Source organism: Scylla paramamosain, chromosome 14 (assembly GCF_035594125.1).
Source record: "Scylla paramamosain isolate STU-SP2022 chromosome 14, ASM3559412v1, whole genome shotgun sequence".
Lineage (NCBI taxonomy): Eukaryota > Metazoa > Arthropoda > Malacostraca > Decapoda > Portunidae > Scylla > Scylla paramamosain.
In genome coordinates, this window is record NC_087164.1 from 3,184,817 (window position 1) to 3,256,905 (window position 72,089).

The 72,089-nt window shown below is 39.6% G+C and overlaps 1 protein-coding gene and 2 pseudogenes across 3 annotated transcripts; all 3 read right to left on the minus strand.

Moving 5' to 3' along the window:
- Positions 1-16,748: 16,748 nt before the first annotated feature.
- LOC135106743 (cytochrome c oxidase subunit 3-like) lies at positions 16,749-19,992 on the minus strand (annotated as a pseudogene).
- Positions 19,993-20,426: 434 nt separating this feature from the next.
- Positions 20,427-22,273, minus strand: LOC135106744 (cytochrome c oxidase subunit 1-like; annotated as a pseudogene).
- A 3,493-nt stretch (positions 22,274-25,766) lies between these two features.
- Positions 25,767-36,699, minus strand: LOC135106747 (uncharacterized). 3 transcript variants are annotated; one of them, XM_064016012.1, is made up of 6 exons: positions 36,678-36,699; positions 36,388-36,494; positions 36,175-36,297; positions 27,695-27,835; positions 27,432-27,541; positions 25,767-26,771 (listed from the first exon to the last, which is right to left on the minus strand). In XM_064016012.1, the coding sequence occupies exons 1-6, from the start codon at positions 36,682-36,684 to the stop codon at positions 26,336-26,338; spliced, it is 924 nt and encodes a 307-aa protein (XP_063872082.1). In that variant the 5' UTR covers positions 36,685-36,699; the 3' UTR covers positions 25,767-26,335. The 3 variants fall into 3 exon arrangements, with proteins under 3 accessions (XP_063872082.1, XP_063872081.1, XP_063872083.1); XM_064016011.1 differs by having other exon boundaries at positions 36,175-36,312; XM_064016013.1 differs by lacking the exons at positions 36,175-36,297; positions 36,388-36,494; positions 36,678-36,699 and adding an exon at positions 30,764-31,432.
- Between the last annotated feature and the right edge of the window lie 35,390 nt (positions 36,700-72,089).

Consider the following 72,089-nt stretch of genomic DNA (forward strand, 5'->3'; position numbering starts at 1 on the left):
TGAAAAATTCAAAATTATCATGACGACTCTTACACCAGCCTCAGAGTCCCCATCTGGGGAAGGGACCACAAATGTCCCCAGGTCGAACTGCTTTTCTGATAACGACCCTAAGTGTCTTGACACCCCCATCAGCTTTTTATTCATTAACTTTTGCAGCATTCGCGGTCTAAGACCTAAATTTCAATCTGTAGAACACCACCTCTCCTCTTCTAAACCTCATCTTCTTTTCCTCACTGAAACTCAAATGTCTGAGGCAACTGACAGTAGCCCCTTTTCTGTTCCCTCCTACTTTCTCTATCCTTATTTTCGATCCAAAACTGGATTTTGTGTTTATGTGCGCAACGACTTAACCTCTTCTCGTGCTCACGTTCTTGAATCTTCCCAGTTTTCCACCATCTGGCTACGACTACAGAGTCATTCTCAAACTAAATTTATCTGTGTTGTATACCTATCACCTAACTCCTCTGACTATAAGAAATTCTTTGACTACTTAACTTTCAAAGTGGAGCACATTCTGACTCTCTTCCCTTTTGCAGAGATCTCCATTCTCAGAGACTTTAATGTTCACCACCAGCTTTGGCTTTCCTCTCCCTTCACTGACCATCCTGGTAGCCTTCAACTTTGCTATCCTCCACGACTTAGAGCAATTGGTGTAACATACTGTTACGAAAGCACAAACCTCAGCACTCCCGTAGACGCCCACAATTCCCCGACAGTCAGGACAGCACTCGGGAACACCAGCAGGCTAGACAAGAGATGCTAAGGGTACCACGTCCCACGTGATTCACGCACAGCCAGACAGAGCGGGTAGACAAACAGTGGGCAACACTTTCTTCCTTTACTAGTTCCGTTAGTTACAGGCAGTTACAGACACAGGCAGGGACAGTCAAACTCTTCAGGCTCACGCAACAGGCACTCGGCACGGAGGACACGCAAAGACAAGTTATCCAGAGCGGGGCCAACAACACACTGCCCAGTCACTGCAGTCACGCGACTTCTCTCCCGCCATCCATGCACCACTGCCAGACACCAGGCACAGCTGACACACACACACGCACGTCACACACTCAATCCCACAGAAAGAAATAAAGGCAACTTAGACTAAACAACAATAATACCCGGGCGTTACATCACCCCCTCCTTTACAAAAAGGTCGACCCGACCTTGCCTCTCCTTATATCTCTCCCTCAGAGTCAATCAACACAAAATCATCATAACGCCGTGGGCGGCGTCTGTCCCTGCGCGGCCGAGTGGGCTGAGGTTCCTCTGCTGGCTCTGAGTCGCGGCCGTCGCCCACCCCTGACTCCTCAGCCTCGGCCTCCTCTGGCTCGCTGGGGGTGGTGACAGCTGTCTCCGGGGACTCGTCGATTTCCTCGGCAGCAGAATCGGCATCATCGCCGCCACCTCCCCCGAAGCCCCAAGTGTAGTGCCCAGGACCGTGATTGCGCCACAGACGGTCCACATGCACAATGGAAGGGCGACGGCGTCCACGCTGGATTTTGTACGTCACCCCCGAGATCACGGCGATGACAGTGTAAGGCCCCTCCCAGGGGCTCTGGAGTTTCGGAGAGAGGCCACGCCGGCGGCGAGGATTATGCAGCCACACTTTCTCGCCTACCGCGTAACTCGCCTCCCTCACTCGCCGGTCGTAAAGACCTTTCATGGCCTGACTCGCTGCCCTCAACTTGCCTCTCACCCGGTGGTGTACCTCCGCGAACCGCTCCTGCAGGGCGGCTGCGAACCCAGAGGTGACTGTGGGGAGGTCAACATCAGGAGGGCGCCCCGTGGCCAGGTCAATAGGAAGGCGGAGCTCCCGGCCAAACATCAGCTGGGAGGGCGAGTGATCGGTGGCTTCATGGACGGCGGAACGGTATGCCATCAGCATCGCCGGCAGCTTGACGTCCCAGTCCTCCTGCCCCGCCCCACAATACTTGGCCAACTGTTGAACTAGCGTCCTATTGAAACGTTCAACCATGCCGTCAGACTGTGGGTGGAGCGGGGTGGTACGCGTCTTATAAATCCCCATCAAGTCACAGCACTCGCTGAATACACGAGACTCAAATTCACGGCCCTGATCGGAGTGCAGCTCGACGGGCACGCCAAACCTAGAGAAGAACTGGTCGACTAGTACACTCGCCACAGTCTCTGCCTCATGATTGGGGATAGCATACGCCTCTGGCCACTTAGTGAAATAATCCATGGCTACACAAATGTACCGGTTCCCGCGGGGAGTGAGGGGAAACGGGCCGGCAATGTCCACTGCCACCCGCTCCATCGGTGCCCCTACATTGTACAACTGCAGTGGGGCCCGGTTACGGTGCGCTGGGCCCTTTTTAGCGCTGCACACGTCACAGGCCCGGCACCATTCCATCACGTCACTGCGCATTCCTCCCCAATAGAACCGCTGGCGGAGGCGTTGAAGGGTACGCTTTTCGCCTACGTGGCCACTCGTCACACCCGCGTGCACTTCCTTCAATAGTTCCGGCCGCATAGTACGAGGCACTACCACAAGCCAGGCGTCTCTGCCCATCCCGCCTACCGCCTCCCACCTTTTCACTAACACCCCGCTCTCGTCAATTGATAGCGTCTCCCACTGGCTTACCAAACACTTAGCGGCGGGGCTTTCAGCCGCCACTACCTGCCAGCTGGGGCGCTCGTCGCTGGCTTCTAGCCAACGCACGACGGGGGCTAGATCGGGGTCACTGCGCTGCGCCACACGCCACCGCTCATTGCACTCGGCGGTGTTTGCAGGCACACGTAAACGGCGGCACACTGTGTCCAACACCCCAGGAGCGCCAGGTGAGGAGGCCTCACACGGGCTGGGCTCCCTGGCGGTGCAGTGTGAGCAACTAGCCTCACACGGGCGTCGGCTCAGGGCGTCAGCATTGTTGTGCACGCGTCCTGGGCGGTGAACGATCCGGTAGTTATACTGCTCCATGCGCCCCAACCACCTCGCCAACTGTCCCTCCGGCCCCTTAAGCGTCTTTAACCACTTCAGGGCGGCATGGTCAGTACGGACGGTAAACTCGGCGCCGTACAGGTAGGGGTGGAAGTGTTCGAACGCTTTCACTACGGCCAACAACTCTTTCCTGGTTACACAGTAGTTGCGCTCTGGTTTACTAAACTTGCAGCTGTAGTAAGCCACTACGTGTTCCTTGCCGTCCTTTACCTGCGACAGCACAGCCCCGACGCCCTCGGCACTGGCGTCGGTGTCAAGCAGGTAGGGCAGCTTCGGGTCAGGGTAAGGCAAGACGGGCGCCTCCACAAGCGCCGCCTTCAAGCTGTCAAAGGCCGCCTGACATGCCTCATCCCAGCGGAAGCTCGCCCCCTTCTTGGTGAGACGGTTAAGAGGAGCAGCTAAGGTGGCAAAGTTGGGCACGAAACGGCGGTAATACGTGCAGAGGCCCAAGTAGCTCCTCACTTCAGCTACGTTGGAGGGAGTGGGCCAGTCAGCCACCGCTGCCACCTTGCCAGGGTCGGTGCGCACGCCACCACTGCTGACGACATGTCCCAGGAACGGCACCTCATGCTGGAAGAGGAGGCACTTCTTGGGGCTAAGCTTGAGATTGGCCTTCCTCAGGCGCTGCAGAACCTCCTCCAGCCTCCCCAGCTCCTGCTCGAAGGTGCTCCCGAAGACTATCACGTCGTCCAGATATACGAGTGCCGTTTTCCACTGCAGGCCGTCTAGCACTCGCTCCATCAGCCGCTCAAAACAGCCCGGGGCGTTGCAGAGGCCAAATGGCATGACGTTAAACTGCCACAGGCCCTGCCCGAAAGAGAAGGCCGTCTTAGGCTTGTCCTCCTCCGCCATCTCCACCTGGTGGTACCCTGACTTCAGGTCAAGTGTACTGAACCAGCAGGCCCCGACCAGAGCGTCCAGCGTGTCGTCTATCCTCGGCAGGGGGTAAGAGTCCTTCACCGTCACGTCGTTCAGGGCCCGGTAGTCCACACAGAAGCGCTGCGTTCCATCTTTCTTCTTTACCAGGACTACCGCCGACGACCAAGGACTGTCTGATCGCTCGATTACCCCTTGCGTGGCCAGGTCGTTCACTGCACGCTGCATTTCTTCGCGCCTTGCTGGTGCGATGCGTCGGGGTGGGCTCTTGACCGGTGCGTGGGTGCCAGTGTTGATCGTGTGTTTCACCAGTGACGTGCGACCCAAGTCCGAGGCGCTCTGGCTGAACACATCGGCGTACCGGCCCAGGGTGTCACACACGAGCTCCGTCTGCGCCTCCGTCAGATTGACAGCGCTCCGGGTCGCTAGATCCTCCAGGAAGCTCGGCAGCGGGGCTCCCTCGGCCGCCCGCTCACCCTGCGGCGGTGCCTCGGCACGCTGCACCTCCACGCACTCGCCCACCGCTGTTCCGGCGGGTATGTTGCGAGCCTCGTCGGAGAAGTTAGCCAGTAAGACAGTGACTACCTTCTCCCCCGCTTGCACGAGGCTCCTTCCGACTGCCACTCCGTCAGCCAGTCGACAGTCGCTGGCTGGTTCCACTAGGCCCTCCGTGCTCAGCATCGGCCGTGCGAGTCGACACTGTACTCGACACTCAGAGCGCGGGGCCAACTGCATCCGCCGTGTCGTCACTACCTCCGACCGGCCGACCTCCGGAAGGAAAGGCACATCGTATCCACATACCTTTATCACCTTCCGTCCAAAGTCTACGCAGGCCCTGGTCTTCTTCAGGTAGTCGTAACCCAGCAGACACTCTTCCTCCAGCTCAGCAACATACACGGGCAGGTTCACCTCCGCGCTGCCGACACTTATTCGAACGTCTACTGGGCCTTGCAACGGCATGCAGTCCCCCGTTACTCCACACAGCCTGTCCACGGTGCACGGGAGCCACTCAGCACTTACCAGCCTCCGCTGCACGATGGTGCGCTCAGCCCCGCTGTCAATGGTCATGCAGCAAGGCCTTCCATCAACCGCACCTCGTACCTGCACTGCGCTGACGGTGAGGTGGCACTTTACACAGCACGGGGCATTGGCACCTTGGCAGGCTGTGAGGTCGCCCCCTCCTCCAGCCCGCTGCTGTTTTCCGCCTCAGCAACCTCCTTGGGCTTGGGGGAGGCGCTGGAGCGGTGGCCCGATTTGCCGCATGCGGCGCAGCACGTCTGGAAGGCTTTGGAGTTAGGCCGATCGAGGGAGCGCGTCCTTCGTCCCCTCGGACATTGGCTGCGTCTATGGCCTCTCTCACTGCAGCCCCAACAGCGGCCGGCGAACTCGGACGGGTTCGCCTCCCGTGACGCCGCCTTGTGCTCCACCTTCGCCTTCCGGCCCCGTACCTCACCGCGAGGCTGGGCAAGAGAAGAGAGGCTGGTCGTCGTCTGTAGGAAGGCCTCAAACTCCATAGCCCGTGCCAACGCCACCTGCACGTCAGCTGGGTGTGCCTGCTTCACATAGATTTGGAGCTGGTGGTCCTGGAGGGCGTCTACGAACGCGTCGCGCGCCAGAACAACGACCATGTCCTCGGCCGCGCTTGGATACGCCCTCCTCACCAGCCCTTCTACGTCCTGCGCCAGCTGGGAAAGGGTTTCGTCCTTCTCTCGCGTCCTCTTCTTAAGCTGGGCGCGGTATACCTCCGCCTGATGACGGTGTCCGAAACGTCGCCGCAAAGTTTCGGACACTGCTGCGTATGAGGTGCGCTGGCTGGCAGGGAGATGACCCAGCACTTCCAACGCCGGGCCTCGCAGCGCTGTCGCTAGTTGCAGGGCCTTCTCTGCCTCCCCCCAGCCCTGGGCCAAGGCCAGCATATCGAACTGGGCGACGTAAGACTCCCAGCTGACCTTACCATCGTACTCCGCTGGCTTGCGTCTCACGTGACGAGGTGACGAGCGGGCTGCCTTAGGGCTCGGGGGCGGGGAGGCGGCACGGGGAGGTGAGCCCGGCGGTGTAGTGGGCAGGCTAAGCCCTCCCCTCCTGTCCCGGGTGGGCGGCCAGCCCCCAACGGCCATCTCGGGTGCTTCCCAAGGACCTGCTTCCCCCACAGGGCCCCATCCAAGGCCCCCAACAGCAGGTGGGGCTGAGGCCACACTCCCTTCAGGTCCTGGGCTAGTCACGGGAGGCCAGGCGGGGGTTGCGGGCAGCTGTACACCTCCCGCCAAGACGCCACGTGGCGGCCACGCGCCCTGCCGCCAAACACTCGCGCCCTCACGCAGGTCTGCCACCTCTTCCCGCAAGGCTTGGAGTTCACTTTTTACCTCCTGTTTCACTGCCTCACACGAGCGATCAGTATACGCCTGCGTTTCAGCCCTCAGAGAACCTAGGCTGCTTTGCAGGGCTTCCATCAGTCGTTCAGTTTGGGCAGCTTGTGTTGCCACGGTTTGCTCGTGCCTTTCCTCCTGCTTCTGAGCCATACTCGCCAGTTGGGACATGAGGAGGTCCATCTGGGTGGGCTTCTCGTCACCAGCATCACTAGAGTCGTGGCTAGACCCACTCAGTCCCTCACACTGGTCAGCAGCACCACTCTCGCCCGCCATTTTGTCTACCACCTTGTCTGCCATGGTTTCTCCACTCGAGTCACGTAGGTCTGTACGAGCACACACTTAGCATCCCACTCCTGACGCCATTGTTACGAAAGCACAAACCTCAGCACTCCCGTAGACGCCCACAATTCCCCGACAGTCAGGACAGCACTCGGGAACACCAGCAGGCTAGACAAGAGATGCTAAGGGTACCACGTCCCACGTGATTCACGCACAGCCAGACAGAGCGGGTAGACAAACAGTGGGCAACACTTTCTTCCTTTACTAGTTCCGTTAGTTACAGGCAGTTACAGACACAGGCAGGGACAGTCAAACTCTTCAGGCTCACGCAACAGGCACTCGGCACGGAGGACACGCAAAGACAAGTTATCCAGAGCGGGGCCAACAACACACTGCCCAGTCACTGCAGTCACGCGACTTCTCTCCCGCCATCCATGCACCACTGCCAGACACCAGGCACAGCTGACACACACACACGCACGTCACACACTCAATCCCACAGAAAGAAATAAAGGCAACTTAGACTAAACAACAATAATACCCGGGCGTTACAATACTACTCGTATTCCTGACCGTCTTGGAGATACACCCAACATTCTTGGCCTTTTCCTGATCTCTAATCCTTCTGCTTAAGCTATCACCATCTCTTCTCTGCTGGGTTCCTCCGATCACAATCTCATATCTGTATCTTGTCCTGTCGCTCCAATCCCTCCTCAGGATCCCCCTAAGCGAAGGTGCTTCTGGCGTTTTCCCTCTGCTAGTTGGGGGGGGCCCTAAGAGGTATTTTACTGATTTTCCTTGGAATGACTACTGCTTCCGTGTCAGAGACCTGTCTTTATGGCAGAGGTGACAGTGTCTGGCATGGAGGCGTACATTCTTCGCAATGATGTTTTCCATGCCCTTGCTGGCCTAAACCCTCGGAAGACTTATGGACTTGATGGGGTTCCTACTATTGTTCTCCGAAATTGTGCCTCCGTGCTTGCACATTTCCTAGTCAAACTCTTTCAACTCTGTCTGTCAACATCTACCTTTCCTTCTTGCTGGATGTTTGCCTACATTCAGCCTATCACTGAAAAGGGTGACCGTTCTAATCCCTCAAACTACGGTCTTATTGCTTTAATTTCCTGCCTATCTAAAGTTTTTGAATCTATCTTTAACAGGAAGATTCTTAAACATCTATCACTTCACAACCTTCTATCTGATCGTCAATCTGGATTCTGTCAAGGCCGCTTTACTGGTGATCTTCTGGCTTTCCTTACTGAGTCTTGGTTATCCTCTTTTAGAGATTTTGGTGAAACTATAGTTGTTGCCTTGGATATATCAAAAGCTTTTGATAGAGTCTGGCACAAAGCTTTGATTTCCAAAATTTCAATAACTTTTTTTATATAAACTGTGTGCTTTATAAAATTTTAAAATTTATAATAACTTAGTTGAAAAATATACTCATTTATTTTTTATTCTTTTTCTATATTTATACTTAAATTTATGTATATTTGAAATTTATATACTCATTTTATTTTTATGTTTTATTTTTTTATAATTAATATTTATGTAATATATCTTATTATATACTCATATCATTTATATAATTATGCTAATTTTATATAAATAATCTCTTATAATATTTAATGTTATATACTATGGAAGATAATAAGCGAAAGGAGAAAATAATATATAATTAGTGGTTAAAGCAAATTAGCAATAATTTATTAAAAATATTCTTAAATAATAACATGTAAATTATTTTTTTTTTATATAATTTTAAAATTTAAAGTTTTACTCTTAAAGTTTGATTATTTCTTTTAGTTCTTATAATAATTACTGATTTTGTATGAGGGTTTTTGCATGTAATGTATGGGAGTTTAAAATTTGCATACAAAAATTTAATTGATAACAAGAGATTTTCTTATCAGCTCTTAATTCTCAGCATGTAATATTAAATAATTTAAAAAAATAAGATTTAGCAGTCAGTTAAAGCCTAATTAATATTGTGCCAGCAGTTGCGGTTATACTCTAAGGTTAAATAAGAATTTATTGGGTTATTGTTAAGCGAAGCGGATTATAAAGAATGCCTGGAAGATAAAAAGGTAAAATTAAATTATTTTTTACAGGAAAATTAACAAAAAGTTAAAAAATTAGAGCTGAAGCAATAAAAAATTTGATTTAAACTAGGATTAGATACCCTATTATACCAAAAAGTAATTTTATAAACCTAAGTATTTAAAGTTATGTACTTGAAATTTGAAGAATTTGGCGGTGATTTAGTCTTGTCAGAGGAACCTGTTTTTAAAATCAATACACCACGAAGAATCTTACTTAAGCTTGTAGAATAGTATGTATACCATCATTATTAGGTAATTTTTATAGAACAAATTACTGAAGATTTGTTAATAATGTTAAATATATTAGATCAAGGTGCAGCTAATGCTTAAGTTAAAATGGGTTACAATAAAATTTATTTAATACGGAATATTAATTTAAATAGTTAATTAGAAGGAGGATTTGATTGTAAAATAAGTTTAATATGCTCTAAAAATAAATAAATAAGTTTAATATGCTCTAAATCATGTACATATCGCCCGTCGCTTTCATTACTAAAATGAGATAAGTCGTAACATAGTATGCTTACTGGAAAGTGAGCCTGGATAGGGAAAAATCAAAGTAGAGCTAAAGTTAGTATAGCGTTTCAGTTAACGTTGAAAAGGTTTATTGTGCAAGTCAATATACTTTGAGGAATTTTAAATTATTGCTTTAATGAAAATTAATTTAAGAATATAAAAATTAATATAAAAATGAATTAGTAATTAATAATGAAATTTATTTGGCGGCAATAGAATATAAGTATTGAATAGGAAATAAAAATTAAATGATTTTTAAAATATAAAAGTAGATTTAAATTTTTGTACCTTGTGTATCAGGGATAATTAAAATTATACATGAAAAATGTTGATCCCGAAATAAAGATAGCTAATATTATAATTATTTTTTTTTGTAACATAAAAATTTATTATGTAATATTAAAGATGAAATGTCAATCGAGCTTTATAATATCTGGTTTTTTTTTTTTTTTTTTAGGAATAAAATATAATTTAATTATTGAAATAAAATGGATTCAATATTTAAGGATAGGAGGGATAAGCTTCCCATTACTAGTAAAATCAAACAATAGGATTAAGAATTAAATATAAATGTTTTCTAAGCTTAAAAGTAGTTATGAAATTAAAGTGTTCTGATTTAGATTTAATAAAATAATAATTTATTATACCTTTGGTGAAGTACTGAAATATCAAATTTAATATTAAATTTTAAGAAAAAATTATTATATAAGTAAGATTTAAATTTGTAGAATAATTTTCTAAAACAAAATAAGAGATTAAATTATAAACAGATTGTGAAATAAAAAAGGAACTCGGCAAATAAATTTCTTGCCTGTTTATCAAAAACATGTTTATTTGAGGTTATACATAGTCTAACCTGCTCACTGACAAAAATATTAAATAGCCGCGGTATTTTGACCGTGCAAAGGTAGCATAATCATTATTTTTTTAAATTGAAAACTTGTATGAATGGTTGGACAAAGAAAAAGTTGTCTCTTTTATTAGGATTGAAATTAACTTCTAAGTGAAAAGGCTTAGATTTTCTAGAGGGACGATAAGACCCTATAAAGCTTTATAAGTTGAATAAGTTAAATGAATTTTTTAGAATAAAAGTAAACTTAGAAGATTTATTTGGTTGGGGCGACAAAGGTATAATATTGAATAACTGCTATCAGAGTTAAACAGTTATATTTAATTAGAGTTATAATTGATCCTTATTATGGATTAAAAGATCAAGTTACATTAGGGATAACAGCGTAATTTCTTTTGAGAGTTCTTATCAAAGAAGTCTGCGACCTCGATGTTGAATTAAAATGTCTTTATAGTGCAGAAGCTACAGAAGAAGGTCTGTTCGACCTTTAATTTTTTACATGATTTGAGTTCAGACCGGCGTAAGCCAGGTCGGTTTCTATCTTCTAGAGAAAAATGGATTACTTTAGTACGAAAGGATTGAGTAATTGAATTTTTTTTTAGTAATTGAAATACTATTTTGTCAGATAATATGTGCTAGATTTAGGATCTAGTTAAATAGAATAAGTTCTATAAATAGTAAAGTAATTGAGTTTAATTGTTTTGTGTTATTAGTGGAAATTGTAAATTATTTAGTTTTAATTATTTGTGTTTTAGTTGGGGTAGCTTTTGTAACTTTATTGGAACGAAAAATTTTAGGATACATTCAAATTCGTAAAGGCCTAAATAAAGTAGGCTATATGGGATTACTTCAACCATTTTCTGATGCTGTAAAACTTTTTAGTAAAGAGCAAACTATGCCAATTATATATATCAAATTTTATTATCTATTATTTATGTCCTGTTTTTAGGTTATTTTTGTCGTTATTAGTTTGGAGGGTCATGCCTTATGATGTGGGATTAGTAAGATTTAATATAAGAATTTTATTTTATTTCATTTTATTTATTTTTTTTATTTATTTATTTATTTTATTTTTTTTTTTGTTTAGGGATAGGAGTTTACAGAGTTATAGTAGCAGGTTGAGCGTCAAATTGTAAATACTCTTTATTAGGTAGATTACGAAGAGTGGCTCAAACTATTTCTTATGAAGTTAGATTGGCTTTAATTTTATTATCATTTATTGTATTATTAGGAGGATTTAGTTTAGAGTTATTTAGTAAATACCAAAATTATATTTGATTTATATTTTTGTCTTTACCTTTAAGATTAATTTGATTTGCTTCTTGTTTAGCGGAAACTAATCGAACACCTTTTGATTTTGCGGAAGGTGAGTCAGAGTTAGTTTCAGGATTTGATACAGAATATAGAAGAGGTGGATTTGCTTGAATTTTTATGGCAGAATATTCTAAAATTCTTTTTATGAGAGTTCTTTTCGTTGTTATATTTTTAGGAAGAAGCCCTTGTAGTTTAATATTTTATTTAAAGTCAATATTTTTGGCATTTATTTTTGTATGAGTTCGGGGAACATTACCGCGGTTGCGATACGATAAGTTAATATATTTAGCTTGGAAAAGATTTTTACCAGTTTCTATTAATTATCTATTCTTTTTTATTGGGGTAAAGTCTTTATGTTTTGTTATAAATTTATAAATATAATTAAAATTATATATTGGCTCAATCATTAAGTGAAATCTCTTTTCTGATACTTTCAAAATATCTATTTTTTATAAACTAAATGATCATTTTAGTATTTTATCTTATCTTATAAACAATAGAGGGTTAATAATAAAGAGAGAGAAATAAGTAACAGTTAAAATTTGACCTGTAAGAACATAAGGTTCTTCGACAGGTCGAGCTCCAATTCAAGTGAGAAGAATTAAAACTGAAACTAAAACTCAAAATATAATTTGATTGAGAGGATAAAATGTTAGACTTCGAAAATTTGAAGTGTGAGTAAAAGGTAAAATTATAATAATTGCTACTGAGGCAACCAGAGCAATTACCCCTCCAAGTTTATTTGGAATTGATCGAAGAATGGCGTAAGCAAATAAAAAAATATCATTCTGGTTGGATATGGGCGGGGGTAACTAATGGATTAGCTCTAATAAAATTATCAGGATCACCTAATAAATATGGATTAAGGAGAGATAAGATTAATAAAAGTGTGAATCCTACAATATCTTTAAATGTAAAGTAAGGATGAAAAGGAACCTTATCTAATTGTCTTGAGACACCCAAGGGATTATTAGCGCCTGATTGATGTAAGAAAAAAATATGGATAATAGTTATTGCTGCAATAATAAAAGGAAGAACAAAATGAAAAGTAAAAAATCGAGTTAGTGTAGTGTTATAAACTGAAAATCCCCCTCAAATTCATTGAACAAGGTCTGTTCCAATATAAGGAATGGCTGAAAAGAGATTAGTAATAACAATAGCTCCTCAAAATGATATTTGTCCCCATGGAAGAACGTAACCTAAAAAAGCTGTTGTTATGACTATAAATAGGATTACTACTCCTACTATTCAAGCATGAAAAGTTATATAAGATCCATAATAAATACCTCGGCCAATATGGATGTAAAGACAAATAAAGAAAAAAGATGCCCCATTAGCATGTATAGTTCGAAGAAGCCACCCGTAGTTTACATCTCGACAAATATGGGCAACTCTAGAAAATGCTAAATCAATATGGGCGGTGTAATGCATTGCTAAGAATAAGCCAGTAGCAATTTGGATAACCAAACATAAACCTAATAAAGATCCAAAATTTCAGAAAGTAGAAATATTTGAAGGAAGGGGTATATCAATTAAAGAATTATTAACAATTTTGAATAAAGGATGGAGTTTTCGAGGGGGTATTGTCATTAAGGAGATAAACGTAAAGGACCTTTAAATAGGTTAGAGATCTTTACTACAACAATTAAAGTTAAGAGTAAATAAAGAATAATAAATAAAGTAAAATTTATTAAGTTAGTACTATAAATTCATCTAATAATAAAAACATTTGATGAGTTAAATGTTAATGATGAAAGAGGTAAGTTAGTTAAAGTTTCGTTTAGTAGGGGGTCTCAAAGAATAGCAAGTGGAATAAAAAAAAAAAAAAAAATTGAAAAGAAAAGAGAAGAATATGAAAATGAAAAAGATTCATCTGAGGCTAAAGAGGTAACATAAATAAATAGAACTAATATACCCCCTAAAAAAATTATGAATAGGATATAGGAAAATCAGTAAGTATATGTTATTAATCCGGCTGAGAGAGAAATAAGGATAGTTTGGATTAATAGGGTTAATCCTATTGAAAGAGGGTGATTTAATAGTGTGAATAGTAATGATAAAATTAAAATTAACGGGATAAAAAGTAAGTTCATATCAGAGAATAGTTTAGATAAAATATTAGTTTTGGGAATTAAAGATAAAGAGGTATTTTCTTTTTCTCTGAAGTTTTAAGAAAGCTAGTTTCATTATTGGTTTACAAGACCAAAGTTTTAAGTTAAACTATTAAAACTGATGGTTTTAGAAGTATAATGATTTTTATTCCTATAGTAATAGTTTTTTGTGGGATATGAGGGTTTATTACATATAATAAACATATATTTAATTCTTTGCTGATATTGGAATTTATAATGTTTGGGGTATTTTGGTTAATGAGAAGTCAATTAACTTTAGTAGGTAGGGAAATTTATTTTTCTTTATTTTTTTTTTACATTAGCTGAATGTGAGGGGTCTTTAGGGTTAACTATATTGATTTTAGTAGTACGAAGACACGGAAATTATGTATTTAAGAAATTTAATTTATTAGAATGTTAAAGTTTATATTACCTTTAATTTTGTTGATAAAATTTAATAAAGAATGAAAAATAATTCAAATAGGTTTTTTTTTTTTTTTAGATTTTTAGTTAGAGTAATGTTTAATAGGGGATTTAGGTTAGGAATAGATTATATGAGGTATATTATAATTTTGCTAAGGATCTGAATTGTTTCATTAATTTTAATTTCTAGACAAAAAATTAAAAATTTAAATAATTTTAGGAGAAGCTTTATCATTACGAATATTTTATTACTACTATTTTTAATATTAACTTTTTCTAGTATAGATTATTTAATGTTTTATATTAGATTTGAGGCTTCCTTAATTCCTACTTTAATTTTTAGTTTTAGGATGAGGATATCAACCTGAACGTGTGCAAGCAGGAATCTATATACTTTTTTATACTTTAGCTTTTTCTTTACCATTGCTAGTTTCTTTATTTATTTACTATTTTTCAACTGGGAGTTTAGTAATTAGTTTAAGAGTTTCTGTAGAAGGAGACACTTATCTATACAAATTTTGGTATGTGAGAACTGTGTTAGCATTTTTGGTCAAATTACCTGTTTATATTTAATTTATGGTTACCAAAAGCTCACGTAGAAGCACCTATTGCTGGTTCAATAATTTTAGCTGGAGTTTTATTAAAATTAGGAGGATACGGTTTAATTCGAGTACTTATTATATTTCAAGAAGTAAATAAAAGATTTTGTTGACTTTGGGTAAGTTTAGGTATCGTAGGTGGAGTTTATATTAGCTTAATATGTATACGTCAGGTAGATATAAAATCTCTAATTGCTTATTCTTCTGTTGTTCATATAAGATTAGTTTTATGTGGTATTATAATTTTTAGTTGATGGGGATTAGCAGGGAGTGTAATTCTAATAGTTGGTCATGGTTTATGTTCTTCTGGTTTATTTTGTCTAGTTAATATGGTTTATGAGCGGACAGGAAGACGAAGATTAATAGTAAATAATGGGTTATTAGCATTTATACCGAGAATAGGTTTAATGATGGTTCTTATTAAGAGTAAGAAATATAGCAAGGCCTCCCTCTTTAAATTTAGCAGGGGAAATCATACTGATTTTAACGGTTTTAAGGTGAAGAAAAGTTTCTATTTTGGGTATCAGATTATTATTTTTTTTAGTGCAAGCTATACTTTATATATATATATATATATATATATATATATATATATATATATATATATATATATATATATATATATATATATATATATATATATATATATATATATATATATATATATATATATATATATATATATATATATATATATATAGGTTAAGACAACATGGAGTTTTTTATAATTCTTTATATTCATGTTGTTCAAGAAAAGTTAATGAATATTTAAGATTGTTTTTACACTGATTTCCTTTAAATGCAATAATTATTAATAGAACTTTATTAATGATTTAATAATCTTTTAAATTTATAAAAGAATGATTTGGAAAATTTCTATACATGAAATTAGAATATTGAGTTTGTTTTCAGGTTCAGTAGTTACTGGGATTTTAGCATTAATAAAAATTAAGAGAGGAGTAATAGATGTAACTGAATGAGAACTTTTTAGATTAATAAGAAGAAGAATTGTATTTACTTTAGTATTATAAGATTGAATTTCTTTATTGTTTATAAGATTTGTTTTTGTTATTTCTGGAAGAGTCCTTTATTATAGGGGAAGGTATATAGTTGAAGATAAAACTTTTAATCGATTTATATATCTTGTTTTAGCTTTTGTTTTGTCTATAAGATTTATAGTTTTAAGGCCTAATTTAATTAGAATTCTTTTAGGTTGGGATGGGTTAGGATTAGTATCCTACGCTTTAGTTATTTATTACCAAAATGAAAAATCTGCAAATGCAGGTATATTAACTATTCTCTCAAATCGAGTAGGGGATGTAGCAATCTTACTAAGAATTGGGTTAATAAGTAGATTAGGAGGATGAAATTTTTTATTCTATAGATATTATATAGATGAAAGGTGAATATTATTGAAGTTTCTTTTAATAATTTCAGCTATAACTAAAAGGGCTCAAATTCCTTTTTCTGCATGATTGCCGGCTGCTATAGCAGCACCAACCCCAGTGTCAGCTTTAGTCCATTCTTCAACTTTAGTTACTGCAGGAGTTTACTTAATAATTCGATTTAGAGCAGCTTTAGAAGGATCAATGATTCAAAGAAGTTTATTAATTATTTCATGCTTAACAATATTTATAGCGAGACTAGGAGCAAATTTTGAGTACGATCTAAAAAAAAATCATTGCCTTATCAACTTTAAGTCAACTAGGCGTAATATTAAGAATTTTGTCTTTAGGTTTTAGTGATTTAGCTTTTTTCCATTTATTAAGGCATGCACTATTTAAAGCTTTGCTTTTTATGTGTTTTATGATAACACCTTTTTTTAGGTGTTATCATCCATAGAGTTGGGGGTTACCAAGATATCCGATTTATAGGAAATTTAGTGAAATTTATACCATTAACGGTATCATACATAACTATTGCCAATTTAGCTCTATGCGGATTTCCTTTTATAGCGGGATTTTATTCAAAGGATATAATCTTAGAGATTGCTTTTATAAGGTGAATTAATTTTATTGCACTGTTGCTTTATGTAATAGCAACAGGATTAACAGTGATATATACCCTTCGTTTAATTTTTTTTTTTCTCTCTCTTTCGGGAGAATATAATTTAAGGAGTATTAGGAATCTCTCAGATGAAGATTTTTTAATAACTAATTCAATAAGAATTTTAGGTTTAGGGGCTATTTTAGGCGGATCAGCATTGAGATGAAGATTACTCGTATTTCCAGAATGTTATATAATTTGTTTAAGAAGAGTAATGAAGATAATAGTATTAGTAGTAAGAATTCTTGGGGGGTTAGTAGGTTATATTTAATAATTTAATAAGAGTAAATTATTAATTAAAAAGAATAAATAATCATAGGTTAGTTGTAATAATAGGTTCAATATGATTTATACCTTTATTAAGAACTTTAAAATTGAGTGAGAAAAGTTTAAGAATAGGATTTCGGATAGAAAGAGTAGCAGATAAAGGTTGATTTGAATTTTACGGGGGCCAAGGCTTATATTATTTATTTTCCCAGATATTTTTTATTTTAAATTCTTTACAACTAAATAGAATTAAAGTTTTTATAAAAATATCTGTAGTTGTAATTATTATTTTTATGGTTTTAATTATTTAAATTTATATAATTCAAAAAGAATATTGCATTGAAGCTGCAAAAGTAGATGAAAGTCTTGTAAGTAATTCAAATAGTTTAAAAAAAAATATTAGCTTGTGGCGCTTAAGATGTAATATTTACTTTGAATTCAAGATATAAAAAAGAGAATAATGGTATTTTTAGAAAAAAAATTTCAGTTTTACAATGAAAATGTAACGTGTTAATTACACTATAAAAATAAGAACATAAACGGAATTTAACCACTTAAAAAAAAAAAGTTAGAAGCTTCTTTTTTTTTTTTTTTGTCATAAAGTTCCTTCTTGATTGGAAGAGTTAAACTTCAATTTTATCATTAACAGTGATACACCTCAATTTTGGTTTCAATCAAAATTATTAGAGGCTTAGAGGCCAAAGTTTAGGTCGAAACTAAATGCGATAATTTCGCTTTCTAATAGAGATTTAATAAAACCAGTTTATTTAAAACATTTTATGAATGCAACTCATATGTCATAAGATTAGACCATGGTCTTAAACATATTATTTAGATCATTCTAAAGCTCCTTGAGGAGCCGCCGTGGTACAGTGGCACCGAGCGCGCTTTGGGGGCCAAGTGGTCATCAGGCGCACGGGTTCGAATCCTGGCTACTGTCCGAGGGTAGGAAGGGCATCCACTCGGGGTAACGGTTCCCAAATGCCAAATCCAAAAGTCCTTCATCAGGAGGCACCGTCTCAGCCCTAACAGACTAGGGAAAACTAGACGTAAAAAAAAAAAAAAAAAAAAAAAAAAAAATTCTAAAGCTCCTTGAAATCATTCATAATATAGACCCAAAAGAATAATAATTAAGAATAGAGTTCTAGTGAATAATCAAGAGAAGACTTTAGTAATATTAAAAATTGAAGCTAAGGGGAGAAGAAGTGTGATTTCTACATCAAAAATAAGAAAGATAACAGCAATAAGAAAAAAAATCGAAGAGAAAATGGAAATCGAGCTGAATCTTTGGGATCAAACCCACATTCATAAGGAGTTTTTTTTTTCTCGATCAAAAACTTTTTTTTTTTTAATTAATGATGCTAAGGTTATAATAATATAACAAATGAATACAGTTAGGAGAGAAATAAAAAATATTGTAAGAATGATTTTTTTCCAGAAATTCTAGACTTTCTGATTGGAAGTCAGATATACTTTATATATTAAAAAAAAATATCCTCCTCGTCAGTAGATAAAGACATAAAGGAATAATCAAACTACATCTACAAAATGCCAATATCATGCGGCTGCTTCAAATCCAACGTGATGATTAGATGAAAAGTGACAAAAATAGAGACGAAAAAAGCAGATAAGTAAAAATGATGTACCAATAATAACATGAAGTCCATGAAAACCTGTAGCTACAAAAAAAGTAGAACCAAATACCGAGTCGGCAATAATAAAAGGAGCTTCAAAATATTCAAAAGCTTGAAGAAGCGAAAAATAGATCCCTAAGATAATCGTTAAATCTAAACTTTGAATAGCTTGACTATGGTTAGATTCTATAATAGCATGGTGAGCTCAGGTTACAGTTGCTCCGGACGATAAGAGAATAGTTGTATTAAGGAGAGGAATCTGGAATGGGTTGAACGGTTGGATACCAAAAGGAGGTCAATCTATTCCGATTTCAACAGTAGGGGCTAGGCTTCTATGGAAGAAAGCTCAAAAAAAAAAAAAAATGAAAAGAAAAAAAGAACTTCAGAGGCAATAAAAAGAATTATACCTCATCGTAATCCTTTAACTACTACAGAAGTATGAAGGCCTTGGAAGGTCCCTTCCCGAGTTACATCCCGTCATCATTGATATATTGTCAGAAGAATGGCAACGAATCTTAATAATAAAAGATTCATATTATATTGGTGGAATCATTTAATTAAACCTGTAGTTAATATTATAGCTCTAACTGAGCCGGTTAAAGGCCAAGGCCTTATGTCTACTAAGTGATAGGGGTGAAAACCATGAGATGATGTCATTAGTTAATTTCTCCAGTATAAAGAGTTCTTAAAACAGCAAAGACATAAGATTGAATAATTGCAACGGCAGATTCTAAAGTTAGTAGCAAAATTTGAGAAAAAATTAAGATTGAAAGAAGAATTGAGGATCTTATAGAAGGACCAGTATTTCCTAAAGTTAGAAGATGACCTGCAATTATATTAGCTGCTAACCGGACAGCTAAAGTCCCAGGTCGAATAATGTTTCTAATAGTCTCACTTAAAACTATAAATGGTATAAGGACAGAGGGTGTACCTTGAGGAACCAAATGGGCAAATATATGTTGAGTATGATTAATTCAACCTCTAAATATTAAAGTTATTCAAAGAGGTAATGAAAGAGCTAAAGTTATTGCTATATGTCTTGATCTAGTAAAAACATAAGGTAGTAATCCTAAAAAATTATTATAAAGATTTATAGAAAATAAACCAACAAAAAATATAGTTGAACCTAGAGAGTAAGGAGTCAAAAGAGCTTTAAATTCTTTATGTAAAGTAAAAATAATTTCTCTTCAGCATAAAGATCATCGTGATGGGGAAGCCCAATATAAATAAGGGATAAATATAAGGCCTAAGAGGGTTGAAACTCAATTTAAAGAAAAATTAAAAATTCTTGAAGATGGTTCAAAAATTGAGAATAAATTAGCTATAATTTTCAAATAGATTAAGGAGTAGTATGGAAATAAGAAATTTTAAAATCAATTTTTTTGAAGGGTTTAAAAAAATAATTTAAAGAAATAAAAATGATTAATGTTAACAAAAAGAAAAACTAGAGACAAAGTCAAAGTAATGGGGCTATCTGAGGCATTAAGAAATATCTTGAAAAAGATAACTTTAACATGACAAATTAATATTATAAATTTAACTAATTTCTTGTCACCAGAAGTAGGCGCTATACTATGATGGGTTTAAAAGACCTACACTTACTTTCAGTCATCGGGTGAATCTGAGTATGAAGAAATTCAATTTAAGAAGAGTTTGTATTAACACTTTCAGTTACAATAGGTATAAATCTATGGTTAGCTCCACAGATCTCTGAACATTGGCCGTAGAATAATCCTGGACGAGATATTAGGAATCTTGTTTGGTTAAGTCGGGCGTCTGCTTTAACTCCTAAAGCCGGGACTGTCCAAGAGTGAATTACATCTGCTGCTGTAATTACAATACGAATTTGTGTATTTATTGGAAGAACGGTTCGATTGTCTACATCTAATAGACGGAAGCCTGATAAATCTAGTTCATTAGTAGGAGTTATATAAGAATCAAATTCAACATTAAGAAAATCAGAATATTCATAACTTCAATATCATTGGTGGCCTACAGTTTTCAAGGTAATAGACGGATTATTAACTTCATCTAATAAGTATAAGAGTTGGAGAGAAGGAAGAGCAATAAAAATTAAAATAATTGCAGGAACTGCGGTTCAAATTAATTCCATAGTTTGATGCTCAAGTATAAATCGCTTAATAAGTGAATTTCTGAGAACCGATGCGAGTATATAGCCAACAAAGGTAATAATTATAATAAGAACAACTATAATATGATCATGAAAGAAAATTAGTTGTTCTATTAAGGGAGAAGCTCCATCTTGAAGACCTAAAAAAGTTCATGTTGCCATTAGAGAAAAAGAAAGATAAGGAAGAATTCTAAAAGAAGAGTAAATTTCTTCCTGGTAGGAGCTTAAATCCTATACATCTGTCTGTCATTTTAGAAGTTAGAGATTAGTGGAATTTCTATATAAGAATGATCAGCAGGTGGGTAAGAGTGATTTCATTCAATTGAGGAGGGCAGGAAGGGGGTAAATAGAACAGGTCGGTTAGAAACTAGAGCTTCTCAAATAATAATTATAAAGATTAATATAGCAACAAGAGATACTATAGAACCTATAGAGGAAACAATATTTCATGTTGTATAAGCTTCTGGATAATCAGAGTAACGTCGAGGTATACCATTGAGTCCTAGAAAATGTTGAGGGAAGAAGGTAATATTTACCCCGGCGAATATAATAGAAAAAATGAGTTTTTATTCATTTAGGATTTAGAGATAAACCTGTAAAAAGCGAAAATCAGTGAGCGATACCAGCAAAGATACCAAATACAGCTCCCATAGATAGGACATAATGAAAATGAGCTACAACATAATACTCGTATGTGTCATGGAGAATAATATCAATTGATGAATTGGCTAAAACAACTCCAGTGAGACCTCCGACGGTAAATAAGAAAATAAAACCTAAAGCCCATAACATTGAAGAACTATAATTAATTTGTGTTCCATGAAGAGTTCTAAGTCATCTAAAAAATTTAATTCCTGTTGGGACGGCAATAATTATTGTTGCTGATGTAAAGTAAGCTCGTGTGTCAACGTCTATACCTACTGTGAACATGTGATGAGCCCAGACAATAAATCCTAAAATACCAATAGCCATTATAGCGTAGATTATACCTAATGTCCCAAATTATTCTTTTTTTCCTGATTCTTGACTTACAATGTGGGAAATTATACCGAATGCTGGTAAAATAAGAATATAAACTTCTGGGTGACCGAAGAATCAAAATAAATGTTGATATAGTACAGGATCTCCACCTCCAGCAGGATCAAAGAATGATGTATTAAGATTTCGATCAGTTAAAAGCATGGTGATTGCTCCTGCTAGAACCGGTAAAGATAAAAGCAGAAGAATTGCAGTGATGAAGACAGATCAAACGAATAGGAATATCTGGTCTATTCTTATTCCAAAAGATCTTATATTAATGACGGTTGTTATAAAATTGACTGCACCAAGGATAGAAGATACACCTGCGAGATGAAGAGAAAAAATTCCAAGATCGACTGAAGCCCCTGCATGAGCAATAGCTGCTGCTAACGGAGGATAAACAGTTCAACCCGTGCCAACACCTCTTTCTACTATACCTCTTATTAATGGTAGAGTTAGAGATGGTGGTAAAAGTCAGAATCTTATATTATTTATTCGAGGGAAAGCTATATCAGGAGCTCCTAATATAAGAGGAACTAGTCAGTTACCAAATCCTTCAATTATAATTGGTATAACTATAAAGAAAATTATAACAAAAGCATGTGCGGTGACAACAACATTATAAATTTGGTCGTTACCAATAAGTGTTCCCGGTTGTCCTAATTCGGCACGAATAATTAAACTTAATGAGGTTCCTAGTATACCAGATCATGCTCCAAAGATAAAATATAAGGTACCAATGTCTTTATGATTTGTAGAAAAGAATTATCGTTGCATAATAAGGTGGCTGAGTAATGTAAACGTTAGATTGTACATCTAAAAACAAGTTAAAACTTTCTTATTAGGTTCTATAGTAAAATGAAAAATAATATTATAATAAATAATAAATAAATAAATAAAATAAATAAATAAATAAATAAATAATAATAAAATAATATCAGCAAATCTAAAGATGTGGTTAGACACTGGAACTTAGGATTTAAAAGGAGGTTATTTTTTTTTAGGCTTTGAAGGCCTTTAGTTTACATAACTTAAAATCCTAGATTGAGAATGGAATTGGCAGGCATAAACCAAATATATTAATAAAGGTAAAAATAGCTAGAAATGGGGAAAAAGTTGATAAGGATTTAATTTTTAAAAAGGAGGAGAAGGAAGGGAAAGATAATAAAATTATGGGAATAAAAAGGCGTAGGTAAAAATAAAGAGTAATTAGACTTGAAAATAGAAGGATTAAGAGAGAAAAAAAATTTTAGATGAAAGAAGTTGAATTATAATTCATTTAGGTGAAAATCCTATAAAAGGAGGTAAGCCTCCAAGAGATAGAAGGTTTAAAGGAAGAAGAAGATTAAGAAGAGCTTTACTTTTATTCTGATTTATTAGGTCAGAGATTGAAGAGGATTGGGTTGTATAAAGAAGAAGAATAACAGATCTTGAAATAAAAGAGTAAAATAAAAAGTATGTTAATCACATTATATCATTAATAGTTATAGCAATAGGCATTCAAGATATATGATTAATAGAAGAAAAAGTTATAAGTTTACGTAGTTTTGTAACATTTAAACCCCCTAGGGCTCCAATAAGAAAAGAAAGAATGGCTGCAAGAGTAATTAAAAAAATAAGGTTGGAAGAGTATGTCAAGTAGGAAATAAAAAATATTGGGGCAAATTTTTGAATTGTTAAGAGAATAAAAGCTTGAGGTCAAGTTAGACCTTCAATAACTACGGCTTCTATCCTACTCTTTGTAACTTCATCTCAGGTTTCCTTTCTGACCGTTCTATTTTTGCTGTGGTAGATGGTCACTGTTCTTCTCCTAAATCCATTGGTGTTCCTCAGAGTTCTGTCCTGTCACCTACTCTCTTATTATTCATCAATGTCCTTCTAAATTAAACATCTTGTCCTATCCACTCCTACGCTGATGATACCACCCTGCACTTTTCCATGTCCTTTCATAGACGTCCAACACTTCATGAAGTAAACATTTCATGCAGGGAAGCTACAGAACACCTGACTTCTGATCTTTCTAAAATTTCTGATTGGGGCAGAGCAAACTTGATATTGTTCAATGCCTCAAAAACTCAATTCCTCCATCTATCAACTCAACACAACCTTCCAGACAACTACCCCCTCTTATTCAATGACACTCAACTGTCCCCCCTCTTCTACACTGAACATCCTCGATCAGTCATTTACCTATAATTTGAACTGGAAACTTCACATCTCATCTCTAGCTAAAACAGCTTCTATGGAGTTAGATGTTCAAAGACGTCTCCGTCCCTCCCCCAGCTGCTAACTCTATACAAGGGCCTTATCCGTCCATGTATGGAGTATGCTTCACTTGTCTGGGGGTGTTTCCACTTATACCGCTCTTCTAGATGGTGGAATCAAAAACTTTTCGTCTCATCAACTCCTTTCCTTTAACTGACTGTCTTCAGCCTCTCTCTCATTGCCGCAATGTTGCATCCCTAGCTGTCTTCTACCGCTATTTTCATGCTAACTGCTTTTCTGATATTTCTAACTGCATGCCTCCCCTCCTCCCGCGGCCTCGCTGCACAAGACTTTCTTCTTTCTCTCACCCCTATTTTGTCTACCTCTCTAATGCAAGAGTTAACAAGTATTCTCAGTCATTCATCCCCTTCTGTTAAACTCTGAAGCTCCCTGCCTGCTTCTGTATTTCCACCTTCTTATGACTTGAATTCCTTCAAGAGAGAGGTTTCAAGACATTTATCCTTCAAATTTTTACTACCGCCTTGGACCTTTTTATGGGACTAGCATCTCAGTGGGCTTTTTTTTTTTTTATTTATTGGATTTTTGTTGCCCTTGGCCAGTGTACCCTCCTACACACACAAAAAAAAAAGAGAAATAAAAATAAAAAGTAAATAAAATAAAAACCCTATTCCCGAGATACAGATCCTTCCTTTCATTATAGCTCATTAAGTCTTTTTATAAATTCCTACTTAAATGTTTTGCTTTCTCCATCAAGAAAATTACTTATCTCCAAAAAACATGGATGGATGGATGGATGAATGGATCCAATTTTTTTTTATTTCCTCTTTCATTACCCTTCCTTTTCTTGTAGCTTATGAAGTCTTTTTTTTATAAATTCCCAGTTAAATGTGTTGCCCTCTCCATCAAGAAAATTACCTGTCTCTAAAAAACATGGGTCGATGTATGGGTCAGATTTTTTTTATTTCCTCTTTCATTACACAGTGCAATGAGAGCTATACTCTCACTAAGGAACTATGTGTGAGTATGTAGAGGAGGCTTCTGTCGATCTCATTCACCAGAGTGTGACACTCCCAAGTACTTATCTGATCTCATCCTGATCCCACCTTTAACAGAAATTCCAACTAAGCAACCACTCACTAAACTGAAAGGCTTATTTATATATATATATATATATATATATATATATATATATATATATATATATATATATATATATATATATATATATATATATGTATATATTACCGTGTTGAGTGGTAAATTTATTCATCATAAAAATAATAAACGAGAAAGAAATATATGGTCTTCACCTTCGTAACCGACCGCTGTTACAGAAATCCCAAAACATTACCATGTCATTATTAGTGATTACCAAGCAATCGCTGTCTCAGCCTGCCTAACCCCTCTACAACAATGACAACAATAATTCGCTTGGCCCATGCAACTCACGACCCCTCCACCCTTTACAGCTTTATGCACTGCACCCTCTGGGCTCTCTTGAAAGTCCCCAAGGACACGGGAGGTGGTCCTGACTCCTGAGGCAGTGAGGCGACGCCAGCTGTTCAGATAGATACCATGTTTTGCAAGCAAAAAAAAAATTATATATATATATATATATATATATATATATATATATATATATATATATATATATATATATATATATATATATATATATATATATATATATATATATATATATATATATATATATATATATATATATATATACTCGTATATATATATGAATAAAAAATGAAAATGTACATTTTTTTCTATGCTTCACAGTGAACCTTCAAATGCCACCCCTAAGCACATGTCTCTTTAAATGCCGCCTAGAGGCTATAAAAATGGCCACAGAACACAAACTTAATCTATGAAATATTGGCAGAACAGGGTTTGATTTTTTTAAGCAAATATCTTATTTCACCATTTTTTGATAGAAAATGGGTCAAAAAGGCTGATATACCCCCTTAAGTCATCTTTTAAGTTATCTGGAAATGCATCTCAAATTAATACAGGTCGGTAGACAAATAAATTCAAGTGAAGCAATGTAATATAATCTAAGGGTACAATATGAGAGCTCACAATATGAAATCAATATGTAAATAATTGGGCACGTGTGTGTAGGACAATGGGCGATTGTGTCTTCCCGCGGGTATTAAAGGCACCCACCTCGTATAGTGTGTCTTGACATGAGCAGGAAAATAATAACTTGGAAGACAATGTGTGTCGCAACGATTTTTAGTGTTAGGGCACGTCGTTGGTGTGAGCACAAGTGTTTCATGCTTTGAAATCCTGAAGGCTTAATGTGATCTCTGTCACTGCATTCTTTATCAAGCACGCACGCAATCAAGCAGGCACGTGTGTGTAGGACAATGGGCGATTGTGTCTTCCCGTGGTTATTAAACGCACCCACCTCGTATAGCGTGTCTTGACATGAGCAGGAAAATAATAACTTGGAAAGCAATGTGTGTCGCAACGATTTTCAGTGTTAAGGCACGTCGTTGGTGCGAGCACAAGTGTTTCATGCTTTGAAATCCTGAAGGCTTAATTAATGTGATCTCTGTCACTGCATTCATTGTGTGGCTTTGTTGTTTGTTCATATGTAACCTAAGCGGGCAGCAGCACGACCATAGATAGGGCACATTGCCGCTCAAACCCCAGATCACTATGGAATTTGATGGAAGCGGTGTTGCTATTTTCAATAATGACAGCAGGCAAGAGACTCTCCTGCTGTAGCTGCCGAGTCAAGATCAGAGTAGCCGTGCTAGCCAAACCTCTGCGTCGATGCTGCGGTAACGTGAAGGTGCTGCCCATATACCCATATTTACTCATTCGAACCCACGACACTAATGTCTCCCCTGCTTCCTCTTGCAGCTGCCCGGTATTGTCTGTAGGGATGCGCTTGCGGATGCCAACGGACGGGAAGTTGATGATGCTGTGCCTCATACTGTTCACTGAGTCCAAAGAGTTGAACTCCCAGTTTTTCCATATCAGTGACACGTCATCCTCCTTCAGGTGGGTCACTTGATATTCTGGGAGCAGCCTGTAAGAGAAACCCCAATGAAGTCCTGAAGTAATATTAAAGTTCTATTTCGCACTGGTCAGACCTCATCTAGACTACGCTATGCAGTTCTGGTACCCACATTACAGGAAGGATATAGGTCTATTAGAATCAGTACAAAGGAGAATGACTAAAAGGATACAGGGGATGAGGAGTATTCCATATGAGGGGAGATTGAAACTGTTAAATTTACATTCTTTAGAGAGACGTAAGGTTAGGAGGGGACCTGTTAAAAGTCTTTAAGTGGTATAAGGGTTATAACAAGGGGAACGTAAGCAAAATTCTAAGGATCAGCAACTAGGACAGAACAAGAAATAACGGGTTCAAGCTTGAAAAATTTAGGTTTAAGAAAGAGATAGGAATAAATTGGTTCTCAAATAGAGTGGTAGATGAATGGAACGGACTTGGTAATCAAGATGTTAGTGCTAAAACATTAGGGAGCTTTAAGAGAAGATTAGACAGATTTATGGATGGGGATGATAGGTGGTATATTTCATGCAGGTACTTCCATGCGTAAGCCTGGTCACCTCTTGCAGCTTCCCTTATTTCTTATGTTTCAACGCCCAGATCCAAAACTTGACATACTTTACATGTATGTATATTAACTCAAAAATAATTTATAAACATTGGCGTGGCACCAACTTTATTTGCTTGGTGCTCAGTATTGCTGGTTCTTGGAAGATGTACAGATGTCCATGTAACTTGGGCTGAATCCGCACTTGCCGGCCTCCGATGTTCTCCAGCAACTGGAGCTGCAGAAGAAACGCCACTTAGTGTTATATTGAGAGAAACGCTATTGTGAATTATATTTTATTAATCCTGTCTTGCTTTATTATTTCTGTGTTGATTCATAAGCAAAGCTTATACCCAGGATACAGCAAAAAGACCAAATTGGCGCAACTCACTGACGGCAGCAGAATATCAGGGAGGCTTATTGAAAACAAATGTTGACTCCAATCCAGATCAAGGGTGTGAAAGAGGTAGTCGGCCACGTCCTCGGCAGTGTGTTCCTCAAGGCTCCAGAACACTTGGATGTCGTGTGGTCCCTGTAAAGTTCTAAAGTCTCAGAACTTTTTATTTGTCATGGTTGGTATTAAAACTTAATTAATGCAGTTACCTTCTTTTCTGTCTGGGAGGAAGCAATCATGCGGCTCAACATTCTGTGTATACAAAGATATTCCTCTGAGAACACCTAACAGGGGAAGACAGGCTTAGGTGGAGAGATGGAAATCAAAGAGATACGAGACAACTATGAAATATGGACTCCCATAAGAAAATACTCCCCAGCAGAAATTCCATATGATAAAAGTACTCCCACAGTCATTATTCCATATAATATATGGACTCCCCGGTACATATATCATATGGAATATTGATTGGTCCCCGTGGAATAAATACTCCCATACAATTTAAAATCATTAAAACAAAATTACCTTAAATTGTATATTTGTCCCTCTGCAGATGATCAATAACATCCATTTATATTTACGATCTATATCTACATAATTCCTTTGACATAATCAAAATGGTTACTGTTGGTATGTTGTTGCAGGTAAATAACACGTTTATCACAAAGATCCGAATCGCTGAGACTACATGACTTTTCCAAGACATTTCGTCCAAACAGGGCCCAATCTCCTCTGTAACCACAGAATTATGTCTGTTTCAAGTAGTGAAGCCGCTGCAAATAGCTCGGCATCTGTTGCCCATTCACTGGTCGTTGTCATCTTGCCCAGATGTTCTTCAACGTGTTGCACATGGCTTTTTAACTCTTCTGTTTTTGTCATCATATGGTTAACAGTAGCCTTCCTAATTGTGACGTGCGATGACTGAGCCTCAGTAATAGCAAACGAGATGGCCCTGTAAAAAAAACATGAATGAGATTGGTTTTAAAGTTTCATTAAGCCAGACTATTCAAGCTCTCATTGACACAAATTGTACTTTAAATGAGATTGTATAGTATACGTACCAAAAGAAACAATTGCTATCACCATTCATCCTCTCAAGTATTGCTGGCTTGGTGAGTAAACATCCTCTTTTTCGTGGGGGATGATTGCTCTGAATAGTCAGTTGTAGTTGAGCAGCCTTTTGATTTTGCCAGTGACCAGTGACAGTGTTGTAAGTGCAAGGAGCATTTCGTTCGATCTTGTTGACTTTAACATCATATTCAGCTGTCTCTTTTTCCTTTTCCTTTTCTTCCTCTAGACTTTCATCTTCTTTGAGAGGAGCAAAGAATGGCTTCAAGTTAGCAATATTTTGCTTCATCTTTAGAACTTCACCTTTTTCATTCTTCAGTGTACAAGCTTGATTGTCATAAATCTTTACGATAACATAAGGCCCCTTGAAAGGTAAAGCGGTCTTACCACCTTTCCTGTCCTTTCTGTACATATCCTTCAGTAAAACTTGCTGCCCTTCTGTAAGGGAAGAACGAGTCAGTCCTTGACTTTTGTCATATTGCTGTTTTTGCGTTGCCTATGCAAATTTGATATTGTTATGAGCTGCATCATGTGCCTTTTCCTTAATCTCCATCATTCCTTCCATCACTTTCATCACTTCATCTTCATCAAACTCCCAGATTTCTTCATCAGAGTTGCTATCATCTTCATGAATAGAATTGGAGTTGTCATCAGTAGTATCATCACTATCTAAAAGGTTGGCAATATCTACAGGCAATCCATACATTACGTCTTCCATACATACATACGGCAATCCATACATACATCTTCCATACATTAGGAAAAATGGTGTCATCTTTGTTGATCGATGTACAGTTGTATGATGAGCAAATAGCAGTGGCTCAAGACATCTTGATCATCCATCAAGTTTTCCTTGTAAAACCTTGAGAAGCTTATTCTTGATGGTCCCATTCTGTTTTTCGACAAGGCCGTTTGCTTGTGGATGATAAGCACTTGTCACTCGTTGATGGACTCCAGTGAGGCGATGCAACTCTGTAGACACATAGTTCACAAACTCTCTTCCTTGGTCATTGATTTGAATTTTGACATAAGAATGACGACATATTATCTTGAATAGGAAGTTGGCCACTGAAGCTGCTGTCTTATCTTTCAAGGGGTCCTCTTCAGTCCATCTGGAAAAATAATCTATTGCAAGGATAAAGTAATGATATTCATCACACTCAGGAAGTTAAGCAATGTTGACTCCAATCTGTTGCATCACAGCTTTTGGGACAGGAACATTCTGTAAGGGAGGTTTCTCTTGCCTCCACTTGGGATAGACTTTGACACATCTGACATTGCTTGCAATATTCTTTGATATCAGCATCCATTGTACGCCAATAAAATTTTCTGTTTAGAACATTCGTCATTGCCGTTATTACCCGATGTCCACTCATACTTTTACTTTCAATACTGGTACCAAGGCCTTTGTAAGCACATCGAATTGCTCGTTGTTGTTCAGTCTTTGTTGAGAGGACACATAACAGCAGCTGGGGGAGGAAGGAGTATATTAGAAAGGGATGGATGAAGAATTAGAGGGAGGGAGGAAGGGAAGGAGAGAAGGAGGAAGGGGATGGAAAGAAGACAGGATGGGAGTAAGGGACGGATGGAGGGATGGCTGGAGTGGAGTGAGGGAGGGAGTGAGGGAAAGAGACGTACAGTTGAACATGTAGAAAGTGCAAGAAAAACATACGAGTGTGTAAGGCAATTCTTTGATGTAAACCCTGGTATTTTTAACAATGAATCACTAAGACTCCTTAGTCTTAAGTCTGAGTCTGACTGTCTGGGAGGGTTAATGATGGATTGATTGTGTATTGGCCTTGGTACAATACCAATAATAGATTTCATTTCATAAATAGGTACGAGATTTTACTTCAACGAGCCCGAAGTTCTTATATGAACTTAATGTTTTAATGATGAAACAGAGAGAGAGAGAGAGAGAGAGAGAGAGAGAGAGAGAGAGAGAGAGAGAGAGAGAGAGAGAATGCTTTAATGATGAAACATGTCTGCTTATCTTACCTCCACTTTCTCTCCAGTCTCGTCATTTTTCACCTTCTTGTAGAATAGTTCTTCACCCTTAACAGCAAAGGGTCTACATGCCTTTCGGAAGTTGGCTTTTTCCCCTTTGGTACATACAGTAGGGGGCCACACACCTTTCAGAAGATACTGATATATAAAGTCAAATGGCACGTGCGGCATTGTCAACAACAATCAGGACACTGGCAGCAAACTGTAAAGTTCAATTACCTTTGTGGCTGGGTCGGTTTCGTTCCGCGATCTCAGTTTCAAATGCGTAGACGAGCACGTTCGAGTCCACAAAGGATAGTCGAATTGGAATTGAATTCACGAAATTCGTTTCTATGTCTCATTACCTCCTCATCCTTCCTAAGTGTGGGAGTACTTATTTCACAGGAGAGAGTACATTTGCCATATGGAATAATGACTCGGGGATTACCTTTAATAATGAATTTGTACTGGGGAGTACTTATTTTGGGGGAGTGCATATCCAATATGACACCGGAAGAAGAGGATACACAAGACAGAAGATATTGGTGACAACATCACTAGGGGTTAATAAAGGCAAAGAAGAACACCTGACAGAGAGGAATCTCAGGCACACTGAGATATTCCCGAAATTATCAGCCCTAGTTTTAGGATCCCTTGATAATATTCTCCCCTGGAGAGTACGTTACACACACACACACACACACACACACACACACACACACACACACGCACACACACACACACGAGTTTAGATCAGTGACTCCCGCCCATGTTGGGGCAGGAAGGATTTTTTGAGTGTTGATTATTCAGAGGCTCCAGCCGGCCCCCTAATATACCGTATTTGCGGGCGCATTATATGCACTTTTTTCTTGAAAAGTAATAATTACCGTGCGTCTAATGTGGCCGTAGTACAGATGCCTAATCCTGTAAGCCTAGGTGTGGAGTTGAAATGACTGCATCACAATCGCATGAGGCACAAGCCCCTCCCTCACGGCGGAGCATGGCGGGCCCTGGATGCTATCTCAATGGGGAGTTTTCAGAACTAGTGGTTGTCACCAGGTGGCAGCAGCAGCACAGACACAAACTCTTCTCTCACATACAAGCAATATCAAATATACTGTTACGAAAGCACAAACCTCAGCACTCCCGTAGACGCCCACAATTCCCCGACAGTCAGGACAGCACTCGGGAACACCAGCAGGCTAGACAAGAGATGCTAAGGGTACCACGTCCCACGTGATTCACGCACAGCCAGACAGAGCGGGTAGACAAACAGTGGGCAACACTTTCTTCCTTTACTAGTTCCGTTAGTTACAGGCAGTTACAGACACAGGCAGGGACAGTCAAACTCTTCAGGCTCACGCAACAGGCACTCGGCACGGAGGACACGCAAAGACAAGTTATCCAGAGCGGGGCCAACAACACACTGCCCAGTCACTGCAGTCACGCGACTTCTCTCCCGCCATCCATGCACCACTGCCAGACACCAGGCACAGCTGACACACACACACGCACGTCACACACTCAATCCCACAGAAAGAAATAAAGGCAACTTAGACTAAACAACAATAATACCCGGGCGTTACAATACCTACAGTGTTATTCTATTTACATGAAGATGCAATGGGCTTATATAATATATTTTTTTCAACGTAATCCCTTCTAAGTAGTAACACAAGTAAAATCAAACTCTTTTCATGAACAAATGTATATAAGTTGATTTTCTAGTGAATCGGCATTTAGATTTATTTGGTCATCTTAGGATTTCCAAATGAATACACTCTTGGTTGGAAACTTCTTAATCTAGACGACAGTAAACATAAAGGCAACATGTCTGTGACAGTCAAAAGTCCAAATTACATAGATCTCCTTCCTAGTTTATGGAAACGGCAATTTTAATAAAAAAAAAAAAAAATTGGCAACTCGAGTGTCCTGGCGATAGTAATGCTGTATCTCGAACCAAAACAAACACCTGACTCGGCCGCGCTGGTTGAACTTAAGAAACACGTTGTTGGACAAGAAGTTGAATGTTGCTGCGGTGCCCATCTCCACTACGCCCTAAGCAATGGATTACGGTAGCTGGACACTACAGCAGCAGCAGGATCGCCTGAGAGATGTTTATTTTGGTTCTCCATTACTTTGCCTTGTCGCTCGCTTCGTGAGAGGGATGCTAAAATGCCCACAAAAAAAAAAAAAAAAAAAAAGCCATATATCACGATGTTACTGAGTAGGTTGTCATACTATATAGTATAATGTGATTTTTTATTTTTTCATTGCCCAAATCAATTGTTTTTATACTTGTAATATGCTTTATTTAAGATAATGCTAGCAGTTTACTCGATAATCACACACACACAAAAAAATAAATAAATAATTTGACCACGTTCTCTCAATATTACCCACACCGGATATAGAAAAGTCGCTACATCATGATGATCAATGTTCTATGCATCTTTACGCACCTGGGATTTACTACAACAATATTTTAGCTCTCTTTCCTATAATTAGATGAGCAGCAACGACATCTAACGGTTTAGTTCCGAAAACTCCCCATTGGGTGGCAGTGTTCCGGGGTGTGGCGCAGAGTTTGACATTGTTTTGGTGACTCGATAAACACTACCGGACACTTGACTCTCCTAGACTTTGGTATACCCTTTACGTGTTAATGCTAATCCCTCGAGTCTCTTACCCAAGCCATCTCTCTCTCTCTCTCTCATATATATATATATATATATATATATATATATATATATATATATATATATATATATATATATATATATATATATATATATATATATATATATATATATATATATATATATATATATATATATATATATATATATATATATGATGTGTCGCGTGCAGTAGTATACCCAAGCGCCACCCTTACGGAATTCGAGATAATGGTATCACAGAGAAATAATGGTATCACAGAGGTCTGTTCTATATGGTTATTGAGAGACATCGCTCAGAAAATAAGGTTGTAAGTCCATAATAATTGTTTAGATTTTGGACCTTTTTGGCTAAAGGGCTGCTTTAGCCTATATATTGGTGCAGTAGTATACTCATCCACCAGTTCCTGAGAGGACAGCGTGCATGACTACTCATGCGCCAAACCAGGATAGACAGTCTCGTTCCAAGTCTGTGTGGAGCGTGCTCCGATTACTCTTGCTCTCGTCCCTAGCCTGGGTTGAAGCGGGCCCGCCTGCTTTGTTTTATATCACAAACACGTACCTATCACTCGCTCTGTATCATGTGAAACTTTATTATTCTTATTATTATTTGTTGGGATTTGCATTTTCTCTGGCAAGGGACGCTATTAAATGATGGAATTTTTTCAGGTATTTTCTGAAATATTTTCTTTAATTTGGCACAGAAAAATATAAAAAAAAAATATGATTTACAAATTAAAGAAAATGGTTCAGAAAATACCTGAAAAAAATCCATTATCTCTCTGTGATACCATTTTAACACGAGTCCTTTGGCACAGAAAATATAACAAAAAAAAAATGATTTACAAAGGACTCGTGTTGAAATATAGAAACTATGAGCTTTAAAAGGGTATAAGAATCCTAGCTGTAATAGTTTTGGAGAAAATTTTTCTATACTTTGAAAACTTTAGAGCTGTTTCCTGAGAATTTTAAGAAATGGCGCTTGGGTATAGTACTGCAGGCGACGCCTGATATATACTCGTATATATATATATATATATATATATATATATATATATATATATATATATATATATATATATATATATATATATATATATATATATATATATATATATATATATATAATCGTTTAAGGCATTACCGCATGTCTCATTTGAGCGGTGTGACCCACTCAGTGACGTTACCATTCATTGTCGCAATGGAAACATTCTTGAGACACTATAATTGCCTAGTTCTTGCAATTTATTTTCTTATTTTCAAAGCAGAAAAAACAAAAAACCATGGTGGTCAGGTATTATAATTAATGGATAAAACACCGTGTCAGCAATGCAAGACATGGTTGACCTGTCATAAGTGACCCAACCCTGTCGGCCCAGGGCAAGCCACAGGTCTGGCCGGTTGGGGTTTATTGTCCCACTGGGCATTAACGTTGATCCGGCCGCTCTCTTTCCCATGTCTCAGGTTGGATGTTTGCAGTGCAGGTGTCCCAAAGCACCTCGAGATGATTAATATCATTCTCTCGGCCGTCCAGAAGTTTACAAGCCTATATATATATTTCTCACTCCGTGTTATAGATAGACTAAAAAAGTTAAAGACACCAGGACCAGATGAAATATATCCCAGAGTACTTAAGGAATGCAAAGAGGTTATTAATGAGCCGTAAGTTTCTATCTTTAGGAAATCACTTGAGTCTGGTGAGGTACCAGTAATGTGGAGGCAGGCTAATATAGTACCCATCTTTAAGAAAGGAGATAAAACTTTAGCGTCTAATTACAGACCTGTCAGCTTAACTTCAGTTGTAGGTAAAATATTGGAGTCAATAATAGCGAGGAACATTAGGGAACATTTAGACAAACATAACTTGATAAATCAGTCACAGTATGGCTTCACGAAGGGGAAGTCTTGCTTGACAAACTTGTTAAATTTTTACAGTAAATTGTACGAGGCAGTAGATAATGGTGATAGTTATGATATCTTATATCTGGATTTTGGTAAAGCATTTGACAGGGTACCCCATTAAAGGCTCCTGAGAAAGGTTAGAGCACACGGGATAGATGGGAAGGATGGCTGGATAAGGTCATGGCTTAGCGACAGGCGACAAAGAGTTGTAATAAACGGTTCGAAATCCGATTGGGGTCATGTAATTAGTGGGGTGCCACAGGAATCAGTATTAGGGCCATTGTTATTTCTAATATATATCAATGACTTGGATAATGGAATTAGTAGTGATGTTAGTAAATTTGCGGATGACACAAAGATAGATAGATTAATTAGGTCAGAATCGATGTCATTGCCTTGCAGGCAGATTTAGATAGGATGAATGAATGGACGGACAGATGGTAAATGCAATTTAATATCAACAAATGCAAAGTACTTAGCGTAGGTAGAGGAAACCCACACAGTAGGTACACATTAAACAATGAAACTCTGGTAAGTACAGGGTACGAGAAAGATTTAGGAGTTATAGTTAGCTCTGAAATCCGTCTAAGAAAACAATGCATAGAGGCCAGAAACAGTGCAAATAGGATACTAGGATTAATTTTTAGGAGTGTTAAAAGTAGAAGGCCGGAATTAATATTAAAGTTATACTTGGCGCTGATCAGACCTCATCAAGACTACGCTGTGCAGTTCTGGTCCCCACATTACAGGAAAGATATAGGTCTATTAGAATTAGTACAGATTATCAGTACGGGAAAGCAAGGTTGAACAAAGATAAAGGACAGGGTACAGCGCTGTACTTACGTCTGAAGTTCTAGTGCAGATGACAGTGAAACACGAAAGACGTGTGCCGACAGGTACCAGAATGGAGACGGGGTGGAGGCAATGCAGGCCGTAACGCTTAGCCAAACACACGCTGCCATACACCTTGGTAGAAAGTTCCTTTATTTGTCATTCAAGGCGAAAATTAAATGGAAATTATTTCATGTCTATTTGTCTCCGGAAGTGTATACTCACAATGAAGGAATGGGGCAAGTGGCGGATTAGCCTCTCTTTCAGTGCATCCAGCTCGTTCTCCCTCACTTGGCGAAGCCCTTCCTTGCTCTGTGAAGTCATCTTGCCAACTGAAGTTCCAAAGAAAAGTAATGCTTGACTTTTATGTGTGACCAGTGTTGCCACTGGACAAAACAGAAATATCCAAGACATCTCATTCAAAATCTCCAAGATCGACTTAAAATATCCAAGGTACATGAAACTAATTTTTCTTACATGAACATGAGAACACAAATGTAGCTTCTTTAACTCACCTTTCATACAGCAGAATATTATTGTACATAAACTTGTGTTCCTTCCTCGCTACCACTGGCAACCTCCGTGTCATCAGCAGGATACAGCGTTGCCTGTTGGCTGCTGCTACACTTGGTCCCATATCGCTGACGAATTTTGCCATTTTTCATGTCACTTATGAGATCTTTTGATGGTTTCCATTCAAAGCAGGGAACTTCTTGTCGATGCTTTTGTCTTTTTCATAGACATTTTCTGGGCAACTTCACACTTTGGGAACATTTTCTTTACCAACTCACTCAGATGTTCAGCCTGATGAAAGGGCATTCCGTGTTCAGCCATGAATGCAGAAAGTAACAACTCTGCAGTAGCTACTTCGTCTTGAGGATCTTCTGCAGTTTTTTTCTTTGAAAAAAATTGTTGCATTTTTATGCTACTTTTTTTTGCTGCCAGGTTTTTTGTGTGCTTAGACGATGACTTATGGTTTAATAGTCCACTTCTATTTGTGTTACGAAATTTACAATCGCATACACTGCATAAAGCAACATATTTGTCATTTGCATCTGGTTTAAGCCACTCTTTGAATTCTGGGTCATTCAGCCATTCCGCATTAAATCCTTGGTGATACCATGGTTTTCTTTTCTTTTTAGGGGGTGTATTACATCCACTAGTGCTGGGAATGGGATTCTCTGTGTCACTATTATCACTGCAACTCATTGTTAATGAGTGAAACCAAACGCGCAGCTGTAGACCTGTGACTAGCGGTAGGTAGCGGGCGGGAGACTGATCTGGTACGGGAGTCACGGGACGCGTCCATTGGGGTCTGTCCTAGGAAGAGACACGTACGGTACGAGTTAAGCACGGGTATATTGCGTCTGGCGGGTCTCTCCGAGGAACGAACAGGAACGGTACTTGTTGGTCAGGGATAACCGGGTATGCTAATACTTTATCATATACAAATATTCCATACTAATTACTAAAACTTAGATATTTTCGATTTCATTCATCTGGATGTTTAAAAAATTCAAGATACTGGCTATTCTTCCAATAAATACCCAAGAACCCAAGACAGGAGACGAAAACCCAAGATCTTGTATAAAAACTCAAGCTGTGGCAACCCTGTGTGTGACCAGTGTGCCATATACCAGAGAGGAAATTTCAGAAAAAAAATTATGACGTAGGGTGACGTGATCTTGTCCTCAAACACCCACTGCGTACACACACATGCATGTATACATGCACTTATATTGCTAACTAGGAAGATAATTATAAGTACAAAGCACAATATTATGTGACACCGTTACATAAGGCAACGGAACATGAGCGTCCGACAAACACTGCCTCTCCTTGGCCTACATGCCCTCGAGTCGCAGCACGTACTACACACCTCGAATCTATGTATATATATATATATATATATATATATATATATATATATATATATATATATATATATATATATATATATATATATATATATATATATATATATTCTTTCTTTTCCAATAATATGCACACCAACTAGTCTCATAGTAATATAAAATAAGTATAAACATATAAAATTAAATTATAAGCCATAAAAATTGTAATTGGCAAAGTTGCCACATAGCACCAATTCAAGCGCCACATTTATATATATATATATATATATATATATATATATATATATATATATATATATATATATATATATATATATATATATATATATATATATATATATATATATATATATATATAGTCTTTCTTTTCCAATAATATGCACCAGCTAGTCTCATAGTAATATAAAATAAGTATAAACATATAAAATTAAATTATAAGCCATAAAAATTGTAATTGGCAAAGTTGTCACATAGCACCAATTCAAGTGCCACATTTAAAATGCTCTTGATGGCGCTCACATTAGCTGCTCATTATTTACAGCTTATAATGACTAGGGATGGCGTATTTTTATTCCGTAGTCGTATTCATATTCGAATCATTATTATTAGAAACCATAATCTCATTTGTATTCGAATACTTGAAATCTAACGAATAATCATCAATTTATTATCAGAAATAACATAGTCGTTGTTCTTTACAAATTTCGCTTCCTAGGTAGACATTTTTAGTACATGCCAAATAAGGTACAAGTTAGCAGACTGGCAAGGCGATGTTCTGATTTGTTTAACAGTAGAAGACGACGGAGTTGTGTTGGATGAGATTCTTTGCAGCAAGAGTAACTGAAGTGTTAAAGCACCTGAGCTCATACTAGAAAGGTTAATTCTCGAGAGAAGCTCCGTTTACCAGCGTGCATTGTGTTAACTGGAAAATGTGATATGATTAAGAAAACTCACCTCTTAAAAAAAACAAAAATTGATTAACTTGAAGAGTGATAAGTAGTTGAGTTATCAAGACTTAGATTGTGCTGCCAAAGTTCTGTATGCTCCAGTTGACTGTACGATGAAATTGTCACTCAGATGGATAATTGCAAAACAGATTAGCATTGCATGTTAAGTCAGAAGTTAACAGTATCCTTCTAAACCTGTAAGAAAATTAATATAGTCAGAACTATCTCGAAAATGTTAGCAATTCCAGTGAGCAATGGAATTTCGTTAAAGGCGAGTTTTGTGTTCAAGTTAACTTTGAAATGACATGCACTACGTTTTTCGAATATCTTTGTCATCAAGAACAGGCGTCTCTTCTGAAACCTACAATGACCAACTCGAAATATAACTTGTCCAAACATGACGTTATTAGTTATGTTATAGTTATCCTCGTCTACTTATGTCATTTAGGTGTATATAAAAAATAAATTAATAAATACGCACACACACACATACAGGGTGTAATGCGAGTTTCTGCAGATATTGCCACATATGAAAATACAAGTTAATCTCAGTCAAAAAACGTTCTATGCAGATAAGCATTTTAAGGCATTGTTTAGCCATTAAAATGTGGCTTGGTGACAAATACAATGACAGGGCCAGGTGGGTAACCATGATGGAGAAACACCATGTCCCCTCAATCCACTTTACTTCAAGTTAAGCAATACATTCTGCTCGTATTCAGTGTTACAGTTTAAGGGGAGAACTGTGTGTGACTGACTAGCAATCAGCTGATTTGCTGCTAGCCTCGCTCTTTCTCCCTCCATGCCCAGGCAGGCAATGCATGGTGCCAAGCAGCTTATTATTTTATTTGTCCTTTATTACATCCACACTATCATTGTGTAATGTTTATCGGTAAATCACCTGTACGTTGCTTTCACTCATCTCGTCATGGGATACTGTAAACCTCCAAAACTTATAGAAATCATGACTGAATAATTCCCAATTTCACCAACGAACATCCAAATTTACACATTACGCCATGGAAACCTGCATGGTCCATCCATTATATCTGTCACCAGGCCACACTTAAGTTTCAAACCACGGCTAAACAATGTCTCAAAATGCATATGTGCATAAGACATTTTCGACTTAGATTAACCTGTACTTTCACCTGTAGTAATATCCCCAGAAACCTTTGTTACAGCATATATATATATATATATATATATATATATATATATATATATATATATATATATATATATATATATATATATATATATATATATATATATATATATATATATATATATATATATATATATATATATATATATATATGCCGAAACGATAATTACTCCCAGTGAGGTCTAAAGCACTGTTCAAGGGGTGCTGTGAACTTATCATTAAACCCAGCTGTGACCTCACTGAACGTTTCCCTTTGTGTCTCACAACACAAGGGGGTAGTCACAGCCTGCCCTCTAAAGACAACTCTCTTCCTCCACACAAAACTACAAGCACCTAATAACACACACACCCTTCACTCAAAAATTTTAAAATCATGGCGACTCCTACACCAACCTCGGAGTCCCCATCTGGGGAGGGGACCATAAATGTCCCCAGGTCGGACTGCCTTTCCGTCGACGACCCTAAGTGTCTTGACACCCCCCTCAACTTTTTCTTCATTAACTTCTGCAACATTCGCGGTCTAAGATCTAATTTTCAATCTGTAGAACACCACCTTTCCTCTTCTAAACCTCATCTTCTTTTCCTCACTGAAACTCAGGTGTCTGAGGCAACTGACAGTAGCCCCTTTTCTGTTCCCTCCTACTTTCTCTATCCTCATTTTCGATCCAAAGCTGGATGCTGCGTTTATGTGCGCAATGACTTAACCTGCTCTCGTGCCCACGCTCTTGAATCTTCCGAGTTTTCCACCATCTGGCTACGACTACAGAGTCATTATCATACTTCAATGTTCACCACCAGCTTTGGCTTTCCTCTCCCTTCACTGACCATCCTGGTGAACTAGCCTACAACTTTGCTATCCTCCATGACCTAGAGCAATTGGTGCAACACCCTACTCGTATTCCTGACCGTCTTGGAGATACGCCCAACATTCTTGACCTTTTCCTGACCTCTAATCCTTCTGCTTATGCTGTCACCCTTTCTTCTCCGTTGGGCTCCTCCGATCACAATCTCATATCTTTATCTTGTCCTATCACTCCAATCCCTCCTCAGGATCCCCCTAAGCGAAGGTGCCTCTGGCGTTTTGCCTCTGCTAGTTGGGGGGACCTGAGGAGGTATTTTGCTGATTTTCCTTGGAACGACTACTGCTTCCGTGTCAGAGATCCGTCTTTGTGTGCTGAGCGCATAACAGAGGTGATAGTGTCTGGCATGGAGGCGTACATTCCTCACTTTTTCTCGTCCTAAACCTTCTAAACCTTGGTTTAACACAGCTTGTTCTCGTGCTATACATGATAGAGAGGTGGCCCACAAAAGGTACTTAAGCCTTCCATCACCAGAATCTCATGCACTTTATATTTCTGCCCGGAACCATGCCAAGTCTGTTCCCCAACTAGCCAAAAACTCCTTCATTAACAGAAAATGTCAAAACCTTTCAAGATCTAACTCCCCTCGTGATTTCTGGCATCTAGCCAAAAATATCTCCAATAACTTTGCTTCTTCTTCTTTCCCTCCTCTACTTCAACCAGATGGCACCACTGCTATCACATCTATTTCTAAAGCTGAACTCTTTGCTCAAACCTTTGCTAAAAACTCTACCTTGGACGATTCTGAGCTTGTTCCTCCCTCTCCTCCACCCTCTGACTACTTCATGCCACGTATTAAAATTCTTCGTAATGATGTTTTCCATGCCCTCGCTGGCCTAAACCCTCGGAAGGCTTATGGACCTGATGGGGTCCCTCCTATTGTTCTCCGAAACTGTGCCTCCGTGCTTGCACCTTGCCTAGTCAAACTCTTTCAGCTCTGTCTGTCAACATCTACCTTTCCTTCTTGCTGGAAGTTTGCCTACATTCAACCTGTTCCTAAAAAGGGTGACCGCTCTAATCCCTCAAACTACCGTCCTATTGCTTTTAATTTCCTGCTTATCTAAAGTTTTTGAATCTATCCTCAACAGGAAGATTCTTAAACATCTATCACTTCACAACCTTCTATCTGATCGCCAGTATGGGTTCCGTCAAGGCCGCTCTACTGGTGATCTTCTGGCTTTCCTTACTGAGTCTTGGTCATCCTCTTTTAGAGACTTTGGTGAAACTTTTGCTGTTGCCTTGGACATATCAAAAGCCTTTGATAGAGTCTGGCACAAAGCTTTGATTTCCAAACTACCCTCCTACGGTTTCTATCCTTCTCTCTGTAACTTCATCTCAAGTTTCCTTTCTGACCGTTCTATTGCTGCTGTGGTAGACGGTCACTGTTCTTCTCCTAAATCTATTAACAGTGGTGTTCCTCAGGGTTCTGTCCTTTCACCCACTCTCTTCTTATTATTCATTAATGATCTTCTAAACCAAACTTCTTGTCCTATCCACTCCTATGCTGATGATACCACCCTGCACTTTTCCACGTCTTTTCATAGACGTCCAACCCTTCAGGAGGTAAACATATCACGCAGGGAAGCCACAGAACGCCTGACTTCTGATCTTTCTAAAATTTCTGATTGGGGCAGAGCAAACTTGGTATTGTTCAATGCCTCAAAAACTCAATTCCTCCATCTATCAACTCGACACAATCTTCCAGACAACTATCCCCTCTTCTTCAATGACACTCAACTGTCCCCCTCTTCTACACTGAACATCCTCGGTCTGTCCTTTACTTATAATCTGAACTGGAAACTTCACATCTCATCTCTAGCTAAAACAGCTTCTATGAAGTTAGGTGTTCTGAGACGTCTCCGCCAGTTTTTCTCACCCCCACAGCTGCTAACTCTGTACAAGGGCCTTATCCGTCCATGTATGGAGTATGCTTCACATATCTGGGGGGGGGTTCCACTCATACTGCTCTTCTAGACAGGGTGGAATCAAAAGCTTTTCGTCTCATCAACTCCTCTCCTCTAACTGACTGTCTTCAGCCCCTCTCTCACCGCCGCAATGTTGCATGTCTAGCTGTCTTCTACCGCTATTTTCATGCCAACTGTTCTTCTGATCTTGCTAACTGCATGCCTCCCCTCCTTCCGCGGCCTCGCTGCACAAGACTTTCTTCTTTCTCTCACCCCTATTCTGTCCACCTCTCTAACGCAAGAGTTAACCAGTATTCTCAATCATTCATCCCTTTCTCTGGTAAACTCTGGAACTCCCTGCCTTCTTCTGTATTTCCACCTTCCTATGACTTGAATTCCTTCAAGAGGGAGGTTTCAAGACACTTATCCACCAATTTTTGACCACTGCTTTGACCCTTTTATGGGACTGGCATTTCAGTGGGCACTTTTTTTTTATTAGATTTTTGTTGCCCTTGGTCAGTATCCTTCCTACATAAAAAAAAAAAAAAAAAATATATATATATATATATATATATATATATATATATATATATATATATATATATATATATATATATATATATATATATATATATATATATATTTAGTGCCCTTACACACGAGGACACTAGTGTCCGCCACCGGTGTCGGACACTAGTTGCCTCCCATATTATCTATCAAATGGAGCCTTTCACACGAGGCAACAGCTGTGTCCCAAGCAGACAACTTCCGGGCAACAGATATTTAGGTGTCTCGCTCCCGCAACACGTGGCGGACACTGACGGTTGCCGCAACTCACTGCAAAGCATTGTTTTAAATGGAAGCTTTCACACGGAGCCACCAGTGTCCGCCACCGCTGCCCACTGGCCAGCTTCTCATGCTCAGTTTGACACCCACCATCATCCCATGATGGAAGGAGACGGCCTATCAAGGACAATTTCGAAGATGGTGGAGGAGAAGCTGAACACGGAGGACCTCATTAAATTTTGTGAAATAGAAAAACTACCAGCACTATGGGACCCATCTTGTGAGGGATATGCAAATAAAATAGAAAAGCAGAACTGCTGGAATGCAATAATGGTGATACTCATTCCTGATTTTGAAGAGAAACCCCTCTCAGAAAAGAAAGAAATACGTAAGTCCTTTATGTTTATTTTTATTTTCTGTTTCATTACATGTTCACAAGGTAAGTAAAGAATCTACTGTGCTTACGTATACAAGTTTATTCATTATTACACACAAAAGTTACCCCATTCCTGTCACCAACCACACAGACACCACCACACCATGTCATCACCTACTCACACCATGTCACCACCACCTACCCACACCACCACACCATGTCACCACCACCTACCCACACCTTGTCACCACCACCCACTCACACCACCACACCACGTTATCACCCACACCTTGTCACCACCATTCACCCACGTCACCATACCATGTCATCAGCCACACCTTGTCACCACCACCCACCCACACCACCACACCATGTCACCACCCACACCATTGTCTAGATACGTTGTAACTGCCATGGAAGTGCACCTTGGTCACTGACAAAGTAGTCCGCAAATTTGTCTCTCAAATGGCTGGCAAGTCTTGAAGTTGGCCCTGCAGCAGGTTCCATATCAAAGAGCCCTTCCACGGTTAAAGTATCCTCAATTCGAACGCCATCTCTGTCTCTTACAAAATTATGCAAAACACAACACGCCTTGATGATGTCCTCTGCCAGTGATAGGCTTACATTGAGTGGTCGATGGAAGATGCGCCATTTGTTTGCAAGGATTCCAAATGAGCATTCAATGAGTCTGCGGGCTCGTGAAAGTCTATAATTGAAGATGCGTTTCTTTTGACTCAAAAATTTACCAGCATATGGGCGCACAATGTGTTGGGATAGTCCAAAAGCTTCGTCAGCCACAAATACAAAAGGCATGGGTGTTCCAAAGCCTGAGTACGATTCTTGCGGAGCAGGAACATTCAGGGTTTGATTTTCAAGTTTCCTGAAAAATTTACTCTCCTTGAACACAGTTGAGTCAGAAGACTTCCCATATGCACCTACATCAATAAATATGAATTTGTGTGATGCATCGCATACAGCAAGAAGCAAAATCGAAAAGTAGTTCTTGTAATTATAATACAAAGAGCCACTATTCTCTGGTTTGATTACCCTGATGTGTTTCCCATCTAAGGCACCAAGACAATGAGGGAAATCAGTCTTTTGGTAAAACTGAGCTGCAATTTCCAACCAAAGTCTTTCTGTCACATCAGGAAAACAAACTGTCTTCACTCTTTCCCAAATAGCCTTGCAGACTTCCCGGATGATTTTCGCGATGGTAGATACGCCTAGTCTGTACTGGTATTGGAGATCAGTCATGGTGTCACCGGTGGCCAGATACCTGTAGCAAAAAATTTTAAAAAAGTAGGTATAGGTTAATTGTGACTGCAGCACACACACACACACACACACACACACACACACACACACACACACACACACACACACACACACACATACTGACGTTGTACAGTTTGCAAATCGTATTTCTGATGTTTATGATTTCTCTTTGTCAGTGGTTGTTGTTCAGAAGAAGTGGAAGGGAATCTGATCCTGCTATGCCAGAGATCTGTTGAAGAAGAAGCAAGAAAAGAGTGGATCAGGTGCCTGTGGACGGAAGCAATATGTCTACTTTGAAGCCCTGCGTTTTCTTGAAACTGTCTCCAAACACACTGCAAGCAGTATGGATGAAGAGACTAATCAGGATAATGAACATGAAGACTCCCAAGAGCTAGGTCAGGAAATGCAAACTTGGGAGACTGAGAAACGTCCTGGAAAACGTTCTCATAACCAGTCTCGGAAAACAAAAAGTACTGATGATGAACTCATTGAACTCCTCAAGAAAAAAGCATTGCGTGAGAATCAACAGGCAACAAATGAAAACGACGAGGATAGGATGTTCTTACTATCCTTAGTAACAGAACTGCACAAGGTACCTGCAGACAGAAAATTGAAGCTAAAAGCAGGATATTATTGCTACCATTTACCAGGCTCAACAGGTGTACCAACAATGGCCACAGCACTTTCAGCATCAGGCACCTCCCATCTACCAGCCTCCACAGCCATCACCAGTTTTCCACTATGCCCAGCAACCAGCAGTTCATGGGGGTTATCATAATTCTCTGAATAACATTCCTCAATGCAGCAACACTAATCTACAAACAACTCTACACCAGCACCATCACCAGCCATGTCTGACATCAGCAACCATATGAATGATAATTAGTTATTTCTTGCATAGTAAGCACCTCATTGTTTGTACTAAATAGAACTGTACTTGTAAGGAAATAAATATTACTAATAGATCAATTTTTTTTTGTCTTATTAATAGATCTAGTATTTTTTTATCATGTATGTCCACGCAAAAAGTACCAGCAACTAGTTATATAAGGCTTACCTCAAAGTTACATCAAGCTTCTCGTCTGGTGCAATGCATTCTCTCATGTTTGTGGTAGTTCCTGTGATGTCTCTCCTGACGTAGCTGAGAAGTTCTTCAAATGACGGCTTGCTCATACGAAAATAGTTGAAAAACTTCTTTTCATCAGCACACAAATCATTGAAAAGTGTATGATGCGCTCCTGTGTTCATTCTTGATGACAATATGGGATGTACATGCACCTTCCTCTCTACAGAGCGCCTCTTCGATTTCTTTTTGGCCAGCAAAGCAACAAGTAGAAGCTCTTCGTTTCCCGCCATTCTTCCGACTGAGGTGTGTGAGTGGCTCACTAGTTGCCAGGCGGTGTCTTGAGCAAGGACACTAGTGTCCGACACCGGTGGCGTACACTAGTGTCCTCGTGTGTAAGAGCACTAAGAGTCCTTGGCAGTCACGTCATTCAGCGCCCGGTAGTCCACACAGAAACGCCGCATGCCGCCCTTCTTCTTAACTAGGACTACCGCTGATGACCACGGACTGTCCGACCGCTCAATCATCCCCCTGCACTGCCAGTTCGTTGATGGTGCACTGCATCTCCTCTCGCTTGGCTGGCGCGATACATCGGGGCAGGCTCGTGATGGGCGCACTACTTCCTGTGTTGATGCTGTGCTTCACCAACCCCGTGCAGCCCAGGTCCATGTCACCCCTGCTAAAGATGTCCACATACTGAGCCAGGGTGTGGCGCACCTTCTCCGTCTGCGCCTCCGTCAGGGTAGCGGCACTCCAGAGAGCCAAATCCTCCAGGAAGTCGGGTAGCGGCCAAAAAGCAGCCACCTCTGCGTCTCCTCAGGGCGCTCCACTTCCTCACAAGTGCCCAGCTTGGCCCCAGCGGGCACCTTCCGAGCCTCATCAGAGAGGTTAGCTACCAACACCGTAACTAACTCCTCCCCCGCTTGAACGAGGCTCCGCCTGGCTGCCACACCTCCAGCCAGTCGTAGGTTTTTGGTGGGCTCCACCATGCCTTCTGATCCACACATCGCTCTGGACAGTCGACACCGGACTCTGGCCTCCATCCTAGGGGCAAGGTGCACTCTCTCAGCCACAACTACCTCCGCACAGCTGACCTCCAGAAGCAAGGGCACTTCTTGGCCATGCACCCTCACCAGCTTCCATCCAAGGTTGAAACAAGCCTTGCTCTGTGTCAGGTAGTCGAGCCCCAGCAGACATGGTTCGTCCAAGTCGGCGACGTACACCGGCAGCTGCTCCACAGCGCTGCCCACGCTGATATGAACATCCACTGGGCCCTTGAGCTGCACACAGTGCCGCATTATGCCACACAGCCTCTGTGGCGTGTCTGGGACTCGAGTGACGACCAGCATATCAGGCCACACCAGTCTTCTCAGCCCCGGTGTCCACTGTCAGGCGGCATGGGTTCCCATCCACTGAGCCCTCCACCTGCATTGCGCTGGTTGTCCAGTGGCAGCTTACACAAGGTGGGGCCCAGGGACTGAGGACGGCTGGGGTTCGGCCCCCTTCTCCAGCCTGTCCGAGTTTCCCGCCTGCACCACTTCCTTTGGCTTGGGACAGGCACTGGAGCAGTGGCTAGACTTGCTGCAGTCCTTGCAGCAAGGCTGAAAGGCATCAGAACCCAGCCGGTCGAGAGAACGCGTCCTTCGTTCCTTCAGGCACCGACTGCATCTGTGGCCCTTCTTGCTACAGCCCCAACATGAGCCACGAAAACTGGGCTTGCCTTCCTCGATGGTGGCTCCTTCTCCACCTTCACCTTCCGGCCTTGGAGGTCACGGCGGGGTTGGGCGGCTGCCCCTTGGCCGCTGGTCGTCATCAGGAAGACCTCAAATTCCAAGGCCCTCGCCAGCGCCACCTGCAGGTCCCCAGGGTGCGCCTGCTTGACGTAGATTTGTAGCTGCTGGTCATCTAGGGCGTCAATGAAGGAATCTCGGGCCAGCACCACAATCATTTCTTGTGGGGCCGCGGGATACGACCTTCTTACCAATGTCTCCAGGTCCTGCGCCAACTGGGACAGCGTCTCGACCCACTCCCAAATCCTCTTCTTCAGGTGAGCCCAGTACACCTCGGCCCGGTGGTGGTGCCCGAAGCGGCGCCGAAGGGCCTCTGCCACACATCCATAACAGGCGCGTTGGGCCTGCGACATGTGCCCCAAGACCTCCACAGCGGGGCCTCGCAGCGCTGTTGCCAACTGAAGCGCCTTCTCAGCCTCGCTCCAGCCCTGAGCAGAGGCTACCATCTCAAACTGGGCAACGTAAGCCTCCCAGGTTACCTTCCCATTGTACTCCACCAGCCTGCGTTTTCCCAGACTTCGGGAAGCTGAAAGACTGAGGGGTGGAGAACACAACTCACTCATGCAGGCAGCTGGCAGGGCGGCCGGGGGAGGGAGACGGAGGGGGTGATGGCGGCAGAAGGGAGGGGTTGACTGAGCCCCACCCTGCCACCAGCCAGGCTCAAGGGAGGGAGTCCGATGGCTCACCAGCCCCCTGAAGCAGCTACCGGTTTTGACACTACGCTGCAAGGCCCCCGAGCCGAGGGTTCTTGCCAAGAGCCCCAGGCAGGCCCCAGCAGGTCCGCCACCACAGCAGTTCCCGCCAGAACACGTGGGGCCGCCTGTTCCTCCATGCGCGCTGTTGCCAGCTCGCGCCGCTACTTCTCCGTCCTCACCTCCTCCCTCAGGCCCTGGACCTCACCTTACAGAGTCTGCACCTTGTCCAGTAGTTCATTCCTGACGCTGTCACAAGCCTGGTCGGTGTACTGCTGTGTTTCCGCCTTCAAGGACGTGAGGCTGCTCTGTAGCACATCCTCAAGATGGCGGACCTGGTCGTCCACCCGTTGAGCCTGCCAATGTGCCAGCTGATCGGTCCTTTCAGCCTGCTCACGTGCCAGCTGATCGGTCCTTTCAGCCTGCTCACGTGCCAGCTGATCGGTTCTTTCAGCCTCCTCACGTGCCCTCTGAGCCTGTGCCTCACGGTCCACTGCCATTTCCTGCCTCATACCGGTCAGCATGGCAGCAATCAAGTCCATCTAGCTCGGTTTAACTTCACTCGAGCTGCTCTCGGCTCCATCATGGCGGCCATCTTGTGACTCCATGATGACACACCATCTCTCACTACTCACTGCTCCCTGGATCCCACTCTATGACACCACTTGTTGCACCCACCCCTCACTCCGGGCGGGCATGTTATCCACACGGGCACGGGTCGAGAAACTAGAGCAGCGGGGCCTCAAATAAATCACACTCTGAACGCCGGGACAAGGCACACACACACAAAGCCGGGGCACTATTTCCTAGGTTTATTGACAAATCCTCCGCAAGTACACTGCTTTACAAGTTCACAGGGGCACCACAAGTCTCCCAGGGCACGACAGGCACTCAACAGGGCACTCAACAGGCAGGGAAACGCTTCCAAAGCGTTTTTCACATGCTGGCTTCCTCCCGGGCCACGCGTCTCCGCTCTCTCTGCTTTCCCGCCTCTCCCAGTGCTGCCACCTCCAACAGTGCTGCCACCCGCACCCATACCTCTGGTGTAACAATATATGTATATATATATATAGAGAGAGAGAGAGAGAGAGAGAGAGAGAGAGAGAGAGAGAGAGAGAGAGACCCATTAGAAGACAGTAGATATCAAAATAAGATGCTGCTTATCACCTACAATAAATTCGCAGAAAGATTGCCAAGTTTACCCTTACATAGCCAATGTCCCTTTTTTTTTAGGAATATATGGATATGCACTGAGGCGTTCACACAGCGATTACCGCCGCGGTTTGCTGGTGAGGGTGCTGTTCATTGGCTGGTGTGGCTTGTTAAAGAGCCATTGAAAAGAGCAATCGTCCATTGTCATGGCAACCCTAGCTTAGAGTTGCTTTTAATCAGTGCATTCGAGATGACAGGCATGGATAGTGACCACTCTGACATTGGTTTGTTTATTAATAAACAGGAAAAGTAGCTAGCCATATGGTAAATGAGTTCCTCTTAATATGAAGACAGAAACATTGAGCAAAAAAGTTGATTATATTTTTTAATCATTAATTATAAAATTTCGTTCTGCCATTGTACTTTCTCTTCATAAGCAGTGCAGTCTGCGTATCTTTATCTCTAGTAGTATATTGATATCAGTGTGACTGTCTCGCACTCTTCACTACAAGCACCGTAAAATGAACAGAACAAAATGCGTTTCAACCCTAGAAAAAAGCCGATTACTCATCACTAAAGGCAATAGTAATTAATGCTGGTTACTGTTGCTATGGCAAGAGTGAGGGAGAGAGATGCACTTGAGATGCCAATAAGTCAATTTTGTCAAGGCCCATTTGTTATGCTTGTTTTGAGGACTTAAGTAAAAGGCGCTCCCTGACTAGCCTGTGCACCCGCAACGCAAGATCGGAGCTCGCTAACTACATTAGTGTACTTGGCTGAAAAACATTATTCATTCCAAAATCACCATCGGAAGCAAAAAAAAAAAAAAAAAACAATAATAATAATAAGTTGAATGGCAAGACTTTATTTAGAAAACATTTTCGTTACTGAAAACTACATTAAGTAAAACGATTATAAAACAATACCTTTTATCCTGCATTGTATAACAAAGTTTATACCATTATCAAATGTACCAGTAAAGTCATATATATATATATATATATATATATATATATATATATATATATATATATATATATATATATATATATATATATATTGCACTTACCCATGTGACAAGTTGGTCATATGCTAAGTTTTAGCTGCTGTAAAGCAGAAAAAAAAATGGATCTGATAGCGCATTGGTCATAAGTCAAGTATGTCATACCCCACTGTATTAGTAAGATTGGTCTTAAGGTGCATCCACACGTGCATCCATCCCACGAACATGTATTGGCAACACATTTGCAGCGTGTGTGTGTGTGTGTGTGTGTGTGTGTGTGTGTGTGTGTGTTTTCATGCATGCAAGAAGGCCACTAGCCATGGGCAACAAAAATTGTATAAAAAAAAAAGGTCCGCTTAATGCCTAGTCCCATAGAGAGTTTCAAACAAAAGAACCAAATAATGGAGGATAAGTGTCTTGAAACCTCCCTCTTGAAAGAATTCAAGTCATAGGAAGGTGGAAATACAGAAGCAGGCAGGGAGTTCCAAAGTTTACCAGAGAGAGGGATAAAGGATTGAGAAAACTGGTAAACTCTTGCATTAGAGAGGTAGACAGAGTAGGGATGAGAGCAGCGAGGCCGCGGGAAAAGGGGGAGGTATACAATTAACAAGATCAGAAGAGCAATTAGCGTGAAAATAGCGATAAAAGATAGCAAGAGATTCGACATTGCGGCGATAAGAAATAGGCTGAAGACAGTCAGTTAGATGTTCATATCAGTCCATCACCGTCACCGCCGTCACCGTCTGTGACGTCACAAACTTGACGACCATCCGCTTCAGAGATGAGTTCCATCACAGGGCGAAGGTGTGACGTCAACCTTTCAGTCCCACACACGCAACAAAACAAGATGGACCACAAGGATCTCCAGATTATTGCTGCTCTCTTATTGTTGGATGATTCGGAACCGGGAGACCTTCCAGTTAGGCCAGCAAGACGAAGGAGGAGACAAATAATATGGGCACGGCAACTACTGCTGGAGAGGCCGCTATGAGGAAAGCACAAGATCCTTATGGAGGTAGAGATGAGGGCTGATAGAAACAGTTTCCATGGAGCCTATGGCATACTATATAGTTGGTCCTCATTACACGTCCTCGAATGTTGTGTGTTTGCCACAGCTGTGCTGAGGGTGTATGGTGAGCGGTGTTGCCGCGTCTTTCCTCATAGCGGCCTCTTCAGCAGTAGTTGCCGTGCCCATACTGTCCGTCTCCTCCTTTCGTCTCGTTGGACTAACTGGGCGCTCTTCTGGGACTGATGGGCTGATGTCACACCATTGCCCTGTGATGGAATTCATCTCCTCTGAAGCGGACGGCCGTCAAGTTTGTGACATCACGGATGGTGACGGCGGTGACGGTAACGGTAACGGGCTGGTGTAAATCAGGCCTAAGACGATGTCGGACTAATAGCTTGTTAATGAAAACACAACAACGCCTCACCTCTGGTGACCCACCCAGAGTTGTGTGCTAGACGGACATAAGAAACTGAGTGGGAGGAGTGTGTGTGTAGGAGTGAGTATGCAGTGTGCCCTAAGGATAAAATAAATCTTAAGCCCTTGGTGACGAAAAGTAGACAAGCTGAAATTCTGGCGATCATGTGTATTAAACTAGTCGAATTTTAGACTTTAAGGATAGCAATATATGTAGCAGTGCATGTAGTTTGTCGCTGCTGTAGTTAGGAAAGAATATAAGGTGGAGTACAGAACAAGTCAGGCAGACCTCAGTCAGTCAGTTTTTGGAAGGTGCACACATTCAGGAGCACCATAAGGTCTCCGGTCATTCTCTGCCTAGCTCTGTTTGTAAATAATACTTAAGAAAATTTTTCCTTTGTCTTGAGTATCTCGATTTTCATGTGTTCAGTATACTGTGGCTTTCATATATTTTATGTGTTTCATGTACTGATCTAATACTGGATTATGATGCATAACATGATATTGTTGCGGCGGGAGGGTGATGTTGATAGCACTGTGTCCCCGGGTAGTGAAGTTAGGCGTTGGTAATGATGCAGAGGCTTTAAGCAAAGGCAGCCTAGAGAGACCAGAAGAGGCATGGAAGATGATTGGTTGGGAGAGCAGCAGTATGCTGGCCAATCATGAAGGGACCAACCTTATATAATGAGCTGTGGTGGCCCCCATGAGAGAGAGAGAGAGAGAGAGAGAGAGAGAGAGAGAGAGAGAGAGAGAGAGAGAGAGAGAGAGAGAGAGAGAGAGAGAGAGAGAGCGTCCGTTTCCCGCCTATGCCACACTGCACGCTAGATAGAAGTGAAGCCCTGAAAGAAAGAGAGCGCCCGTTTCCCATCTATTCCACACTGTGATGCCAAATAGAAGCGAAGCCAAGAGAGAGAGAGAGAGAGAAAGTGCCTGTCTTCTGCCTACGCAGCACCTGTGTTGACAGTCTGTAACATGCTCCCATTGTGTTATGCTACGACTCTAGTCGCCTGCTACTGCCACTATGTGACTGAGTTGTGGAACATGTGAGGATTGTGTGCCCTGGCAATCTGAGACAGTGAGTACCAGACGCTGAGGTGTGGGTGTGTGTGATGCCTGCGAGGTTTGTTACAATGTGGACCACCGGAGGAGACAGCTGTGCGACGTTGTTGGTGAGCTGTGACTCTGTAGTGTGCTGTGCAGTGCTGCTGTACTATGAGGTGGGAAGCACTACCCAGCGATATAGACGCTTTGCTGAGTGAGGCTTGGTGGTACGATCATTACTTGTACTGTAACATGTTAGTGTGCCTCATATCCTGTGGTACTGCCCTGTGTGGGCAATAAAGACAGGAATGCCAGTGAGACAGTGTTTTGCTGCCCTTTCCGCTCTCAGTAATCTGCTAAGTCCAGACAGGTGTCATGTGTGCGTGCCTCGCTCCCACTAGCCAAATGAATCCGACGACAACAGTTATGGATCCGCTATATGTACTGACCGTCTTGGGCTACTGCAGTGCTAAGTGTGTACCTAAAGGCACCTTGAGGCTGAAAGGGTCATGCACAGCAATATTTTCCGTGGCATTTCACACCTAGTGACTACATATTTTATTGTCTTTGATTTTACAAGCTGTGTTTGATTATCTTATTATGTGATTATGCTGTATGTATATTTATGTGTTTTACGTGTTTGATGACAAGTGATACGTTACTGAGTAGCCTAATTTCACTAATGTACAGTTAATGATAAAGTGAAAGACTTATTGATTTTTTAATGCAGAGTTACATGAAGTAAACAACTTGTTCAGAGCATAGTAAAGACTTGTGAATGGCAACACATTTGTTGAAAGATACTACAGCAAACTGCTTGTGACTGGGCAGAACCTTATCCCTACTGAGATATCACGAGAAGGTGTCACCTCAAGACATAATCTGGAAAACACCCATGAAGAGGAATATTCAGTAGTAGTTGCACAAGCCATTCGTGCAGCAACTGAGGAGAGAAAGCATATTGGAGTTGTTAGAGATGACACTGATGTGTACATTATACTGTTATCACTATTACAGCCAATCACTCAATCTCTATGACATTATTTCCTACAAAGTTGGAAAGAACCATCATTGATATACGAGCAAAAGTAGACAACTTGGAGACTTATGCTTTGAACTCTTGCCAGCTCATGTTTTGAGTGGGTGTGACCAAGTTCCAGTGCACCATATCGTAGGTTATGGTTGTCACAACATTATATTTACATAAAGGAACTCTTATTGTGAAAAATGTTCAAAGCTGAGCAAGGGTTAGCAGGTAAAAATGTGTTATTTAGGTGCAAAATAAGCTAAAATCACCTTTAAAAAAACTTTATACCTCAAAGCGAATCCCCGCTAGGGTTCTGCAGGACTGACTAGCAGCTCTTCAGGTGACTGCTCATTCGAGGATTGTTGAAGAGCATTGACAAGCCTAAAATAAATGAGGAGGACAAGAGTTTGTAAGTAGATTTAAGGACACATGCGAGATATTTTTTCTTTCATCATCATCACTGTCATAATAGCAATAATCTTACAATGAGGGGAGGAGTGTCTCGTCATCCTCTCCTTCATCATTCATGTCAACCACATCGCCTTCTGTGGCTTTGTGGATACTATAAAACTTTTCAACCATATGGGAGCCAGGCTTCACCTTGGAGGACTATTCATACAACCTCCTGGTAGTAGACAAGGAATATGAACAATGGTCTGCAACTTGGGATTGTTTTCCCACAGTGCAATAATATGGGATCGCCTGAGTATCCTTGAAGTTACTTCGTCATCTACTCCTGCTGAAGTTGCCACCTGTTTAATGGCTTTTCCCATACTCGCTAATTCCAATTTTCCGCAGCAACCTACTGTCTGAATATTAGCTACTGTCTGAAAAAAGTAGCAGAGGAGCAGATTACAGCTAATAACCTGTAAAAATTGATATATGATTTCAAGGCTTCTTCATATCTGGTAATGTATACCAGTGACGACCCCTTTTTGGCCGTTTTAAGTCGTGCAATTCTCATGACATCCTTCCTCATCGATGTGCTTCCTTGCTTGGATACCGCTTATCTAAGTGAGCTAACCATAAAAACTATTATCAGTATGTCTCTGAGACACAAGTTGGCTAATCAAAGCAGTTCTTGCGTTTGTCAGCTGTATATACATACATATATATATATATATATATATATATATATATATATATATATATATATATATATATATATATATATATATATATAATTTTTTTTTATGTAGGAGGGACACCGGCCAAGGGCAACAAAAATCCAATAAAAAAAAAAAAAAGCCCACTGAGATGCCAGTTCCCGAAAAGGGTCCGAAGCGGTACTCAAAAAATTGAAGGATAAGTGTCTTGAAACCTCCCTCTTGAAGGAGTTCAAGTCATAGGAAGGTGGAAATACAGAAGTAGGCAAGGAGTTCCAGAGTTTACCAGAGAAAGGGATGAAAGATTGAGAATACTGGTTAATTCTTACATTAGACAGGACAGAATAGGGGTGAGAGAAAGAAAAAAAAATTGTGCAGCGAGGTTGTGGAAGGAGGGGGAGGCGTGCAGTTAGCAAGATCAGAAGAGCAGTTAGCATGAAAACAGCGGTAGAAGATAGCTAGAGATGCAACATTGCGGCGATGAGAAAGAAGCTGAAGACAGTCAGTTAGAAGAGAGAAGTTGATGAGACGAAAAGCTTTTGGCTCCACCCTGGCTAAAAGAGCGGTATAAGTGGAACCCCCCCCCCCAGAAATGTGAAACATACTCCATACATGGACGGATAAGGCCCTTGTATAGAGTTAGCAGGTTGGGGAGGGGGGGGATGAGAAAAACTGGCGGAGATGTCTCAGAATGCCTAACTTCATAAAAGCTATTTTAGTAAAAGATGAGATGTGAAGTTTCCAGTTTAGAGAATAAGAAAAGGACAGACCAAGGATGTTCAGTGTAGAAGAGGGGAAAGTTGTGTGTCATTGAATAAGAGAGGATAACTGTATGTAACTTGTGTCGAGTTGATAGATGGAGGAATTGAGTTTTTGAGGCATTGAACAATACCAGTTTGCTCTGCCCCAATCAGAAATTTTAGAGAGATCAGAAGTCAGGCGTTCTGTGGCTTCCCTGTGTGAACTGTTTACTTCCTGAAGGGTTGGACATCTATGAAATGATGTGGAAAAGTGCAGGGTGGTATCATCAGGGTGGTATTATAGGAGAAGATAAGACAAGAAGTTTGGTTTAGATCATTCATGAATAATAGTAAGAGAATGGGTGACAGACATAACCCTGAGGAACACCACTGTTAATAGATTTAGGAGAAGAACAGTGACCGTCTACCACAACAGCAATAGAACGCTGAGAAAGAAAACTTGGGATGAAGTTATAGAGAGAAGGATAGAAGGTAGGAGGGTAGTTTGGAAATCAAAGCTTTGAGCCAGACTCTATTAAAAGCTTTTGATATGTCTAAGACAACAGCAAAAGTTTCACCAAAATCTCTAAAAGAGGATGACCAAGACTCAGTAAGGAAAGCCAGTAGTGTGGCCTTGACGGCGGAACCCATGCTGGCGATCAGATAGAAGGTTGTGAAGTGATAGATGTTGTAGAATCTTCCTGTTGAGGAGAGATTAAAAAACTTTAGATTGGCAGTAAATTAAAGCAATAGGACGCTAGTTTGAGGTCACCCTTTTTAGGAACAGGCTGAACGTAGGCAAACTTCCAGCAAGAAGGAAAGGTAAATGTTGATAGACAGAGCTGAAAAAGTTTGACTAGGCAAGATGCAAGCACGGAGGCACAGTTCTGGAGAACAATAGGAGGGATCCCATCAGGTCCATAAGCCTTCAGATGGTTTAGGCCAGCGAGGGCACGGAAAACATCATTGCGAAGAATTTTAATAGGTAGCATGAAGTAGTCAGAGGGTGGAGGAGAGGGAAGAACAATCCCTGAATCGTTCAAGGTAGAGTTTTTAGCAAAGGTTTGAGCGAAGAGTTCAGCTTTAGAGATAGATGTGACACCAGCGGTGCCATCTGGTTGAAATAAAGGAGGGAAAGAAGAAGAAGCAAAGTTAATGGAGATATTTTTGGCTAGGTGCCAAAATTTACGAGGAGAGTTAGATCTTGAAAGATTTTGACACTTTCTATTAATGAAGGGTTTTTTTGGCTAGTTGGAAAACAGACTTGGCATGGTTCTGGGCAAAAATATAAAGCTCATGAGATTCTGGTGATGGAAGGCTCAAGAACCTTTTGTGGGCCACCTCTCTATCATGTACAGCATGACAGCAGGCTGTGTTAAACCAAGGTTAGGAAGGTTTAGGTCGAGAAAAAGAGTGATGAATGTACACCTCGATGCCAGACACTGTTACCTCTGTTATGCACTTCTCAATACATTTGTTTCTTCTGTTTTGCAGCTTCTCCAGCTTTTTTTTTTTTTGTGGAAGGCTATTTTCTGCTCAAAAATGGACGTGTATAGCATCGATGATAGGTACTGTAGTATAACTATCAAAAAGCTCCAGAAGTTATTTTTTTTCTACTTTATCCAGCAATGCTTCTACTGGTGGGTCACACAGACGTTGTTTCTGACACCGTGTCACAAGACAGCACGTTATCTAACAATAAGATACGCATACAAAGCATGCGTACCAGTAGAAGCATATGAAGAAACAGAACAGCATTACCAAACATGAGTCTTTTGCATGTTTCTGAGTGTTTCTTACCTTTTATGGGATACACGTTGTGTAGGATTATAAAACCAATAAATGTGGGCAAACTATGCAAAATGTGAAAATTGTGTGAATATTGGATGAAAAGTGTTTTGTCATGTGTTTCTAATATAGTGTCAAAGGGCACCACGAATTTGGTAACACAACGCTTATACAGGGCTGCAAAGCACCCTATATGGGGAAACAGCATAATCACCAAAAACGTGTGTTTTGTGTTTCCTGGAATTTATCACTCTTTTGGTATATACATCTTTTAGGATACTAAAACTCATATATGCGTGTAAACTAAGAAAGAATGTGAAAAAAAAAAATTATGTCAATAGTGTCTTATGCTTCTAGCATAGTGTCACAAAACACCACGTGTTAGGTATCAAAGACATCAAACGCAAGCAAAGCATCCTATATCAGGAAACATAACAACATTACCAAAAACAAGTCTGCGTGTTTCTGAGCATTTCTCACCTCTCATGTGATACATTTTGTGTAGGGTACCAAAATTAAAAAATGAGTGTTGGGTGTTCAGTGAAATTCGAGAAAACGATTGCAATGTTCTTTTACTGAAGCATTTCAACCTGCAGTTTTTAAGTCTGTCTGAACACATAATAAACAAGTCCCATAATTCCTCAGAAACAATATTGTAACAAACAAGGTATTAAATCCGAAACAATATAACAATCGGTCAATAATGATACAATAATTGCCACACGGAAGTGCATAACATAAAGACGAACAGTATATACGTACTCTATGTAACATACTACAATGAAAGACAGAACAAAACGTGGCAAGGGCGAAAAAATATTTAAGCAAGTAACGTAATCAGGTATTTACCACTGAACAATTTCACGTAACACTTTCGTAAACATTTCACTGGAAGACATCACTTTACAATAAAAATAAAGTTAAATACTTAAACATTTCCTCTCATAGCCTTTCACTGGACACCACGTACGCAGCTCCATTCCCTCGAATCGTTACCCCCAACAGACAGTAGGTGTGCCCCACACGACACCTTTACACGAACAACCCACCTCTCTATCAAACACTGTCTCACCTAGATTCCGCTGCTCACCTTGACCCAGCAGCGCCCCAGAAGAAATCCACATACAAAACATGTTCTCCAAATTACAAATACATTGAATCTAATCAATACTAAATAGTTTATATAATCAATATATAATATTTTTAGAATAAAATATATAATCTTTTAAATACATGTAGAATATATATATATATATATATATATATATATATATATATATATATATATATATATATATATATATATATATATATATATATATTTCTGGAAAACTGTTAAGAAGCCTTTTGTGTCATAACTTTCTACTAAATCCACATATACTGCTCGTGACACGAGGCAACTGAAGATCACACAATAAGCTTTCCCATATGTTCTACGTTTTACAGTATCTATGATAGTAAGCAGTCCAAATAAGTCCAGTAAGTATTATAGAATGGTGGAGTAGGATGTAATCTTTCTGGGGGAACTTGACCCATCTTTAGGGCAACAGCTGGAGTATCTAGCATTTTACATACGATACATTTATTCTTCATATATCTTATGAGTCTTCTGGCACCAATAACCTAATACTTGATTTGCAATTTTGCGAGAGTACTCTCAACTCTACTGTGGTCAGCATTACGTAAGTGCTGAACATACAATTTCATAAAGCTGCTATCTGAAGGCATCAGGATATATCTATTTTGGTTCCAATTTTCCTGTAACCATTTAGCAATTCTTTCTCCTACAAATATGATACCTTGATCTATATATACTTGGACCTAATAGACGGTAGGCTTTCTCCCAATTAGGGTGTAGTTCGCTTTGTTCTATCTAGATGAAATACATTTCAGTTTCATTTATCAACCCAGGAGTTGGCAGACATACCACAGCTTTTAATGATCTTATTTTAAATGCTGCAATAATTCTTACAGTAACACGCAATAATTTTGTGTAGCTGCTAAATCTAGTTATGTCTGTCACACATTCCTCTGTTCACATGTCAAAACAACACCAACTTTATCAGGAATTTACTCATCACAAAACTGACTTTATTGGCCAAGTTTCAAATGGGTATGACAAGTAGGCTGGACCCTTTTTCCTTACAGAATTATTATATAAAGCGGTGGGATGACATGGTTTAGTGGTAAAATCTGCGGGATTCGCTCCATAGTTTTAACCCACCACCATTCATTAGGGTCCGTTCTAGACTGAATCTTTGCTACCCTGTTGGGTACAAATGTTTTAAATCCATAGGATTCTTTCTGAATTTGTGCTCTCACTATGGACGAATGTGCACAACCGTTTTGAATGTCCAATCTCATTGCTTTTCAATCACAGCTCTTAGTCTGCATCAAAGTACTGCACCACACAACTCCAACCTAGGTATTGTTAGTTTCTTGGTGGGAGCAATCCTGTTCTTAGCAAAGACCTATTGTAATTCATGAAGGTTTCTCTCATACTCCACCTAACATAAGTACATGCTTCAGAAGCTGTGGAGCAGCCACCTGAGAATATTATGAGCATAGGATCTTCCACTGTGCCCGAGGGTTTTACGCATCTCGTGTATGACAGCTTCTCCAACTCATACATATAGTCAAAGAATTCACTCCACTTCTCTCTCATTTTGTCAAGCATTGAGTCGTCCCAACCACATGCAATGCCTTCAGAATGACTAGCTATAATGAGCTACCTCATTAACACTGACATTCAGAGTAAAAGGGATGACTAACTCTAGTGGATCATAAATCGCTGCTACTTGACTTATTAAGATTTTAGATATTCTCCTGTTTGGCTTACTCATGATCATTTCACTCTCTAAACTGCTGTTTTTGATTCACTAAAGTCCAACCTAATCTTGAAGAAAAATATATCCCTCTTAGGGTTTCAGTTTAAGCCAAAAACCTTCTCTTTGTAAAAAGATAACAATTTTAATCCTTCATTAAAAGTTTCTTTATTAGACATGATCCAATACTTAATCCTGAAGTCGCCTTCATGTAGCACCAAATTCATGTTACACATTAGTTGTTTAGCTCTGTTTACATCTTCACAACGAAAAAACGATATCATCCACATAGGTATTTCTATCTATGATGTCCTTTATCTTCGGAAATTCAATTTCTTTCAGATAAGCGGTTTTCTTATGAGCCATTATGGCAATGACACCGCTAGGTCTGTCTCCAAAACCCACAGCTGTAAGTATATGATGGTTAGGGGCTCTAGTAGTATCTGCATTCCACCAGACGAATCTGTGGCTGTGTTTTTCTAATTCTCTCAATCTTATGGCATTTTACATTTTAAAAATGTCCCCCTACAACCGTAACATAACGAAATCTCGACAAAATTCCCACCAAGTCATTCAATACATGTGGTCTTTTAGTTCAATAATCACTAATTCACTGTGGAGATGAATACCATTCTGACTGGGGTTGAGACCGAATTCTACTTTAAGATTTAATGGTGATGAATGCATTAATTTCTTCCAAGATAATTTTCTAGCAACGCCTCTATCTGTCATCCTGTATTTGATTATTGTGCAGTTGTTTATAGTCATATCCTAACTTGTTTAACTTTTTCTTTGTTGACTTCATCTTTGTTATAGCCACAGCAACATTGTTAGAAAGGTCATTTGGGTCTTTGATCCAGGGATATTGGGCAGTCCTATATTTTTCTTTACTGTTATACTCCAAACTTTGTGAAAACATGGATAACTCTTTTCTTCCTTGATTCTATAAAATTTATCACCTTGAGCACATAATCCACATTTGCACCTCCACATTTTGGTATACAGTTTGTGCCTAAACGTTCAATGCTATAAAATTTATCCAACCGCATCTTTAGATTTCCATGATCCTAAAATTTAATTTCTTCTACATTTAACTCACTAGATATATGACTAACTGTAATGTTGAAACTATTATTGTTTGAAGACTCAAACTTGCTCATTGGATGTGAGCCGTGTATGCAATGTCTGAACATATTTTGCATCAGCTGTAGATTCCCGACAGATAATGGTGTACTCTTATGACTTGTGTCATAAGAGTACACCAGTCAGACCCTACTAATAACTCTATTTCACCAACAGAGCGTTCTATATCAGACAGATTGATACCATTAAAGAGATGAATGATATTTGTGAGATCTACCTGACATACCTCAGTTGTTATCTCTTCTATGCCACAAGCAGTAATGTACCAATATTTACCTTCAAGACCAATCACTTGGGTCACATATTCTTTGGTCCTTATTCTTTCTACCCCTCTTCCTACTTTAGTGATAGTCAATTCCCTACCTCTCTACCTCTCAGACCTAATTTAGAGGCAGCAGAAAACGTCAAAAGTGTTATGTCGCTTCCAAGATCCCATAACGTGCTCAGAGGTATGCCATTGTTATATAACCTACTGATCATTAGTAGTGCTTTGTTCCTTGTATGACACTTAGATTTGACAGAAAGAGTAGTACTACGCATTAGATCCTCTGGAAATGCTCCGTGAGGTAATGGGTGATGAAACATTTCACACCTTTGGTGTGAAATTTTCTCATGAGGCAACAAAATTTTAACAGCTTTCAGACAATTGAAACATACTCTCCCCTTCATTACAATCTCAACCTTCTAAGCATTACTCATGTTCCCAAATGCTGAACAATTCCAGGTGTTATGAGCGCCATTTTCACGCACCCAGCACTTCCCCACTTGTGAGCTAACATTATCATATCCAACTTTGACTTTGCTAAAGTTAGTGACTATTTGGGTTGGCTGATTTACACGCTGGAGTAATTCATTATGTTTTCCTGGGGGATCTTGAATGGACACTGCAACATTATCCTCATCATTAACTTGATATGCTACATTATGTCAAACTCTAGCATTCGAACTTGCTTTGACGTTTGAATTCATGTATTCCAGTACTCATTTTTCGTTAAGCAAAAAATCCATAAACTTAAATAATTTGTTGGAACTTTTATGTGCCTCTCCCATTTGTACCCATTCACGTTTTTGTGTCATAGGCAATAACTTTTCTACATAGCTTACTGTATTGGCAGTGTTCATTTCTCCTTCGAGATTAATTCTCTGCAAGTCTAGCCAACATCTTTCAACCCTTTCGACCATATTGACGAACCCTTTGCTGTCACCATTACTGACTTAATTGATTTCAAGTCTGAAAATAATGAATCAACCAACTTGCGGTTATCACTCTACTTTAAGTCTAATCGACTGAGCATTTCATCATAGTCATTTTCAATACCGTTGGCAGTATTTTAAGCTTCACCATTCAAACATGACCTTAAAATATAAGGATCCTTTCCAAAACTATGTTCCATCAATCTTTCACAGTCTTCCTTAAAATCTGGAAAATCCATTATGTTTCCACTAAAATGAGGCGGTTGCATAGCCATCACTTTAGCCTTTTTATCACTGCACTCTTTCTTTCTTCATATCCAGCATTTTCTTATAATTACACAGAATCTGGACTTTTCTTCTAAGTCATCAATATAACTGTTACAATTACTCAACTCCTCTTCTTTGACACCTACCATTATGACACTCCTCCACTTTAGCACAACCTCTGCAGACCTCTTCATAAATCTCAGTTAGGGCTGCCGTTGAAACACTCGCTTGTCTGGCTGTATCCTCAAAGATATTGCCTTTCCTTGTAAATGCCCGTTTGGCCAGGGTGTGAGCCTTCTTAGCTTGCTGCAGTTCTTCCTCCATAGTGAACAAATGTACGGGGATATGTTGAAATGTTGGGTGTCCAGAGAAATTCGAGAAGACGTTTGCAGTGTTCCTATAATGAAGCGTTTCAACCTGTAATTTTTTATTTTGTCTAAACACACAATAAACAAGTCCCACAATGCCCTAGCAACAATATTGTAACAAACAAGGTATTAAATGCGAAATAGTATAACAATCAATCAATAATGATACAATAATTGTCACACGGAAGTGCATAACAAAGACTAATAGTATATACGAATTCTATTTAAAGTACTGCAATGAAAGACAGAACAAAACGTGGAAGGGTTGATAAATGTATAAGCACATAACGTAAACAGATATTTACCACTGAGCAATTTCACGTAACACTCTCAAAAACACTTCACCGGAAGACATCACTATAATAAAAATAAAGTTAAATACTTACACATTTCCTCCTATAGTCTTTCACTGGGCACCAGGTACTCAGCTCCATTCCCTAGTACCGTTACCCCAACAGACAGTAGGTGCGCCCCACACGACACCTGTACACAAACAACCCGACAGTCTATGAAACACTGTCTCACCTGGACTCTGCTGCTTATCCTGACCCGTCAGCTCACCAGAAGAAACCCATATATATATATATATATATATATATATATATATATATATATATATATATATATATATATATATATATATATATATATATATATATATATATATATATATATATATAACATGTTCCCCAAATTACAAATACATTGAGTCTAATTAATACTAAATAGTTTACATAATCAATATACAATATTTTTAGAGCAAAACGTACAAGCTTTCAAATACATGCAGAATAAATAAATAAATAAATAAATAAATAAATAAATAAATATATATATATATATATATATATATATATATATATATATATATATATATATATATATATATATATATATATATATATCACAACATATTCGAACCACTATAACTACTATACACTGTGTATTCATAGACGATACACTAAGAAAGATGTAAAAATGAAAAAATTTTTGAAGAGGATCTTATGGCGTGTTTATGATACAGAGTCACAAGATAACACATGTTATGTATCAAAACGCTAAAGCGCACACAAACCCCCATACATCAGGAAAGAGACCATTATTAAAAAGTTTTTTTTTTTTGTGTGTGTTTCTGAGCGTTCTTCAATTCATATGAGATACACCTCGTTTAGAGTACCAAAACGGAAATGTGCGTGCAAAATAAGTAAAATTTGAAAATTAAACTTTATGTGAATTTAGGTGAATAATATCTTATATGTTATTATGTTATATATATATATATATATATATATATATATATATATATATATATATATATATATATATATATATATATATATATATATATATATATATATATATATATATATATATATATATATATATATATATATATATATATATATATATATATATATATATATATATATATATATATATATATATATATATATATATATATATATATATATATATATATATATATATATATATATATATATATATATATATATATATATTGTCACTAAACCACGTGTTAGTTAACAAAGCGCTTCAAAACATGGAAAGTACCCTATATGGGGAAGTATAGCAGCTTACCAAATACATGTCTTTTTTCGTATTTCAGAGTTTCTCACCCCTTATAGGATACCCCTCCTGTATGGTACAAAAATTCAAATATGTGTTAACTAGGCAAAATGTGGAAATGAAGCATCAGGTGACGACATGTTTATGACATACCGTAACAAGACACAGCACAACGTGTTAAATACCAAACACGCTATAAAACATGCAAGGAACGCTTAATTGGAAAGGAGGACAATATTACTAAGAATGTCTCATTTATATGTTTCAGAGCGCTTCTCACATCTTGTGGGATACATCAATCAAACTTCAAATGTACGTTGGAAATATATAAAATGTTAGAAATAAAGTGTCATAATTAATGTTTTATGACGTATTTCCCATATACTGCCACAAGAGACCACGTATTATGTACCTAAACCAGGGTTCGCATTTGAAAAATCCACCCCAAAAAACCCATCCCCCCTTAAAAAATAAAAAATAAATAAATAAATAAAACAGCCTATGTGGGTTTTTGAGGTTTAAAAAAAAAATCTTACATATCAAAATTTAGTTCAATATCATATTGATAAATAAGGTCTATATATGTACGGTTACAACCACAATTCCCAGGCCCTTCGCAAAGCTACCGTACCTAGACTACCTTCCCCCTAGTCACCTACATGACTGAGTGCAGGGCTTAATATAGGTTACAAGGTCCACTTTTGGCTCAAGCATCCTTCTTAAAAATTGTCGTAACGCCAGGTCACACTAATTGAGGTCGCCAGTCAGTTTTACCCACCTACAGACAAGGGAAATACTCTAACACTTAACTCTGTGAAAGGATCGACAACCACATCTAGGGAGAAAAAATTATAACGAGCACTAACACATATATGGTCGAGGTATAAAACTCGTTGTACAACCGCCCTCATGACGAATCCTCCCACTGTCCAACAGCGTTTTATAGCCTCAAGCCGAGTAATGTCGTTTACCGCCTCCTTGACGGCAGGCCTGATCAGGGATCCCTCCTAAGGAGGGAGTAAATTTCATTACACTGATAATTAATTAAGTCCTCTGCAGCTGATCAGCATCAGCCAACCTTAACATTTAACCTGTAAGAGGTCAAGCACGTACATGTACGTGAAATCCGTGGTTACTATCTGTGGTCAATCACTTGCAAGTACGTTCGTCTCGTTCTCGCTTCCTACACATTTGAAATTCCCTCTAGTTACACTAATTATGTTTGTTGAGGTGTCTAGCATATATCAGCACAGTTTCCCGCCAACTCGGTAGGCCACCACCCTCACCCCCTTCCTCCCGATTGGCCACCGTGTCCCTGCCGCGCTGCCTGGGCACCTAGCTTGGCTCTGAACCTGAGTCACAATAGTAGGCAGGCGTCTCCACTCTCCAATTTCCGCTGAAATTACTGAAAATGATCTTTTGATGAAGATATTGTTGATGATAACAGTGATATGAGCACTGATGACAGTTATGCTGATTCTGATAATGTATTCGATCAGGAAATGGAGGAGGAAGATGAACTACTTGAGGTACAATACTTTGGTGTGTTCCTGCCACCATACACTCCTCCTTCTCCCACTGCTGGGACATCTTCATGTGTAAGGCAACAGTCATCTGTTGTCCCAAGTGAAGATGGTGATGATGAGTGTGATGACCTTGACTTCAGTACATTCACACAGCAGCCAGGAAGTGACAAGACACGCGATATACCTTGCCTCTTATTGTCTACCCACCACAAAACACCACTTTGCCTGGGTAGGGGGAGGGTACCTGCTGTACCTGACCTAATTAGACCTGCTAGTAGATGGGACTGGATAGATGGGTCAAATTTTGAGCCCCAAGTTTACAATTTTGATGAGTCAAGCTCAGGAATAAAAGTGCAAGCACTCAGAGCAGATAGACGGGAGTGTGAATTTTACAATTATTTCTGGGATGAAGACATCTTGGATTCAATTGTAACTGAGTCAAACCGCTACGTGTATTTCATGAGAGGAGGTAAAGTGTTGAATCCTGAGTCTTGTGAACATCAGTGGTATGATGTTACAGTACCTGAGATGAAGGGTTTTTTTTTTTGCCCTGGTGATGCTGATGGGAGTGGTCAAGGAAAATAACTACAGAGATTATTGGACTACTGATCCTGTAGTCCAGACATCAATTTTCAGCAAGGTCATGCCAGTGAACAGATTCGTCAATATACTGCAAGCACTTCACTTCACTGATAACTTGGAGGCATATGCAAACACAACTGACAAAATGAACAAGATCCGGACAGTCTTTGATCATCTAATAAAGTAAATTCAAGGATGCGTTTTATCCTTACAAAAATGTCAACATTGATGACAGTTTGATGTTGTGGCGTGGAAATATCAGTTTCCGCCAATATATATATATATATATATATATATATATATATATATATATATATATATATATATATATATATATATATATATATATATATATATATATATATATATATATATATATATATATATATATATATATATATATATATATATATATATATATCATCAAAACGCCACAGGTTTGGCCTCAAATTATTTGCACTTTGTGACTGCAAGACTGGTCTTGTGCAGGGCATTGTGTTATATACTGGGGATGGGACAGAAGTCACTGATGATAGGGGCCTTGGTCTGTCAGGAGTTGTAGTGATGACACTTATGGAGCCATACCCAGATAAAAATCATGTACTCTAAGTAGACAACTGGTACACAAGTCCAGCATTATTTGAATTTCTTTCCTCTAGACAGACAGGTGGGTGTGGAACTGTGACAAAACGTAGAAAACACATGCCATATTTTCCTCCTCTAGCAAACAAGGGAGACTGCGCCTACAAGAAAGCTAAAGGCACACTTGCAGCTTTGTCTACTAGACACATGTTGATATTGTAGTCTAGCACACACTCTGGCTTCATAATGCGTTGTCTGGTGGAGACGATCAATATTGTCTAGTAGACAAAGCTGATGCTATGATTTCCTCCATAGAATGTGCCCGTAAAACATTCAAGTGGCACAAGAAACTATATTTCCACCTAGTTGATATAACGATGCTGAATTCTCACATATTACTCAAAGAGAAGACACACAAAAATCCAACTCGAAAAGATTTTGTCACCAAGGTGGTACGTCAGTTGTTGGAAGAGAATAGTGTTGAGCACGTCATGCTGTTGACAATCCTGTACGCCTCACGGGACTGCACTTTCCCTGCACCTTGCAGCCAAGACCAGACATGAAAAAGAAAAAAGTTCAGAAAACTTGCCATGTTTGCAGTCACACAACAAGACGACCAAGAAAACGGAGCGACATTCGGTATTGCTGTTATTGAGTGTGATGTAGCTCTGTGTATTGAGCCTTGCTTTACAGAATATCATACCCTGCTGAAATATTGAGAAGCTTGGATAGTGTAAGAATAAAAAAATATATATATATTTATGATAAAGTGCTCTTATTTTGCGAATTTGATATCTTTTATACAAAAATATGTCTTTCTTTATGAGGAATTATTCATTATACACATATTTATCTCGTAGATTAAAAAATATCGGTAAAACAATAAAAAAATTTTTAAATGTTGCCATGCGCCAAAATCGTACGTCTGGCAGCATCACTGTACGAACCAAATTTAAAGCCCCAGCAGAACATTTAAAAATGGCGATTTCTAACTAACTATTTTTTATATTGTTACGAAAGCACAAACCTCAGCACTCCCGTAGACGCCCACAATTCCCCGACAGTCAGGACAGCACTCGGGAACACCAGCAGGCTAGACAAGAGATGCTAAGGGTACCACGTCCCACGTGATTCACGCACAGCCAGACAGAACGGGTAGACAAACAGTGGGCAACACTTTCTTCCTTTACTAGTTCCGTTAGTTACAGGCAGTTACAGACACAGGCAGGGACAGTCAAACTCTTCAGGCTCACGCAACAGGCACTCGGCACGGAGGACACGCAAAGATAAGTTATCCAGAGCGGGGCCAACAACACACTGCCCAGTCACTGCAGTCACGCGACTTCTCTCCCGCCATCCATGCACCACTGCCAGACACCAGGCACAGCTGACACACACACACGTCACACACTCAATCCCACAGAAAGAAATAAAGGCAACTTAGACTAAACAACAATAATACCCGGGCGTTACAATATGTTTGTAACATTTTGAGTTACATGGGATCACAAAAGAAGACACGATTTTTGGTGACCAGGATGAGTAAATGGGATGTAAATCAATCCTGACCTCTTATGGGTTAACACTACAAGCTCACTAACAAAGGAAACGACTACAGACAAGTGCCCACGAACACACAGAAGGGTAATTCACTGCTCACTGTACAAGAACTCGGCCGCACACACAGCCGGGGAGCCACTTCTCTGATTATGGAGTGTTATACACAACTACATTCCCTGTCAGGCTAACATAGAGACTCCTACTGTGTAAATAGGCTGGGGCGTACGGCCGGTAATGACTCTCTTATCCCCTTGAAGCAATTGACCTGTCTAACTGTTATCCGCCTCTGTCTCCATCAAATATTATTGTGTCTCATCACTGCAGTGTTGCATCTCTTGCTATCTTCCACCGCTATTTTCACGCTAACTGCTCTTCTGAACTTGCTGACTGCATGCTTCCTGTACTCCCACGGCCTCGCTATACAACACTTTCTTTTTTCTCTCACCTCTATTCTGTCCACCTCTCTAATGCAAGAGTTAACCATTATTCTCAATTATTCATCCCTTTCTCTAGTAAACTCTAGAACTCCTTTTCTGTTTTTGTATTTCTTCTTTCCCATGACTTAAACTCTTTCAAGAGAGAGAGGCTTCAAGACACTTATCCTTTAATTTTTGACCACCACTATTGACTGTTCGGGGACCGGCATCTCAGTGGGCCTTTTTTATTATTATTATATTTTTGTTGCTCTTGGCCAGTGCCCCTCCCTACATGAAAAATAAAAGAAAAACACTCTACATTACTTCTTAATTGCTTATTTAAACTGATTTACATATAAATATGAAGAATAAACAAAAATAATAACTAAAAAAATAATAAACCTTTCCCCCTAATAAAAGAATAAAACCCCCCAAAAAACATTCTTTTTTTAATCCCGGGTTTTTTCTAACCCTGACCAAAACACTAAATACCATGAAAAGCACGCAATATGGGAAACTATATAACATTACCTAAAACGTATCTATTGCGTGTTTCTGAGCGTTTGTTATTTCGTATGGGATACACCTCTTGTAGGATACAAAAACTTAAATATGCGTGCAAACTAAACAAAATATGAAAACAACGACATATGAAATGATTCTGTGTCACAAAACACCACGTGTGCATGCAAAGCACCCTATATGGGAAAACAGCACAACTTTACCGAAAACGTGTCTTTTGCGTGTTTCTTAGCGTTTTTCACCTCTTATGGACTCATTTCGTTTAAGGCACTAAAATTCAAATATGCGCAGACTAAACAAAATGTAAAAATTAAACACTAGATGAATGGTGTCTATGACGTGCTTCTGACAAAGTTTCAGAAGAACCACGTGGTAAGTACCAAAACGTAAAAAAAATGTACCGTATTATTCGAAAATAGGACAGCATTACCAAAAACGTTTATTTTGCTTGTTTTTGAGCATTTTTCACCCATTATGGGATCCACTTTGTTTAGGCTAACAAAACTTGAATATGCATGGAAACTAAGCAAAATGTGTAAATAAAACAACATTAGGTGAGAAGTCTTAAGACGTGTTTCTAACGTAGTGTCACGGAGCACCACGTTTTAGGAACCAAAACGATGAAATGCGTGCAAAGCGTTTCTCATCGCGTGTATGGTACAAGAACTCGAATATGCGTGCAAATATTAAAGAAGGGAAAGATAAAATAAAAGAAAAGAGATAAATACTTAGTACGAGTAAGTTAACAGGAAGGTTTTATTTATTTATTACTTTTTTTTTTCAAATTCATCTATAGCAGCTTCAGAAACAATTTCACTTGGAAGTAGATTGCACACATTAGTTAAATTGGGGATAAATGTACGAGAAAATTTATTGGTTGAACAGAAAACCTGCTCAAAAGCATCACCATTAAAATGAAAATAATGATGTGTTCGGCGAACAGCAACAAATTGAGGTGGTAACGTTGTGTGAAGAGAATGTTCATTATAACTGAAAATTTTCAACAATTCGACGATGATGAAGATGTATGTTGAGATTAGGCAATAAAACCTTCATTAATTTAAAAGAGTGATCCAAAAATTTTAAATTAGATGGAGCAACTGACATCCAAACTGGACAACAATACTCAAAGAATGGTAAAATGAAAAAAATAAAAACTATTCAAAACAATTTTGTCATCATCAAATCAATCTTCTTTGAAATTAGATAAAAAAATTATTATGGAGGCTATGCTTACAACAGTTTAACTCGCGGTTCATCTGTTTTCCCGGGGATTCATCAGTTCTCTAGTGCTCGAGACACTGGGGTTTCATAGGAGCTGGAGTGAAGCCCGGCTGACG

Bases quoted from the DNA above. Each gene is read 5' to 3' on its own strand.
- LOC135106747 (XM_064016011.1), bottom strand. The intron at 36,313-36,387 runs GTGAGTATACAC...TGACAAATAAAG, and splicing joins ACTTGCCCCATTCCTTCATT to GAACTTTCTACCAAGGTGTA. The intron at 27,836-36,174 runs GTAAGTACAGCG...AGAACTTTACAG, and splicing joins TCTGCACTAGAACTTCAGAC to GGACCACACGACATCCAAGT.